General features: G+C 36.4%; 2 protein-coding genes and 2 long non-coding RNA genes across 5 annotated transcripts; all 4 read left to right on the forward strand.

Annotated features, from left to right (window-relative positions):
- Positions 1–31,291: 31,291 nt before the first annotated feature.
- Positions 31,292–32,380, forward strand: LOC148253003 (uncharacterized). The gene is made up of 4 exons (XM_088208506.1): positions 31,292–31,387; positions 31,691–31,701; positions 31,861–32,104; positions 32,180–32,380. Exons 1-4 carry the CDS (start codon positions 31,292–31,294, stop codon positions 32,378–32,380), a joined length of 552 nt encoding a protein of 183 aa, XP_088064632.1.
- A 7,027-nt stretch (positions 32,381–39,407) lies between these two features.
- LOC148253004 (uncharacterized) lies at positions 39,408–39,836 on the forward strand. Its single transcript, XM_088208507.1, has one exon. It carries the CDS (start codon positions 39,408–39,410, stop codon positions 39,834–39,836), a length of 429 nt encoding a protein of 142 aa, XP_088064633.1.
- Positions 39,837–40,244: 408 nt separating this feature from the next.
- On the forward strand, positions 40,245–41,199 carry LOC148253005 (uncharacterized). Its single transcript, XR_015813325.1, has 2 exons — positions 40,245–40,805; positions 40,928–41,199. It is a non-coding gene; the product is annotated as an uncharacterized LOC148253005 (long non-coding RNA).
- A 6,798-nt stretch (positions 41,200–47,997) lies between these two features.
- On the forward strand, positions 47,998–51,346 carry LOC110813849 (uncharacterized). 2 transcript variants are annotated; one of them, XR_015813556.1, is made up of 4 exons: positions 47,998–48,347; positions 48,460–48,600; positions 48,815–49,123; positions 51,122–51,346. It is a non-coding gene; the product is annotated as an uncharacterized LOC110813849 (long non-coding RNA). The 2 variants fall into 2 exon arrangements; XR_002539546.2 differs by lacking the exon at positions 51,122–51,346 and having other exon boundaries at positions 48,009–48,347; positions 48,815–49,399.
- Positions 51,347–72,089: the final 20,743 nt, after the last annotated feature.

The following is a 72,089-nucleotide window of genomic DNA, read 5'->3' on the forward strand; positions in this document are numbered from 1 at the left end:
TGACAAGTCATATCTTTATAATTTACAACACCTTATCTTTTTAGTTTAAATTTATTTAAATTATGATTCGATTCATAAATTTTTATTTTATTTATAATTTACGTACTCTATACATAACTAAATTAATTTTTTATATTTTTAAATTATAATATATTTTTTAAGAAAGTAGGTGACAGATAGAAATGGCAAAAAAAAAAATTACAAACTAGTGGACCTCTTTTTTTTTTTTTTTGGTTAAATGATTTATGTCGAATTTGGATGGATAAAATGATTTGAAATTAAATTTGGATTGGGTTAGGTTCGAATTTAGAGTTGGAAACTCATCCAAACTCAATCCAATTATATATAATATATTTTTTAATTTTAATTAATAATATATGATATGATTTACTTTGTTATATGGTATGTGTGTGTGTGTATATATATCATATAGCTTGAGTTTAACTAAAAAATCCAGTGGAGTCAAAAAGAAAAATGAATTTTATGAACTAACTTCAAATATTGAATAAGTTCAAGTTTTGTGATTTAAAAGTGAGTCAGGTTCCAACTTTACAAAATTTACCATGAACTTAACTCGTCACCATACGTAATGGAAATGAGAATAGGTTCATGGAAGTCCAAGTGTTAGTAAGTGGTGGACAACATTCAATAAATGAACATGACAGTTTATGTTTATGGATAAACATTTAAACAATATATATCTTGTTATTCTCAATTGTGAGTTTGTTTATCCGAAATCAATAATAAGCAAACAATTTCGTAGGTTTACTTAATGGTCATATTGGTATTAGAAAAATTTAAATATCAGAAGAGAGGAATAATGAATTGTGGTAATTTAACATTTTATAGAAGGCAGATGATTATTTATGTAATTGATATGAGTTTTTGGTGAATAGAAATTGCACTAATTGGCAGCAGTTATGATGTGAACCTGAACACCAAAGAAGATATTGCCCAAAAAAATGACATTCCTGCGAGAATGTCCGCAGGATACATAGGGGAGGAGAGTCCTTAGGGAATCTTTCCTCACCCACAACTCTTTTCCTCTCAAGATTAGTTTGGAGAGTCCTTTTAGGACTTAAAGATGTGGCTAATATGAGGGTAAGTGTTAGAGGAAACTGGAGAAGAAGTCTAATGGAAGGGGGTTGCGTAGGCAAGCCAAACCAAGAGGAAGAGTCCTACTTGCATGACAGAAGTATATTTTGAGTGAGAAACTTATTTCCCTTATTTTTCATATGTTTTTTTTGTTTTCTTTATTTTGTTTCAATGTAATTATTCAAGTAGAGTTCGACAAGAAGAATGCAGGAAGAGAACAACCTCTCCAAGATAAGGATCACATGGTGAGATTTAGCTAAGGCTTCCTAGTCGATTTCTACTTCAAGCATTTATCTCAAATCCAGAAGTTTTCAATTATCCTCAACACAACTTCTTCAAGAAATTAATTAATTAATTAAAGAATAAATCAAGAAAATAAAGAACATTTAAGCTCGAAAAGGACTGTAAGTTCGACCAAAAAAGGAGAAGAACTATCCTAGTTTATTTTGTGTTCTTTTAATTATTATTTTATACCATTTGCATCACATTTAATTTAAAAAATTTATTAGAACTTTAGAGTTTGATTTTTTTTAGAATAAATTCGGTGCAAATCTATATAAAGGCTACACCCTTAGGTTGTAATTATCCTTCAATTTAGATTAATAAAATTTTAGATTATTTTTCCTTTTAGTTTATGCTAATTGTGAGAGAGTGTTCAAACAAGTGAGATTGCTTTGGTCGTCTTGTTGAGCAAAGTAATTGAACTGACTAATCGGGTAAGTTGTGACGTCTTTTATATTCCTATTTATTTTTCTAGTTACCTTGGTTTGAATTCACAAGTTGAGTGTGGGTTGTGATATCCCAAATACTTAATGGTAGGAGGGAGCCAGATAATAGAAACACACACAAATACTAATAACTAAATTAACATTAAAGCAAAAGAATAAAAATCCCTTACATAAAATCATTGTTCACATTACATTTAAGGCCAATGGTTGGTTATCAAAATATGAATATACAAAATAGACTCATTTGAAATTTTTACAAAGAGTCATCAGAATGCAAGTTTTGCAAAGTTCTCATTTTTATCCTAAGGATATGAGAAAGAATCCAGACAATCTTCAAGGGACAACACATTGAGCGTGTCATTACTTTCATCATCTGGGGAGGCACGGGTTTGGGGTGAATTCTATGCAAACTTAGTAAGAAAGACAATATTCGAACTACGTAACTAAAGTTTAAAAAATAACTAATTTTTGAGGAAAAACATGAGCCTTTCAATAAAGTTGACTTACCTCGTAAGCTTTCCGGATGAGTATGATTTAGGTACTTAAAAAAAATCGTCTTTAAGCTTGAAAGAAACAGGTGACCAAGACATCATAACAAAGACAAAAATTATATGGAGCATTTTATGAACAGAGAAACTACAACATCTACTTAAACCAAGATAATAAAAATATCATCATTTCTTGACCACAACCACAACTATATCTTAATAAGTCTTTTATTGACTTTCACGCGAAGTCGTTCTGATACATATCTACTGAGGACATAGGGATTCCCAACTACCACTGTGAATGACCCAAATAATTTATTATTCCACACTGGGGCTAGTTTATTTCCCATTTTGGGACAGTTTCAAAACTTTTTGAGGTCAGTTTCATAACTTTATGAGGTTAGTTCTATAATTTTCTGAGGTATAATCTATGATCATGGTCGTTCTTTGCCACTCTAGTCCTACATATCATTTTGTGAGTCCACTCTCTTTAAAGGGAAACGTCGATCATTTATAGGAAGTGGTTCACCAATATTTATTTAGAGGAAGAAGAAATAAAAACCCCTCAAAGATAACAGCCTAATGGATTTTCATTCTTTTCTCTTTTACTTTATGTTCCCTTTTATAACAATCATATTTCAAACTCATTGCACATTCATAGTTATTTCACATTTGGAGTCCAGTGGGATTCATCAACATTCTCAGCCAAATGCTCGTTATTTTTGGATTTGACCATCGAGGTATTCCTTGAAATCGGAGTTTCTACCTCAAGCATATCAACAAGTCACCAAACAAGCATACATCAAGATAAATCATAAAATAAGTAAGGAGTCATTTTCAACAATTTTAATTTACTCTAAAAGTACTTAGAAACATAAGTAAAAATACTAAGAATTCCTTACCGAAATTGAGTTGATCTATCCTTTTAGAAGCGAAGAAAAACATCTAGAAATTCCTTTAACAAGCTGGCAAGTCTCTTACTATTCTCCTCTTTTCTCTCTATAAAATCCCCTCTCTTTCTCTCTCAAGTTTTAGTGAAGTTTGAAGAAAATGAAAATGGTGAAGAGTGGGGGAGGGAAGGGCCCTTCTAAAAAAATACAAAGGCTGGATTTATGCCGTGTGGTAGCAATCTGAGTGGCCAAGAGGAGGCATGGTTGTGGGCCTCACGCAGCGTGGTTGTTCGACATGACTGATAATCACATTGGTTGGCAGCAAGTTTGCTATTAGCGACTGTACAGTGCACCAAATGGGTGTGCATGGTCTATGCACAGGCATCTTGCCGCACGTAAATGCCAATGTTGCGCACTATGCGTACGTACTGCACACACTGTTGTGCATAGTGCACTGCACGCGAGCTATGGTCCTGCGGATGCGGGCTGTAAGAATTTTTCCTGCCTCCTGTCTCGCAAAATTGTTCGAATCTTCTTAAAATTCTTACTTTTAAAAATTTAAATCCTTGGGAAAACATGGAAAAAATGAAACAAAATCATTAACGAATCTCGACATATCGAAAAATTTAAGTACTAATGGATTTCAATTCACAAAATTTTGTTATCTCATTATATCACAAAAGTCTAGGGTGTTACATGGGTTAAGTAGAGGGAATTTATTTAGGAATTTAAGATTTCAAGTATACTGATGTTATATGCAAGGATTTTTATCACAATAATGGTTATGAGTTCCACATTATTTGCTATTAAGGCTTAGGCTACCAGTAAATCTACTATCTTTAATTTTGTGCCTTGCATATTTGTTTTGCATAATTAGCACTTCAATCAAATTTCCTGAGTGTTGATCTATCTATGCTTGCAACACCACTTGAATTCATCAAGTTGTTCATCCAAGTGGTTATTTTTTTATCTAGTTAGTCAAACATAAAAGAAGAAAAGAATAAAAAAATCGATTGCACATCATAAAGCAATTCGGTCATTGTGATGTTTGCATTCAAATTGAAATCGACATCAAACAAAAACAAGTGTGATTCTTCCTTCAAATTCTCTAAAGCAAACGACATATTACCTCACCCATAAAAAAGACACGTGGAGACAATTGCTTTATTTCAACTTTCAGCATTGAATCATTAATTTTGCATAAGCATCTACTGTAACAACTTGACTTCTCTGATGAGAATAGACACTATCTCATGTGTAGGAACCACTAATATGCAGCAATATAATGGAGCATTATATTACACACATGATGAGGGAGGATATGGGAAGGATCGTTTTGACTCCCGAAACTTTAACCCAATTGCATGCAATATCAAAACTCAATCGACTAATTAAACCACTCCCTCTAATTGAATCTGCAATCCCTAAAGGGAATGCAAAAGCAAAAACTAGAGAAACAAAAATGAGAAAAAAAAAAGATGCCACGGACTTACCTGACAAGTTGAGCCTAACTCCTTAGTTCAATCAAGATTTCAGAAAGCTCACTTAGTTTCGAAGAACTTGAAGAAAAAAAAGTTGAAACTAAGCTAATTTAGATAAAAAGCACAAAATTTAATTTTTATTAATTCTCAAGGTACAGTTACAATGCTTGAGCTAAGGCCTTTATATAGGCTCTTAATTCTATTTCTAGTTGGAATAGAATTTAGGATTCTAATCCAAACTTTAGGATTTATTCTAACTAGAAATTAAATACTTAAATAATAAAATAATTAATTCTGTAACACCCCGCCCATTATTTAATTAAGCTAATTTAGAAATTAAATACTTAATTTGCATTTGAAAAACCCTAATTATTCGGGCCGTAAGGCCATACTGAACTCATTTATTTTATTAAGTGGCTTATTATCGTAATTCATAAATTATGCTGATTTTTATTTTGATTTTATTTAATTTTATTTAGTTTTAGTTAATTTTATTTTAATCTAATTATTTATTTTTAAATGAATTTCAGGAAAATAGAAAACCGGAGAAAATCCCACGGAAAAATCCTGTATCGTATGAGTCGTGCTAAGCTTGCAAAGCTAGAAAATTAGCTTTCTAAACTAATTACCCAAAAGTTTATCCGCCCAGGTCATTCTCCTTGGGGCGCTCCAATATTGTTGGTGAAAAAGAATGATGGTTCCCTCAGACTCTGCGTAGATTACTGAGAACTTAACCGAGTAACAGTTAAAAGTACCCCTTACCTCGAATCGACGACCTCTTTGATCAATTGTAAAATTGTAAGGAGCCACAATCTTCTCCAAAATTGACCTCAAGACAGGATATCACCAGTTGAGAGTCAAAGAAGAATATATCTTGAAGACTACTTTTCGGTGGATATACAGTTTTTACGAGTTTAGGGTAATGCAGTTTAGGTTAACCAATGCCCCTGCAGCCTTCAAGACCTCATGAATAAAGTCTTTCGGGATGCACTAGATCAATATGTCATCGTATTTTTTGATAACATCTTAGTGTACTCCAAGAGTCTGGAGGAACATGCAGTATACTTGTCTAAAGTGTTGGAGACCCTTTGTCGGAACTAACTGTATGCTAAACTTAGCAAATCCTCCTTATGATTGGATTGAGTTTCCTTCCTCGGTCATGTAATTTTAAGTGAAGGAGTTTATGTGGATCTATCAAAGGTTAAAACTGTAATCAACTAAAATCTACCCACAAATGTGGCTAAGGTACGTAGTTTTCTTAACTTGGAAGGTTACTACCGGTGATTCATCGACGAATTTTCTAAGATTACTGCTCTATTAACTTGACTCACCCGAAAGGATGTGCCATTTATCTGGAATTACGAATGTAATAAAAGATTCATGGAATTAAAGTGTCGACTTACCTCTGCTCATGTGTTGATCCTCCCTGACAATATTAGAAGATTTTAGATCTACTGCGATGCATCTCATATTGGGTTGGGGTGTGTCTTGATGTAGCATGGTAGAGTAGTCGCTTATAGGTTCTGATAGTTGAAACCTCATGAGTGAAACTACCCTACTCACGACCTTGAGTTGGTGGCCATTATCTTTGCCCTGAAGATATGACGTCATTACTTGTTCAGTCAGACTTTCAAAATTTATATTGATCACAAGAGTTTGAAGTACATCTTTTCTCAACGGGAGTTAAACATGAGGCAAAGGTGCTGGATTGATCTTTTGAAGGATTATGATTGCCAAATCATTTATCACCCCAAGAGAGGGAATGCAATCATCGATGCCCTAAGCCGAAAGGAGCCTATTGTGCTGGCTCAAACTATTGCCTCTAGTTGGAAGATGATGGACACTGTATAATTGCTCTGCCTTAGCTACTATGAAAAGGACACTTATCTAGCTCATATTCGAGCCATACTGAATCTCTTTATGAAGATCTAGGAAGAACAGGCCACGGACCCAGAACTCACCAAGAATCTAGGTAAGTTCACTTATGATGAATCACCTGATTTAAGGATATTTGATGATGGATTGTTTAGATTGCAAAACTGAATTTGGGTCCCTATTTCTGTATGAATGAATGCACTCAAAACTGTCCATGCTTTTACGTTATCCATTCATCCTGAGAGCATCAAAATGTATTGGGACTTGAAACAACAATACTGGTGGCTAAGAATGAAGAATATAGTTGACTACGTCTCACGATGCCTTACTTGTCAATGGATAAAGGCAAAACATAAGTGACTTAGTGGCTTGCTACAGGGTCTTCCAATTTTTGAATGGAAATGGGAGCATATAACTATGGACTTTGTCACTGGATTGCCCAGGACCTATTCTGGTCAAAATGCCATCTGGGTCATCGTGGATAAGCTGACCAAGATTGCCCATTTTTTGCCTGTTCGAACCACAGACTCCACCAGTAAGTTAACTCGCCTATATGTTGATGATATTGTTCGACTTCATGGAGTTCCCTCATCCATTATGTCAGACCGCGATCCCTGGCTCACTTCTCACTTTTGGGATAACTTCCAAGAAGCTCTGGGTCTGGGTTGTACTTTAGCATCGCTTATCATGCCTAGATGGATGGTCAGTCAGAACGTATGATCTAGATATTTGAAGACATGTTGCATGCTTACGTTCTCGACTTTGGTGATAACTGGTATGAGTATCTTCCTCTTTGTGAATTTTTTTATAATAACAGTTATCATTCCAGCATAGGTATAGCCCCGTGAAGCCTTGCATAGAAGGCTATGTCGTTTCCCTACTTGCTGGAGTGAAGTCGAGAACCAACACCATTTAGGACCAAACTATATTCAAGAGACCACTGAGAATTTCGCGATCATCTGCAAGAATTTGACAACTGCCCAGAGCCACCAAAAGAGCTACTCCAATAATCGTAGGTGACCCTTGGAGTTTATCGTGGGAGATCAATTTTTTCGAAAAGTCTACCCCTATAAAGGCAAGATACGGTTTGGGAATAGAGGGAAGTTGAGCCCTCGTTATGTGGGACCTTTTCTTATCATCGAGCACATTGGACCTATGGCATACTATCTCACTCTATCCTGAGAGTTCGCAGGTCTGCATGATGTCTTTTATATCTCGATGCTCAAGAGGTACCACCATGATCCTTTTCATATTATTCCTCGGGATGAGGTACAGGTACAAGCTGATATGACTTATGAGGAGGTTCCTGTGGAGATTCTTGGGTGGACCGATAAGGTCTTGCATAACAAGACGATTTCCATGGTGAAGGTATGATGGTAGCATCATACCCTAGAAGAAGCGGCGTGGGAGTTTGAGGACGAAATGAGAAAAAAGTATCCGGACTTATTCGAGACAAATTTGGAGACCAAATATTTTTAAGGTGGGGGATGTAACGCCCCGCCTATCACTGTGCTAAAATGATTCGGGTCTTTGGCTACGTTAAACTTAATTAATTTATGCTGCTTAATATTTATCGTAATTCATAATTTTTGTTGATTTTTATTTATTTATTTATTTTACTTATTTTAATTTATTTTATTTAATTTTAAGTCTAATTCATTTAAATTAAATATGAAAATTGAGAAAAAAATCAAAGAAATTGAATCGGGAAGAAAACACCGCAGGAAAAATCCCACTGGGAGTCAGGTTGCCCGCATGGGTGCTGGGCGTTGTGCGCGCGCACATGCACGTATAGTAGCTGCGGGACGTGCGCACTGTGCGCATGTCCCATCTGTACGCGCATCACCTCGTGTGTGGACAGGCGACACACACTCTGCTTGCACCGTCTGTGTAGCAGTCCTGTGCGGATAAGCCCTATGCGCCTTAGGCTTGCGTGCAGTAGGCTTGTGCACGCGTTGCCTTGTGCACTTAGGCCTGTGCGCACAGCAGGAGGCCTGTGCGCATGGCAGGAGGCCTGTGCGCCTACAGCGTACTGGCCAGGGCATTGCAACCTCGAGCAGTGCGCCATTGCTGCCTTGGGCCCCATGCCTCTACCACTGGTGGAGGAGGCCCTCCCTCCATATTTTTCGTGCTGAGCATCTTTTTTTTCCTTTCTCTTCATTGATTTTCGCTGTTTTGTGTGAATCCGATGGTCCCAAAACTCTATAAATTGCTCTCCCATTTCCCTTCCTCTCCACACTTCCATTCTTCCATTTTTTGAAGGTATAGAGAGAGATATATAGTAGTCTAGTGAGAGAAGAAGAGAAAGAAAGGAGAACAGTGAAGGAGAAACTATCAAGGTTTTGGTAAGGAATCTACTATTTCTTTTGACGTCTTAAGGAGTATTTTTTGATAAACTAAATTAATATGATTGTTATTTTGCTTGTTTTGTATGCCTCTGTGTTCGAATAGGTCGAATTGTTCTTATTTTCAAGCATGCTATGTGAATTACAGAAAATTGATAAATTTGCATGTAATAAATATAATATTTATTCGGTAACAGTAAAAAGTATAAAAGAAAAGAAAAAGAAAAAAGTTGAATGAAGCCTGTATGGTCCGAAGTGTATCGATATTGACATGCATATTGTATCAAGTGTCTCGTTAGCCTTTTTATCTCTGAGTGGTATCTGTCCCCCTTGCCCTTCAAGGTATTTATTTTTTCCTCTCCTATCTGGTCTGGGAAGAAGTAAGAGGACCGCTCCCAGTAGATGATGACATACCCTTTGACGAGAGTGGTATTGCACTATCTGTAGGGGTCACCCGTGGTTAAGTAATGTTTTGACTGTAGATATCTGTTAGGGTAACTATGGCTGGTACGACTGTGGTCATAGATCGTACCATGGTTTGATCAACCAAAAATGGGCCTGAGTAAATTGTTGTATCTGTATCTAATCTGGTCATTCGTCTTAGGTAGTTGGAAATCTGTATATGCCCCCAAAGATGGAAGTTGTAATGAATTCGTGAAGCATGACACGAAAATATTTGTATTTCATGATTTATTTGATTTTTTCTATTATCTGGCATGATGTATGTGTAATTGTCTATATTAACGTATTGTTTTCTTAATACATAAATGGTTTTCCATAATGTGAGATAGGTAAACGAGGAAGTTAAATGGTAAGATAAAATAATTTAACTTTTGAAATGTTACGATGTTAATTTAATACTGTTTTCCTTACTGAGTATATGGAACTCACTCTTTTCATGCCCCCTCAGATTAGGAAGAAAGTGAGGAACCGTAGACTGACCTATCCTTGGAAGTTTATGAGGATCCCATGGATCCACAAGTATGAGTGTATGACTGTTCCTGCACTCTAATGTTTTGTTTTGTATTTTGCAGCAACTTCTGGTATCAGTATATGTATGTATTGGAACTCATATGTATTTGTATGGAATTTGTAATAATTTTGCTTTGCTGCATAAATTTTATCATGCACTTATTATTCTGAATCTGTATCTGACACCCATTTGCCTTAATTAGCACTTGGGATATCACACACTTCTTCAATTACAAGTTTGTTTCATCAGAGTGCGGATAAATAAAGCATTCATAATCCTCCTAAAGATCCATGAATGGATCTAAACAAGCTTTAATAGGTATCTCAGCGAGCGAATCATCACTTCCATCATCTGAGGGGAGGGGGTACAGATTAGAGTGAGTTACAAGTAACTCAGTAAGGAAAATAATATTTAAACTATACTACTAAGATTTTTAAATATTATTAAACTTTAAAATATAACATATTTACATAAAGGAATGACTTACCTATACAACTTGTTGTGGAGCGGATTCATTTAAGATATTAAGAAAACCTTTTTCTTTTACAATCCATTTTAAACATTAATATCAAAATAGAATGTAAAGACAAAGCGGAATCTAAAATAGTCAAGATACAATAAGACAGTGTAATTGAAACTAGTTGAACCAATTAATAACACGACAAAGTCATGATAAAATAGAAAAGAACATATCACACGAGACTACTAGAACATGGAATATCAAACAATGATTCTAGCCATGTTATCATATGGTTAAGTCTTATTTATGTCTTTTATAGATCTTTGTATGAAACCGTTTTAACTTATATCAACTGAGAGTAAAAGGGATCCGTAAACTACCACAGTGAATGGCAAACATATTCATTTTAATATGAGATATTTCAAATATAAACTAATGATCATGGTTGTACTTTACCACTATGGCCCCTATAGATCAGATAAGATTAATAACCACAGTCGTACTTTACCATTGTGGCCCTTACAAATCATATCGTGAATCCATTCTCGTAAGAGGGAACACCTGTAATACCCCCAAACTTTTATGATGGACTGAGATAACAAACTTTGTAATTTTTAGTCTCATTGGTCATTTGAATTATGTTAATACTACAAAATTTTTGGTATTTTGAATTTTGTTAATAATTTTATTCATTTTTTTATTCTTCAAACAAATTTTAATTTAACAACTTTTCCATAAAAAAAGGGAAAAAACGGGAAATTTAGTGTAACGGGAGGTGGGAAAAATCCCCACAGCCCATACTTGCGAGACTGCAGCCTCGCACGCAGTCAGCCCATGTGGGCGCGGACACGTGCGCATGCTACTCACTGCGTGTAACTGTGTACAGCATGGCTGCGCCTGTGCACGGCAGGATGCCTATGCGGAGGCCATGCGTGCCCATGTTGTGCGCTATGCACGTAGAGTGCACAGTGAGGTGCACACTGCGAGGCTATTGGTAATAAGCTTGCTGCCAACCGAGGTGACTAGTTGTCACGTCGGGTGACCCAGACCATGTGGGGCCTGCCATCATGCCCCCACTTGGCCTCAACGATTTTTGCCACATAACATAAATCTGGCCCTTGAATTTTCTTTAAAAGACCCCTTCTTCCCCCCTCCCTCTTCGGCATTTCCATTTCTTCAAAGTTTACTGAGATTAGAGAGAGAAAGGGAAGGAATTTTTAGAGAGACAAAGAGGGAAAAGTAAGAGATTCACAATCTTGCTTAAGGAATTTCTAAGGGCTTTTTCCTTCTCTAAGATGACTCAGTTTTGATAAGGAATTCTTGGTATTGCTACTTACATTTTTTAGTGCCATTTTTTAGTAAATTAATTTGGTGAAAATGAAGAAAATAGTTAAAATGGACTTAACACTTGCTTTGCGATTTATTTTGATTTATGCTTGTTTGGTGATTTGTTTAGATGCATGATATTTTATTTTTGATAAAATGATGAGTTGGGATATATGTGGTATTGACCCTTCATCTTGCCCTCGGTGGCGGTGAAGAGAGTTATTCTAAGGGGCACTTGGCCGAGTATGTCGATGAGCCCCATCGGGTTTTATAGATGAAACAACTTTAAACATGTGATAAATCTAAAAACAATGACAGTCATAAATGTGGTACTAAAAAATTAAAGGAAAAATAATGAAAATTTGTTTAATTTTTATCTTTGAGGGATTTTTATTTCTTCCTCTTATTAATAAATATTGGTGAACCACTCTCTGTGAATGATTGATATTTTTTTCTAATAAGAGTGGATTCAGAAAGTGATATGCAGGACCACAGTGGCGAAGAACGGCCGTGGTCCTAGACTATACCCAAGAAAGTTATGGAACTGATATCAGAAAGTTATGAAACTAACCTCATTAAGTCATGGAATTAACCTTAGAAAGTTATGAAACTGACTTGAGAAAGTTATGGGACTGACCTCTGAAAGTTATTGAACTAGCCCCAATAGGATAAAATGAAATGATTCGGTCATTCACAGTGGTAGTTGGGAATCCTCTCTACCCTCAGTAAATATATATTGAAACAGCTTCGTGTAAAGGTCCGTAAGAGACGTAATATGAACACCAGTATAGTTGAGGTTAAATGATGATGTTGTTTTTATTGAAAACCTTGGTTTAGATAACTTTTGTTAAATTTTGATTTATGATTTGCTCTATACTACCTCTGCCTTCACTATATTATTATGATCACCTGTTTTCCTAGGTAAATAACAATCTTTCCTAAGTATTTAAAATGTTCTCGTCCATGGAAGCTTATGAGGTGAGTTCATTCTATTATGAGATTTATATATTTCTTAAATGCTAATTACTTTTTAAATCTTGGTTATGTAGTTTAAATATTATTTTCCTCACTGAGTTTAAATAGAACTCATCCCCACTCTGTGCCCCTTCCAGATGATGAAAACGATGATGTACTTGATGTATTGCTCCTTAAAGCATGTTTGGATCCCTTTTTAGATCCTTAGGATAGTTACAAGTGCTTGTAACTCTTGCACTCTGATGACTCTTTTATAAACATTTAAATGACTCTATATGTATTCATATTTGGATAGCCAACCATTGGCCTTAGGTGTAAAGTAAACCTTGATATTTTGTGTTAAGGGATTCTATTTCTACTTCAATTTTAATTTAGTTTTTAGCACTCATATATGTTTATGTTATTTGACTCCCTCCTATACCATCAGGTATTTGGGATGTCACAAATGATATCAAAATATGGTTTCCAGATGAATCCCTTACACAGAGGCCTATAGTGTAGACTCAGAGAAAACCTTAGAAAATTCTTAGAATTAGAAATGACATCTTTTATCTAGTCATCATGTTTGTGATCTCCTTTTTGTAGGACTAATGACTCGAGGAAGACTATCTGTAGAGAACCCGAGGCCTATGACGCTCTAACTTGGGTTGAGTTCACCGAATTATTCTGAGCCATCCATGGTTTGACCGCTGCTATTGGTCAAAACCAGAATCAGCCACCTCCTACCAATGAATTTCGTCACGTAGAAAGAATAATTTTCCAAAATTTTTTTGAGTTTAGAAAATTAAATCCTCATTCCTTTAATGGTGGACCTGATCCCGTAGTTGTAGAAGCTTAGATTTTGCCAATCAAGAAGCTATTCTCTACGTTGGACCTAACTGAGGAACAGAAGGTCCCCTTAGTTGCTTTTATGTTTACTGGAGAAGTCAAACATTGGTGGCATTTTAAGAAAGATGTCTTGCCACCCCTACCACTCGGGATATTTTTACGGACACCTTTTTAGAGAACGTTTTCCCGGTTTATATTCAGGAAAAGAAAGAAGAGGAATTTTAGGACCTATGCCAAGGAGATATGATGGTTAGCCAATATAGTACTAGGTTTATTTAGCTATCTCTATTCATTCTCTTAAAGATTGATACTGAGAACTAAAAAGCTTGAAAATTCTTGAAAGGTCTTAAAATGGACATTGTTGACCATATTGCCTTGATGAAGCCCAGCACCTATGCCGAAGCCCTTGGGCAAGCTCTTTTAGCTAAAGGCCTCATCTCAGCCCGCATCAATGCATCACCCACATTAGCGCTCGGTAATAACCTAAGAGTAGGATAACCGACCTTGACCCTAATCGTACTGATAAGAAACCATGTATAACACCAAATCCTACCTTGCCCCCACCTCCTCAAAGCTTTTTCAATTTGGCCAACCCTATCGACATTGTGGAGGACATCATGGTGACTAACCCTGCCATTGCTTAAACAACTCCTGCATTTCTGTGGGAGCATATAACATTTCATAAAGGATTATCCCCAGAGATCCTAAGACGTCATGAAGCCAGTCATGCAAGGGAGAGTTTTCCATCTTGATGAGCTCAACACCATCACTACACCAGCCATCATTTAGGCGACGGTTTCTATTTACAACTCTATCGCATGTGCCTTGATTGATACTGGTGCTACTCATTCATTTATATCTTACAACTTTGCTAGGAACTTAGTAACAAGACTAGAACCATTAGGACAAGTCTTAGTAATAGAAACACATTCTAGAGGACTTTTGGAAGCATGCTTTATTTATAAAAATTATAGGGTAAACACCTCGGGTAAAGAGCTAACCGTAGACGTAATACTTTTGGAGTTTTTCGTATTTGACATCATTTTAGAAATGGATTGGTTGGAAAATTATCGAGCCATTATTGACTGTGGTGATAAAATTATAACCCTGCATTCGCCGAAAAGAAAACCATCCTAAGGCTCTAATGAAAAAAATCCTTGTTCTAAATTCATAATTCTTTGATATGTAAAATATGACTGTGTATAAATAAGACTATTTCGAATTCTACCTATTTTTCTCTAATCCATATGATGCATAAGTGAATGGATTCTGAGCCATTAGTAGGTATATGTTGAAATAGTTTTGCATGAAGGTTAGTAAGAGACATAATATAAACACCAGTATAGTTGAGGTTAAATGATGATGTTTTTTTATTGAAAACCTTAGTTTGGATAACTCCTATTAAATTTCAGTTTATGATTTGTTCTATGCTATCTCTACCATCACTATATTATTATGATCACTTGTTTTCCTAAGTCGAATAAGGATCTTTCCAAAGTATTTAAAATGTTCTTGTCTGTGGAAGCTTCCTAAGTATTTAAAATGTTTTTGTCCGTGGAAGCCTATGAGGTGAGTTAATTTTATTATGAGATTTATGTGTTTCTTAAATACTAATTACTTTTTAAATCTTAGTGACGTAGTTTAAATACTATTTTTCTTATTGAATTTACATAGAACTCATCCCCAATACAGCACCCCTTCAAATGATGAAAATGATGACGTGCTTGATATATTGCCCCTTCAAGCTTGTCTGGATCTCTTTTTGGATCCTTAGGATAGTTATGAGTGCTTATAACTCTTGTGCACTAGTAACTCTTTTGTAAACATTTAGATGACTCTATTTGTATATTCACATTTTGATGGCCAACCATTGGCCTCATGTGTAAAGTGAATCTTGATTTTTTGTTTTAAAGGATTCTATTTTAAGCTTCAATGTTAACTCAGTTTTAGCACTTGTATATGTTTTTGTTATTTGGCTCCCTCCTACCATCATGTATATGGGATGTCACAACGTCAGTCTCATTCATAAGGAGTGGTTCAGCAACATATTCAAATATTGATTCAGACACAGAAATAAAAACCCTTCAAAGATAACGGTCAAATGGATTTTTCATTCTTTCCTCTTTCTTTACTGATTTCCATTCATAATAATCACAAATTTAGGATATGGCGGGGGTCTAATAATATATTCTGACACTAAGATCTATTTTACCCAGACTTGGTCATTGCGTCATCTTATCAAGCCAAGGCCCAATAGAATGACCCTCACCACCAGTACCAAAGGCAAGGTAAAGAGCCAAACCCGCACATACTTCAAATCATCATGCATTGACTCAATTATGCATTTATTTCACATGTTGATATTCATATCAGATAACAAAAAAATCACATTTCAAATTCATGCATCAAGATAATTCAAAGTCTCAAATTAATTATCTATAAAATCCACTTAGAAATGTATGAGAAAATACTCAAGAAATCCCTTACCAAAACCTTGAAACTTTTCGAGATCGGTTTTCTTTTTGGGAGGAGAAAGGGAATAATCCTTGCCTCTAGAAATCATTGAGTGAACTTTGAAGTTCTTTGGGGTCTCTTCCTCCTTTTCTTTTTTTTTCTTTCTTTCTCTTTCATTCTCTCTCTAACTATCTTTCTCTCTCTAAACTCTCCTCTCTCTAAATTTTTTCGGTTAAGTGAAAGAGGGGAGAAGGGAATGGGAATGAGGAAGAAAAGTGAAATGGGAATGGGAAAGAATGCAACACCCCGCCCCTCACTGTGCTTAAATGATTTAGAAAATCATATTTATTCAAGCATTTGGCAATATTAAAATTAATTAATTTACTCTACTTAATATTTATAGTGATTCGTAAATCTGATTAATTTTTAATTATTATTTTTTATTTAAATTTATTTAATTTTGAATTTTATTATTTAATTTTGTGTTTAAATTATTTAAATTAATTACAGAAAATTAAAAAAAAATCGAAAAAAAGGGCAAAACAGGGAAAAATCTCGTGGGTAAAGGAGTCCCATTTCCCTCATTTTTTGTGCCGAGCATCTTTTTTTGTCTCTCTTCACTGGATTTTGCCACTTGGCACGAATATGACGGTTCTAAATTTCTATAAATTGCCCTTTCCCTTTCATTTATCCCTATATTTCTAATTTTCCAATTTTCAAGATTTAGAGAGAGAGAGATAGAGTCTAGTGAGAGAAGAAGAGAAAGAAAGGAGAACGGTGAAGGAGAAAACATCAAGATTTCGATAAGAAATCTAATATTTCTTTCAACATCTTAAGGAGTATTTTTTTTAGATAAACTAATTTAATATGATTGTGATTCTGCTTGTTTTGTATGCCTCTGTGTTCAGATGAGTCGAATTGTTCTTGTTTTCAAGCATGCTATGTGAATTGAAAACACTTGATGAATTGCATGTAATAAACCAGTATAATTGCTTGGTAAAAAAAATAAAAAGTAAAAAGAAAAGAAAAAGAGAAAACTGGAATGAAGCCTGTATGGTCTGAAGTGTATTTGTATTGACATTCATATTGCATCAAGTGTCTCGTTAGGCTTTTTATCTCTGAGGGGTATCTATTCCCCTTGCCCTTCGAAGTATCTGTTTTCTCCTCCCATATCTGGTCTGGAAAGACGAAAAAGGACCACTCACAGTGGATGAAAGTGTACCCTTTAAAGATAGTGGTATCGCACTATCTGTAGGGTTCACCCATGGCTAAGTAATGTCGTGACTATAGATATCTGTTAGGGACACTACGGCTGGTACGATTGTGGTCGTAAATCGTACTATGGTTTGGCCAGCCGGAAATGGGCCTGAGAAAATTTCTCTATCTATATCTAATTTGGTCATTCCACTTGAATAGTTAAAAATCTGTATCTGCTCTCAGAGATAAAAGTTGTAACGACTTCGCGAAGCATGAGACAAAAATCTGAGCATTTCATAATTTATTTGATTTTCTATATTATCTGGTATATGTATGTTTAGTTGTATGTATTAACGTACTGTTTTCTTAATAAATAAATTATTTTCATAATATGAGATAGGTAATCGAGGAGGTTAAATGGTAAGCTATTAAGTCAAAATAATTAACTTTTGAAACCTTACAATGTTAATTTAATACTGTTTTACTTACTGAGCATATAGAACTCACTCTTTTCATGCCCCCTAGATAAGGAAGAAAGTGAGGAACCGCGGGTTAACCTATCCTTAGAAGTCTATGAGGATCTCGTGGATTCACAAGTTTGAGTGCATGATTGTTCCTACAGTTTGATGAGTCCAATAGCATAGTGAAAGAAGTGGCCTTTATATTTTGATTTGTATTTTGCAGTCACTTATGGCCTCAGTATATGTATCTATTGGAACTTATATGTATTTGTAGGAAATTTGTAATAATTTTGTTTCGCTGCATAAATTTTATCATGCACTCGTTACTTTGTATTTGTATCTGACACCCATTTGTCTTAAATAGCACTTGGGATGTCACAGAAGGGTTTTAAATAGCCATGGAAAGAACATACATGCTTGCCACATGGCGGTATGCATGGTTGACACGTGACAGCTAGTGGAGAGTTGCAGCTGGCAATGGCGACTAATGGAACAGCTGTAAGGGACACGATGTGCAGCTATAGGCGATATGACGATTGACTGCTCAGGCAGCCGATGGGCCGTGTGCAGGCGTGCATATGATCAAGCATGCGATGTGACGCATTGCTACGTGATGTGATGTGCACACAGACATGCGCAATAAGACATCAAGTGTTGCGTGCAACATGGTGTGCGCTCCCAGATACGTGGGCACATGGGACGTGGGATTTTTCCCTCTCATTTTCCATTTTTCTGATTTTATTTCATTTTTTAAAGATTTATATAATTTTTTACAAAAACCAATAACAAATAAAATAATTTCCATAAATAAATAAATAAAACAAAATATTAATAAAAATACGCAAATGAAAAATAATTTTAAATTTTCTATAGATATTCAAATTAATTGTTAAAGGCCGTAACGCCTAAAAAACATAGAGTTTAAAAACACCACATTTGAATACATAGGTTTAGGGGTATTACAAATCAACTTTTTGAAGAGAATTAGGAATAAATGGATAGGAAAAAAGAAAATAAAATTACTAGATTATGATGAAAATTAAATTAAGTAAAATGATGTTTATTAATCTTGGTAAAACAATTGGTAACAAAAAACTAAATTAAATTAAATCTAATCTAAACAATTCTCACAAATAAATATTAAATTAACATGGACAGCTTAAAAGAAATAACTAAGAAACTTAACACATAACAAATAAATTAATTAAATTAACTCAACTCACATTATGTATTAAAGCGTAAATATTGAAAATTTCAACAAAGGAAAATAAGTAGAAAAGAAATGTCATGATGAGAAAGGACATAAGCACTTAAATAAGACAAATGAGTCAAATAAAAATCTAAGCATAGAATTTAGGATACAAATACAATAATAATATCAAGTACTCATCAAATAAAAGTTCAAATGCGTCAGAATGGTATGGTTGAAATTCAACGGTGGGTTAACCCTGCTAATGGGTGCATTAAAGCCTTTCTTGACGTGGTTAGGATGTATGTTTTTTTTAGGTCACCTGGCTGAGTACTACTATGACTAGTCCGTGCATGATCGTATTATCTCTGCCCATGTGGTATTGTAGATCCAGATCTCTAAATGATACTTATTCTATTAGACGTTGTGCATGCGATTAAGATTGTCAATTGAAATTAGAAAGAATAGTAGAAAACCTGAATTTACATTAAACATCAAATAAAACTCTAGAAGTACTCAAACTCTAGGTTTATAGTTTAGGATTTTAAACATTATTGTTTTAAACTCATTATTTTCTTGGAAGATAAAACTAGTTTAACATAATTGTGTTATTGCTTGCTGTGTGCATACTTAAGGCATTACTACTATGTATACTTAGTGAGCGCATTTAAATTTGTTCATTCCATTCATATTATCATCTTTTTTAGACCAGAGAGTATAGATTGTGGTGACTAAATTAGGATTTCGTTATGCTTTTCTTTAGGTAACTTTATTTTAATTTTTGATTATGCAAGTTTTAGTATTTCATGAGGTATAAATTATTATTACACTATACAAGGGATTAATAGGTTATGATTATGAGTTAATTTATGTGTTGCAATCGACTAATTTTGATGTTTGACAACTATGGCTCTCCAATGGAACTTCAGGCTATCACAAGTGGTATCAGAGCAACACGACCCTTGGACCATCCCTTATACATGAGGCATCAAAGTGTTGTAGAGTCTTACGATTAGAATTCTAAAGAAATTTCCCAAGATGGGGGAGGAAATTCTTAGTTAGAGAAATTCTCCCATGCTTGCCGGAAACCCCTCATGTTGAGAAAAATTCCCCAAGCAAGGGAAATATCCCCCAAGCAAGAGAAAATCCCTCCATTAGAAGTTGTGATCCCTCGAGTGGGAAAATTTCCAATAGGGAGAAATTCCCAGTATGAGAGAAAATTCGTAGAGTAAAAACACTTTAGGAAACCAATAACAATCCCCATTCTTCCTAAGAACTCTCTTTGTATCATTATAAGAAAACCCAATTGCTTAGGTGTTCCAAGTTCTTGTCTCTCTTTCAAGACCAGTTTCAACTTAAGAAAATCAAATGACACCTAATTAAAATCCTTCGTCTTTAAGCCCTAGTACCCTAGGTGAAATTCCGTGAGGGGTATATCCTTAGGAGTCATTTCTTGCATCCAACCATCAATAAACCTCTAATGGGTTTCTCATGAGAGTAGCACAGTAGAAGTGTGTTGGACCCTAACTATTACACCAGTACAAATTCTCTCCAAATAAAAATGGAGGTCGATGGAGTAATAAACCAATAACTGTCTCTTAAAAATAATTATAAAGAAAACTTGTGATTTGTAAACTAAATTAAATTAATAATATTTAGAAAAATTTAAAATTAATAAATTAATAAAATTAGATTAGGAAGCAAAATTGGAAACCAAATTTTTTAAATTTAATTAAGAAATATTAAATTAAAAAATTTAAATTTGCCAATTAAATATTTACTTAGATCTTAGGAAAATTTAAAATATGAAATCCCATTTTTAAATGTGAAATTTAATTAGTTAGGACTTAAAAATATAAGAAATTAGAGTTTTAGGGCTATTTTTAATTTAAAAACAAAAACATGGACAAAAATGAAAGAAGAATCTTGATTCGGGGGTCAAACTGCAGTTAAAGAAGCCAAAACATGCCATTTTGATGTGTCCGTGCTAGCGAACCACCGTGTGCCACGCAGAGGCCACGCGAGTAGGGAGCAGAGAAGTGGGAGCAATGGAATAGTTGAAAGCTTGTCGCATCAGCATGAGGGATCGATCGTGCAGTCCGGATCGATCCACACGCATGTGAGAGGTGCACCTTCAACGACATTGATCTCCTGTGTCAGCAATCCAACGGCCCAGAATCACCTAGTAGGTTTGTGAGATACACGTTCAATAGTCCAGATCGCCTGTCTCAGTGATCGGATGACTGAGAGGCACGGAGGCAAAAAACTGAGGGAGAGGGACTGAATGGCCATGATCTCTCGTACTTTTGATCCAATAGCCAAATTTCAAGCATCATAAAAAATTCCCAATTCTCATCTTGCCCCTCTCACTTAAACAAATTGTGCAGCCTTGATCTACTGCATGAAAATGAATGATCAGATGTATTTTCAAAACCCCTGCCCTTAAAAAAATCAAGCTTTCTTCTTTTTCTTTGACCGAGGAAGGAAAATTTATAGAAGCAAGGGAGAGAGCCATCAAGGAGAGAGAAAGAGAGGAAAGAGAGAGAAAAATGCCTAACCACCAAGGGTGATCGAGCAAATCGTGGCCCCTAGTGGTTGACTAACATAGCAAAACTAGAAACAACTTGATTTCTGTTGGTTTCTGACTGGGTCGCACATGAATCAACTTTGAAATCAGGTGAGAGTCTTCACTTGAAAACTAAAATTTATCCCTCATTTTAATTTCTCTAACTATCTAAGACCTCTAGGCATGTCCAAGTTTTGAAAATCATCAACGAACAAGCCAAAATTTCAAGCAACCCATTAACCCGGTTCTGCTGGTATCATGACCAGACTCCCTAATTCCCTTTCAGTTTTCTTTCAATTTCCTTTTGATTTTAAGCTAAAATATGAACTAGAATGTAGTCTAAATATCATAAAACACGATAGTTTTCAACTGAAGATTCACCGAAAATCAACCAATTTAATTTGTTAAAAACCCCCAAAAGTCTTGGGGTTGTCACTAACCAAGAGACTTTGATAAATCTGACAGGTTCTAAAGCATTTTTGGAGGCAAGTTTGAAGCCCAAAATCGATCTTTCTTGCATAGGAGTTTGTATGTATATGTAATAGTAATATTTAAGTCCCATTTATATGTTTTAAAATAAAAAAATTGACGTCGTTTGAATCGTCTTTAAACTGGTTAAACATGTTTAAAAATGGAATTTTAAACCTCTTCAGGTGGGTAAAACCACAGGGAAAGTTTTGTAAACCATCACGACAACATTTTTTTGATTTTCATTCATTTGCATGTTGCTTGATTTAAGTTCATGCGTGTGTATTTCCTATTTTATGCAATATGCGATAATTTATGATGAGTGGATGTGGATTGAGTAGATTTGATTAAGTTTACATGTTCGATTGCTTTAGAATTTAAAAAGTAATTTTATGAATGTTTGATTTTTGAACTTAAAATGATTTCTGAACAAGAAGTAAATTTTCTTTAAAAATGACCTAGAATAATTGAAGAAATCAAATGAATTAATTGAATGTTGACTTAAAAATGTTAAACAAAAATTCAAAAAAATACAAATTAGCATAAAATGATAAATTAACAAAATCAACATAAATAAATAAAAAAATAATATTAAAAATAATACCACTCAACTTATAATCTAAATACAAATTAAAAATTTTACCTAGGAAATACTAATAAAATTCAGTAATAAATTTAAGCTTATATGTAAATCAACTTTTGAATATATATAAATCAACTTTTTGAAGAGAATTAAGAATAAATGGATAGGAATAAAGGAAATAAAATTACTAGATTATGATGGAAAATTGGATTTAGTAAAATTACGTTTAGTAATCTTGGTAAAAAAAAATTGGGAAAAAGAACTAGATTAAATAAAATCTAATCTAAAAAATTCTCAAAACAAATATTAAATTAACAAAGTCAACTTATAAGAAATAACTAATAAACTAAACACATAACAAATAAATTAATTAAATTAGCTCAACTCACATTATGTATTAAATCCTAAATATTGAAAATTTCAACGAAGGAAAATAAGTAGAAAAGAAATTTTATGATGAGAAAGGATATAAGCACTTGAATAAGTCAAATGAGTCAAATAAAAATCTAAACGTAGAATTTAGGATAGAAATACAATAATAATATCAAGTACTCATCAAATAAAAGTTCAAATGCGTCAGAACGGTATGGCTGAAATTCAGTAATTTGTAAACCCTGCCAATGGGTAGATGAAAGCCCTTCTGTGATATTTTAAGTACTAATTAAGGCAAATAAGTGTCAGATACAGACTTAAAATAACGAGTGCATGATAAAATTTATGCAACGGAATAAAATCATTATAAATTCCTTGCAAATATATATGAGTTCCAATACGTATATATATTAAGGCCAGAAGTGGTTGCAAAATATAAAATAAAACATAAGGGCCACTTCTTTCACTATGCTATTGGACTCAACAGAGTGCGTGAATAGTCATGCACTCAAACTTGTGGATCCGCGGGATCCTCATAGACTTCCAAGGATGGGTCAGCCTGCGGTTCCTCACTTTCTTCCTCATCTAGGGGAGGGAGAGAGCATGGAAAGAGTGTATTCTATATGCTCAATAAGAAAAATAGTATTAAATTAACATTGTAAGATTTTAAAAGTTATTTATTTTATCCTACCATTTAGTTTCCTCGTTTACCTATCTCACATTATGAAAAATTACTTATTTGTTAAGAATATAATACGTTAATACAGAAAATAAAATAAATCATGAAATGCTCAGATTTTCGTGTCATGCTTCGCGAAGTCATTACAACTTCCATCTCTGATGGCAGATACAGATTTTTAACTACCCAAGTGGAATGACCAGATCATATACAAATACGACAATCTGCTCAGTCCCATTTTCAGTTGGCCAAACTATGGTAGGATCTATGATCACGGTTGTTCCAGCCACAGTGGCTTTAACAGATATCTACAGTCACGACATTACTTAGCCAAGGGTGACCTCTACAGATAATGTGACACCACTCTCGTCAAGGGTACGTCGTCATCTAGTAGGAGCAGTCCTCTCACGTCTTTCCAGACCAGATAGGAGAAGGAGAAACAGATACCTCGAAGGGTAAAGGGAGCAAATACCCTTTAGAGATAAAAAGCCTAACGAGACACTTGATACAATATGCATATCAATACAAATACACTTCAGACCAAACAGACTTCATTCCACTTTTATGGTTTTTTTTGTACTCTTTACTTTTACCAATTACATATTATATTTATTATATGCGATTTCATTAAGTGTCTGCAATTCATATAGCATGCTTGAAAACAAGAACAATTCGACTCATCTGAACAGAAAGACATAGAAAACAGGTAAAATAATAATCATATTAAATTAGTTTATCTAAAAATACTCCTTAAGACGTTGAAAGAAATACTAGATTCCTTACTGAAACCCTAATGTTTTCTCCTTCACCGTTTTCTTTTCTTTCTTTTCTTCTTTCACTAGACCACTATCTCTCTCTCTCTCTCATTTTAAACCTTTAAAAAATGAAAGAGTGAAAGTGTGGAGAGCAAGGGAAGGGGGAGGAGAATTTAAAGAATTTTAGAATCGTCAAATTTGCACCAAGTAGCAAAATCTACTATAGAGAGAGGAGAAAAAAATGCTCGACACGAAAAACAAGAGAGGAGGGCCTCCTCCACCAACGGTGTGGCACTGCCTGAGGTGGCAAGGCACCAACCAACACGCTGCAGGGTAGCCTAAAGGCGCACAGGCCTCCTACCATGCGCGCAGGGCCTGGATACGCGGAGCGTCGTCCGTGCAGGCCTGATCTTTTTAAGAAGATTTTGGAAGGTTAATCCACCGACCCTGAGATAACCAAAAATATGAGTCAGTTTACTTATGATGAATTTCCTAATTTTAAGCTCACAGATGATGGATTGTGCAGATTTCAAGATCGTATTTAGGTCCCCACTGTTGTTAGGATGAATGAAGCACTGGGACCTGAGGCATCAATATTGGTGGCCCAAAATGAAGAAAGACATTGTCGACTATATCTCCTGATGTCTTGCTTGCCAACGAGTTATGGTTGAACACAAGAGACCCGACGATTTATTGTAAAGCCTCCCTATTTCGAAATGGAAGTGGGAGTATGTGACCATGAACTTTGTTACCAGTTTGCCCAGAACCTACTCCAGTCGTAATGCAATATGGGTCATCACTGACAGATTGACCAAGACCATCTATTTTCTACAAATTAAAACCACAAATTCCACCAACAGATTAGCCCGATTGTACGTCGAGGAGATTATTCAACTCCATGGCGTTCCCTCATCTATTTTATCAGACAAAGATCCTTAGTTCACCTCCCATTTTTAGGACAACTTTCAAAAAGCACTTGGTTCAGGATTGTACTTCTACACTACTTATCATCCCCAGACCGATGGCATCGGCATGGCTCCATATGAAGCCCTATATGATAGGCCCTACCGTTCTCCCACTTGTTGGAACGAATTCAGGAACCAGCTTCGCTTAGGACCTAATTACATCCAAGAGACTATCAAGAAAGTCGCTATCATTTGAAGGAACTTAGCCACCACCTAGAGTCACTATAAAAGCTAAGATGACAGTCGTAGAAGACCCTTAGAATTTGTTATTGGCAATCAAGTCTTCATTTAAGATCTTGAACAAGGTTTTTCAACATGCCCCAGATCAATACGTCATTTTATTCATTTATGAAATCCTAATGCATTCTAAGAGTCATGAAGAACACGCAGCTCACTTGTCTCAGATATTGGAAACCCTCCACTGGAACCATCTGTATACTAAGTTCAGCAAATGCTCTTTTTAGTTGGATCAAGTCTCCTTCCTTGGCCATGTAATTTCTAGCAAAGGAGTTTTTGCGGATCCATCCAAAGTTAAAACAAGGATAAACTGGAACCCACCAATAAATCTCGCTGAGGTACAAGTTTCCTTAGTTTAGCAAGTTATTACTGGAGATTCATCATTGGGTTTTCCAATATTGCAACTCTGTTGACCCGTCTAACCAGAAAGGGTGTATCATATATTTGGGATTATAAATGTAATAAAACTTTTGCTGAGTTAAAGTATCATGTAACACCCTGTAACACCCTGCTTTGTCCCTAGAGTTTACATGTAACACCCTGCTCATCGCTATACTTAATTAATTTGGAAAACCCTATTTATTCGGGCCCTTAGGCCGCGTTGAACTCATTTAGTTTACCCGTAAATTATTATCATAATTCGTAAATTATGCCGATTTTTATTTATTTTGATTTTATTTTAATTGATTCTATTTAATTTTATTTTAGTTGAATTTGATTTATTTTATTTTATTTCAATCTAAGTAAATAAAATTTAAAAAAAGAAATAGGAGAAATCCCATGGAGTCAACCCTACGCGTGCCTGTCGTGCGCAAGCAGGGCGTCAGCGCAGATAGGTGCCGCACACTGTGCGTGCGCTGTGCACACAGCAGACCTCTGCAGATAGGCCCTTATGAACATCAGGCCTGCAGGCAATAGGCTTGCACATGTGGCAGGGAGGAACGTGCTCCTGCATTTTAGCCTGCAGCCCGCCGGATAGGCCATTGCCACCTCAGGCAGTGTGTCGCTGCCCACCTCAGGTGGCATGCCGTCGCTATCAGTGGAGGAGATTTTTTTCCTCTGTTTTGTATGTCGAGCATCTTTTCTCTCTCTTCACCAGATTTTTTCACTTGGCGCAAATCTAACAGCTCCTAATTTCTATAAATAGGGGCCCTTCCTTCCTATTTTCTCCACACTTCATTCTTCCACCTTTCAAGAATTAAAGAAGAGAGAGTGATCTAGAGAGAGAAGGAAAGGAAGAAAAGTTGAATGGTGTAGAAGAAATTATCAAAGTTTTGGTAAGGAATCTAGTATTTCTTTAAACATCTTAAGGGGTATTTTTAAATAAAAAATGGGATTAAATTGATAATTTGCATGCTTTTGTGTTTATAGTTTTAATAAGTTGAATTGTTCTTGATTTAAAGCATGCTATGTGATTTATAGACACTTGATAATTTGTATATAATTAAAATAATATAAAACTGATAAGGTTATCCGAAAGATAAAAGAAATGAAAGAAAAAGAGAGAGAAATGTTGAATGAAGCATGAATGATCCGACTATGTATCTGTATTGACATGCATAATGTATTAAATATCTCGTTAGGCTTTTTATCTCTGAAGAGTATCTGTTCCCCTAACCCCATTCAGGGTATCTGTTTCTCCTTTCCCCATCTGGTTTAGAAAGATGTAAGAAGACCACTCCCTGTGAATGACGATGTACCCTCTAACGAGAGTAGTGACATGAATATCTGTTAAGGGTCACCCCTGTCTAAGTACTATCGTGACTATAGAATATCTGATAGGACCACTATGGTTGCTACGGTCGTGGTCATAGATCATACCATAGTTTGACAAACTGAAAATGTGCCTGAGCAAATTGCTATTATCTGTATCTGATCTGGTCATTCCACATGGGTAGTTGGAAATCTGTATCTACCTTCAGAGATGGAAGTTGTAACAACTTTGCGAAGCATGATACGAAAATTTGAGCATTTTATGATTTATTTAATTTTCTCTATTATCTGGTCATTCCATATGGGTAGTTGGAAATCTGTATCTACCTTCAGAGATGGAAGTTGTAACAACTTTGCGAAGTAGGATATGAAAATCTGAGCATTTCATGATTTATTTGATTTTCTCTATTATCTGGTATGATGTGTGTTTGTTTTATTTATATTAACATGACGTTTTTCTCTAATAAATAAATTATTTTCATAATGTAAGATAAGTATATTAAGTAGTCAAATGGTAAGTATTTATGTTAGAATAATTTACTTTTAAAACCTTACGATGTTATTTAAATATTGTTTTCCTTAATGAGCATATGGAACTCACTTTTTCCATGCCCCCAGATGAGGAAGAAAGTGATGAATCGCTAGTTGACCTACCTATTAAAGTTTACAAAGATCCCATGGATAAACAAAACTTGAGTGCATGATCTTTCCCACACTCTGATGAGTCCAATAGCATGGTGAAAGGAGTGGCCCTCTTTGGTATTTTGTAGCCACTTCTTGCCTCAGTTATATGTATGTAATTAGAACTCATATATATATATAAGGGATTTGTACTAATTTGTTCTACTGCATATAAATTTTATCATGCACTCATTATTCTATTTCTGTATCTGACACCCACCTGCCTTAATTAGCATTTGGGATGTCACAGATGGTATCAGAGTAGAATAATGCAGAACAAATTCCTTACACTAAGGCGTTAGATAGAAAGACCCTTAGAGTACCTAGGAAGAATAAGTCATTTTTTCAAAAATTAGACCACCAACTTGTGTCTTCCTTTCTTTTGTAGGAATGACGTGAGGAAGACCATCTGAAGAGCATATCGACCAAAGTTGAATTTGTCAAACTCTTTCAAGCCATCCAAGGATTGACTGCAGCCATAAGACAAAATCATGTTAACCGTTGTCCACCTCCTGCCCCAGAATATTGAATGATCGAAAGGTCTATTTCCCACAATATAACGAAGTTTAGGAAGCTTAACTTGCCACATTTCGAAGGTGGTTATGACACCTTAGTAGCCAAAGCTTGGATCCTATAGATAGAGAAGCTTTTCTCTGTTTTAGACCTGACTAAGGAACAGAAGGTTCCCCTAGCAGCCTTTATGCTAAATGGTGAAGTCGAACACTGGTAGCGACTTAAAAAGAAAGTCCTACCTACCCCTACCACCTGGGATATTTTCATGGATGCTTTTTATGATAACTTTTTCCCTACCTATGTTTGAGAAAAGGAGGAAATATTTTAGGATTTCTGCCAAGGAAACATAACAGTTGCTCAGTATGTAGCCTGTTTTTTCCAACTATCTAGATTTGCCCCTCTAATGGTCACCCTCGAAAATCAAAAAGTTAAGAAGTTTCTAAAGGGCCTTCGTGTTGACATCTATTACCAGGTTACGATGTTGAGACCTAGCTCGTATACAGAGGTGCTAAAACATCCCAGTTGATCGAATACCTTATCTCGGCCAAACACCAATGCATTGCTCGAGTGTATAGCCAACAGCAACAACCCCAACAACTTAGAAGGAGATTGCCTGACCTAGTAAGTAGTTACCCCGATAAACAAACCAAAGTTTCCCTTCTCCTTACTTTACCTCCACCTATGGGTCAGCCTGCCCGACCTACCCAACCCTGTTAGCATTGTGGTCACTCACATGGTGACCTATCTTGTCGGCGTATCAATCATGCTTGCTATCAATGCGAAAGAACCCAACATCTAATAAAAGACTGCCCCTAGCGACCAAAGGACGTGGCCAGACCTGTAGCACAAGGTCATGTGTACCAACTAGATGAACCTAGTGCTCTCCCCCCTCCTATTCTGATCCAGAGTATGTTTTCTATTCATGATACTTCTGCCAAGGCTTTGATCAGGATAAGTGCTACTCATTCTTTTATTTTTTGTGCATTTGCTTGTAAGCTTGACATTAGGCCAAAATCTTTAGAGGACATTTAACGGTAGAAGCTCCCTCTAGGGGATTATTAAAAGCTCATTGTGTATATAAAGATTGTAAGATAAAGGTTTCAGGGATAGAAGTATACGTGAATCTAATATCGTTAGATTTTTCAGGATTTGATGTGATATTAGGAATGGACTGGCTAGAAAAGTATAGAGCGATAATCGATTATGAAAGTAAAATTACAACTTTGCAATCCTTGAAAAATGAATAAAATCTATTGTTATTGTTTTTCCTAACAATTGAATAAATAGGAATATGGGTGTTGATCCTGCTGTGGGTTCCATACAGATTGTTTGTAACTTTTCAGATGTCTTTTCCATCGAAATTCCTAGTTTTCTTCCCCCACAAAAAGTAGAGTTCCTAATTGAATTGTTGCCCGGAACCTAACCAATCTCAAAGCCCGCTTATTATATGAGTTGTGTTAAGCTTGCAGAACTAGAAAATTAGCTTTATGAACTAATTACTCAAAAGTTTATCTGCCCTAGTCATTCTTCTTTGGGTGCTCCTGCATTATTCGTGAAAAAGAAGGATGGTTCCCTTAGACTCTATATGGATTTCTGAGAACTTAACTGAGTAACATTTAAAAGCAAGTACCTTTTACCTATAATCGACGACCTCTTTGATCAACTAAAAGGAACCACGACTTTCTTTAACATTGACCTCAGGACGGGATACCACCAACTAAGAGTCAAAGAAAAAGATATTCTGAAGATTACTTTCTAGTGTAGGTACAGTTTGTAAAAGTTCAGGGTAGTGCCATTCGGGTTAACCAATGCCCTGCAACCTTCATGCACCTCATGAATAGAGTTTTTCAGCACGCACTAGATCAATACGTCATCATATTTATTGATAACATCTTAGTGTACTCCAAGAGCCTAGAGGAACATGCAATACACTTGACTGAAGTTTTGGAGACCCTTCGCCAGAACCAAATATATGATAAACTTAGAAAATGCTCCTTCTGGTTGGATCGAGTTTTCTTCCTCGATCACATAATTTTGAGTGAAGGAGTTTCTGTGGATCTGTCCAAGGTTGAAACAGTAGTCAATTATAATCTGCCCACCAATGTGGTCGAGGTACATAGTTTCCTTGGTTTGGTAGGTTACTACCGACGATTCATCAACGAATTTGCTAACATTGCTGCTCCATTAACCTGACTCACCTGAAAGGGTGTACCATTTATCTGGAAATGTGAATGCAATGAAAGCTTCATGGAATTGAAGCGTTGTCTTACCTCTGCTCCTGTGTTGATCCTCCCTAACACTATTGGAAGATTTTAGGTCTACTGCGATGCATCTCATATTAGTTTGGAGTATGTCTTGATGCAGCATGGTAGAGTGGTCACTTATGGGTCCAGATAATTAAAACTTCATGAGCAAAACTACCCTACCCATGACATGGAGTTGGTAGTCATTATCCTTGCCCTGAAGATATGGCGTCATTACTTGTTTGGTTAGACTTTTGAGATTTACACTGATAACAAGAGTTTGAAATACATCTTCTCATAGAGGGAGCTAAATATGAGACAGAGACGCTAGATGGATCTCCTAAAGGACTGTGACTACAAGATCATCTATCACCTCAGTAGAGAAAATATAGTTGTCGATACACTAAGCCAAAAGGAGTTCGTTGTGTTGGCCCAAACCATGGCCTCCAGTTGGAAATTAATGGATACTATACAGTCTCTCTACCTCAGCTGCTATGACAAAGGCACCTATTCTGCTCAAATCTGAGCCCTACTGCATCTCTTCATGAAAATCTGGGAAGCTCAGTCTACGAACCCAGAACTCACCAAGAATCTAGGTAAGTTCTTTTCTGACGAATCTCCAGATTTCAGGATTTCAGATGATGGATTGTTTCGATTTCAGAATTGAATTTGAGTCCCCGTTACTGTAAGGGCAGATATTCTAAAGACCACCCATGCTTCCAAGCTATCCATCCATCCTAGGAGTACCAAAATGTACCGAGACTTCAAGCGTCAATACTGCTGGCCAAGAATGAAGAAGGACATACTCAACTATGTCTCCCGATGCCTCACTTGCCAGAGAAATAAGGTAGAACATCAGAGACCCAGCAGTTTGTTACAAGGCCTCCTGATTCCAGAATGAAAGTGGGAGCATGTAACTATGGATTTTATGACAAGATTGCCCAGGACTTGTTCTGGTCATAACGTTATTTAGGTCATCGTTGACAAACTAACCAAGACCGCCCATTTTCTGCCCATCAGAATCACTGGCTCCACCAGTAAATTAGCCCGCCTATATATTGATGAGATTATTCAACTTCATGGTGTTCCCTCATCCATTGTATTTAATCGAGATCCTTGATTTACGTCCCACTTTTTGGACAACTTTCAGGAAGCTATGGGGTCTGAATTATATTTCAGCACCGCTTATCATCCCCAAATGGATGGTTAGTTGGAATGTACAATTCACACGTTGGAAGACATGTTGCGTGTTTGCATCCTTAACTTTGGCGATAACTTGTATGAGTATCTTTACCTTTGTGAATTTTCTTATAATAATAGTTATCATTCCAGCATCGATATGTCTCCGTATGAAGCATTGTACGATAGGCCTTGCCATTCTTCCACTTGTTGGAGTGAAGTCAGGAACCAGCACCCTTTAGGACCAAATTTCATCCAAGAGACTATTGAGAAGGTCTTAATTATCCACAAGAATTGGGCTACTACCCAGAGTTGTCAGACGAGTTATACCGATAATCATTGGCGACCCCTGGAATTTGCCGTTGGAGATCAGTTTTTCCTCAAGGTTTTCCCCTACAAAGGAAATATGCAGTTCAAAAAAAGAAAGAAGTTAAGCCCTCGTTATGTGGGACTTTTTTAGATCATTGAGCGCATTAAACCCATGGCGTACTACCTTATTCTACCCTGCGAGTTTACGGGTTTACATGATATTTTGTACGTCTCAATGCTCAAAAGGTACTACCCTGACCCTTCTCATATCATTTCTCATAATGAAGCGCAGATTAAAGCTGACATGATGTATGAGGAAATCCTTGTTGAGATCCTTGGGTGGACCGACTAGGTCTTGCACAACAAGACAATTCCCATGGTGAAGGTACTGTGACAACATCATAGTCCAAAAAAAGCAACATGGGAGTTGGAAAGAGAGATGAGGGAGAAGTATCCTGATATGTTTGAGACAAATTTAGGTACCAAATGTTTCTTAGGTGGGTGGCATGTAACACCCTGCCCATCGTTGTGCTTAATTAATTTGGAAAACCTTATTTATTCAGGCTCTTAGGCAACGTTGAACTCATTTAATTTATCCTCAAATTATTATCGTAATTTGTGAATTATATCGAATTTTATTTATTTTGATTTTATTTTAATTGATTTTATTTAATTTTATTTTAGTTGAATTTAGTTTATTTTATTTTATTTCAGTCTAATTAAAAATGAATTTTGAAAAAATAGAAAAACGGGAGAAATCCCATTAGAAAATTCCGCGGGAAAGGAGAGCTACCCGCTTGGGTGCCTACGCACTTTGCGTGTGCACACACACACAGCGGGCACAGGACGTGCACACAGAGCACACATCCGTTTCGCGTGCGTGGCACGGGGTCAACCCTACGAGCGACTGTAGCCCACAAGTGGGCCGTCCGCATGTCATACCACACGCAAGTGGGCCGTTCGCGTGTCATGTCTCGCGCGAACAAATGTCGCACACTGTACATGCGTCGTCCGAACTGCAAGCCTGCACAGATAAGCCCCTGTGCACCTAGCACCTGCGTGTAGCAGGCCCATGCGAACATGCCCCAATCTACCTAGCACCTGTGCGCAGGCTAGCCCTTGTGCACGCGGCAGGGAGGACTGTGCGCCTGCATGCCCCCCCGATGCACTGCATGCTAGCCTGCAGTGCATGGGGGGGCCATTGTCGCCTCGAGCAGTGCGTCACTGCCCACCTTGGGTACGCCACCGCCGTTAGTGGAGGAGATTTTTTTTGCTCTATTTTTTGTGTCGAGCATCTTTTCTCTCTCTTCACTAGATTTTTCCACTTGGTGCAAATCCAAAAGCTCCCAATTTCTATAAATAAGTGCCCTTCCTTCCCATTTTCCCCACACTTCCATTCTTCCACCTTTAAAGAATTTGAGGGAAAGAGAGAGTGATCTAGAGAGAGAAGGAAAGGAAGAAAAATATAACGGTGTAGAAAAAATTATCAAGGTTTCGATAAGAAATCTAGTATTTCTTTAAACATCTTAAAGGGTATGTTTAGATAAAACAAGAGATTAAATGGATAACTTGTGATTTTTGCCTATTTTGCATGCTTTTGTGTTTATAAGTTTAATAAGTTGAACTATTCTTGATTTCAAGCATGATATGTGATTTATAAACACTTGATAATTTGCATGTAATTAAAATAATATGAAACCGTTAAGGTTATCCGCCAGATAAAAAAAACAAAAAAAGATCGAGAAATATGGAATAAAGCATGAATGGTCCGAGAATGTATATGTATTGACATGCATAATGCATCAAGTATCTAATTAGACTTTTTATCTCTAAGGGATATCTGTTCGCCTAACCACATTCAGGTTATCTACTTCTCCCTCCCCCATATGGTCTAGAAAGACGTAAGAGGATCACTCCCTGTAGATGATGGCGTACCCTCTGACGAGAGCGGTGATGAGAATATCTATTAGGGATCACCCTTGACTAAGTATTGTCATGACTATAAAATATCTAATAGGACCACTATGGTTGGTATGGCCGTGGTCATAGATCGTACCATAATTTGGCAAGCCGAAAATGTGCCTGAGCAAATTACTGTTATCTGTATCTGATCTAGTCATCTCACGTGGGTAGTTAAAAATCTGTATCTGCCTTCATAGATGGAAGTTATAACGACTTCGCAAAGCATGACACGAAAATATGAGTATTTCATGATTTATTTTATTTTCTCTATTATCTGGTATGATGTTTTTTTATTTTAATTATATTAACGTGTGGCTTTCTCTAATAAATAAATTATTTTCATAATATAAGATAGATCTACAAAGTAGCCAAATGATAAGTATTTATGTTAGAATAATTCACCTTTGAAACGTTACGATATTATTTAAATATTATTTTTCTTACTGAGCATATGAAACTCACTCTTTCCATGACCCCCCCCCCCTCCCTAGATGAGGAAGAAAGTAAGGAACAGCCAACTGACCTACCTATTGAAGTTTACAAGGATCCTGTGGATCTATAAAACTTGAGTGCATGATCATTCCCGTACTCTGATAAATCCAATAGTACAGTGAAAGAAGTAGCCCTCCTTTTTATATTTTGATTTATATTTTGTAGCCACTTGTGAGCCTAAGCTATATTAATGTAATTAGAACTCATACAGATATATAAGGGATTTGTATTAATTTGTTCTACTGCATATAAATTTTATCATACACTCGTTATCTGTTTCTGTATCTGACACCCACATGCCTTAGTTAGCATTTGAGATGTCACATTGCGGGTCTGCATGATGTTTTCCATGCCTTCATGCTCAAAAGGTACTACCTTGACTCTTCTCACATCATTCCTCATCAAGAAATACAAGTTCAAGTTGATATGACATATGAGGAGCTCCCCACAGAAATCCTTGATTAGACTGACAAAGTTTTGCGCAACAAGAGGACTCTAATGGTGCAGGTGGAGTGGTAACACTATACTTTGGATGAGGCGACATGGGAGTTGGAGAGCTAATGCGAGAGAAGTTTCTTGACCTATTCATGACAAATTTGGGGGACCAAAGTTTCTAAGGTTGGTGGAATATAACACCCTAAAAACCTTCATGCTTAATTTGTGATGTGAACCCCTATTTATTTGGGCCTTAAAGACGTTTAAACTCTTTGATATTTTATATTTTGAATTTTTGAATGAATTTTATATTTTAATTACGTATTATTTAGTTAAATAATTATTAAAATTATTTTATTTTATTTTTTGTAGATAATTTATATTTAAATTAATTAACAAGATTTCAGGGGAAAAATAGAGGGAAAAAATGATGAAAAATCCAACGCAAATGCTTACGAGAAGGATCCTCGCACATGTAGCCAGCACAGAACATGCACTTGTGCGTACGTCCCATCCGCGCTTGGCATAGGGCGCAGTTTGCGCGCATGTCCCCGCGCAGATGGCCGCATACTGTCCACGCGATATGCCTACGAATAGTAGGCCTGCACATGGTAGGCCTGCCGAGCCGCCCCTTTGAGTGCCATGCGCCCCCTTCAGGTAGCGCACGCTACCAGTTGGGTGACCAACCACCGCTGACTTGGGCGGGGTGCCCTTATCGTTTGGATGACATTTCCCCCGTTTTTGCATTACTATAACATCGCGTCGTCCATTTGTTTGTCACATCCGTTGGTCGTCACATCTCATCATTTCACCTTGACTTTCTCTCTCTTCACCAAATTTTGCAACTTGACGCAAATCTTACGGTCCCCATTTTTTATAAATAGGGACCCCCACTTTACCATTTTCTCATCACTTCCACTTCATTCTTCTATCCACCAAATAATTTTAGAGAGATAAGGAGTGATCTAGAGAGGGAAGAAGAGGAAAAAAAAGAAGAAAAGACATTAGGAAACACCAAAGTTTGGGTAAAAAATTTAGTATTTAATTTTAAACATCTTAAGGAGTATTTCTAGATTAAAATTAACGAAGTTAAAATTAAATAGTTGCATTATCTAGTTTGTATGCTTAAATGAAATAATTTACGTTGTTAATTGCATGTCCAATTTGAATGATTAATTGTTTGGGATAAATGTTGATACATGAGACATTGTACCATGGTAAAGAAATAAAAGTGATATTCAAGCATGAGAAATACGTATTGATATCAGCATGCATGATTCATAAATTATTTCGTTAGGATTTTTAGCTCTGAGGGATTTCTGTTTCTCCTTCCATCTGGTCTGAAAAGACGTGAGAGGATCACTCCCTATGGATGACAGCATACCCTTTGACAAGAGTGGTGACGCGATATGATTATAGGGGTCACCTTTGGCAAAGTACGATTGTGCCCAGAGTTAACATGTAGGACCACTGTGATTGGCACGACCGTGGTCATAGATCGTGTCATGGTTTGGCAAGCCACAAATTACTGATATAATATGAAATGAATTGGTCATCCCACATGGGTAGTCAGAAATCCATATTGCCTTTAGTAGATGGAAGTCGGAACGACTTCGCGCGAAGAGAAAAATAGAATAAAGTTCATATCATGATTTGTTTGATTTTCTCTATTTTCGACATGATTGATTCGATTGATATGATATGACTTTGACTTGAAATAAATCATTTTCATAATTAATAAAGAACCCTGACTCTCGATGGTGAGCAACGAGGTTACTTTTTTTATTTATTTACTTTTAAAATCTTATGATGTTATTTAAATATTGTTTTCCTCACTGAGTATATAGAACTCTCCTTTTCCATGCGCTCTCCAAATGAAGAAGACAGTGAAGAACCGATCACTGACCTACCCCTTGAAGCCTTTGAGGATCCTGTGGATCCATGAATTTTTATGAATGCATAATTGTCTCGCACTCTAATGAGTCCATCTTTTGTAGAAGTTTGTAATTAATTATGTTTCTACCTCAGTATTGTATTGAACTCTATCATTATTTTTTAAGGACTTATAATTATTTATTCCACTGCATACACTTATCTATTATGCACTTGTAATCTGTTTTTATATCTAACACCCTTATGCTTTAATTTGCATTTGGCATGTCATAAGACACTCAGGCTATGTATTAACTATCAATAGCTTAATCAAGTTACCATCAAGAATAAGTACCCTTTGCCTCACATTGATGACCTCATTGATCAATTGCATAGAGCATCAATTTACTCTAAGATTAATCTCAGGTTAGGTTACCACCAGTTGAGGGTTAAGATCGAGGATATTCCTAAATGGGATTCCATTGTAGATATGGCCAATTTGAATTCAAGGTCATGTCCTTCAAGTTGACCAATGCCCACACTATCTTCATGGAGCTTTGAACAGAGTTTTCAAGCTTGCACTAAATTAGTACATCATCAATTTCTTTAATGACATTCTAGTGTATTCTAAAAGCCTTCATGAACATGCAGTTCCTCTCACTCAAATGTTAGAGACTCTCTTTCAACACTGACTCTATGCCAAGTTAAGTAAATGCTCCTTTTGGTTGAACTGGATTTCTGTCCTTGGTCATATGATTTCTGGAGAGAGAGTTTATGTTAACCCTTCCAAGGTCAAGGTTGTCATTAATTGGAGTCAACTATCTAATGTCACAGAAGTTCACAGCTTTCCAAGACTAGCAAGATATTATCGATGTTTCAACAAGGATTTTTCCCGCACTATTGCTCCCTTAACTCGCCTAACCAAACAGGGTGTCATGTTCAATTAGGATGAAAGACGTGAAGATAGTATATGATTTCTGGAGAGAGAATTTATGTTGACCATTCCAAGGTTGAGGTTGTCATTAATTGGAGTCAACTGTCTAATGTCATAGAAATTTACAGCTTTCCAGGACTAGCAAGATATTATCGATGTTTTATCAAGGATTTTTCCTGCACTATTGCTCTGTTAACTCACATAACCAGACAAGGTGCCATGTTCAATTGGGATGAAAGACGTGAAAATAGTTTTGTCAAACTCAAGCGTCAACTCACTACTGGCCCACTATTGATCCTCTCTAATAATACCAAATGATTTCAAGTCTATTGTGATGTGTTTCATGTTGGTATGAGATGTGTACTCATGTAGCATGGTTAGGTAGTGACATATGGCTCTAGACAACAATAGTCACATAAGCATAACTACCTCACACACAACCTTGAGCTTGCCGCCATTATCTTTACCTTAAAGATATGGTGCCACTATCTGTATGGTCAGATTTTTAAAATATATACTGATCAGAAAAGTATAAAGTATATATTTTCTCAAAAGGAGTTGAACATTAGACAGAGACATTGGATAGACCTTTTGAAGGATTATGACTATAAGATCCTGTACCACCTAGATAAGGGTAATGTAGTCACAGATGCCTTTAGTCAAAAGGACTCTACCATGATAGCAAAATTAATGGCTTCTAGATGGAGGATGCTTGAGACGATTCAAGGTCTTCATTTGAACCATTACGGCGATGACACATACCTTGCCTAGATTTAGATCCAGCCCACTCTTTTCAAGAGAATTTGGGAAGTCCAAGCTACAGATCCTAAAAATTTAAAGCATATAGATAAGTTTTCCTTTGAGGAAGTCTGCAACTTCAAAATAATCAATGATGAATTGTACCAATTTCGAGATCGAGTATGGATACCTAGCGACCCCAAGCTCAGATTGGATGTTCTGAGGGAGGCCCATGCATCCAAATTATTTATCCACCCTGGAAGTACCAAGATGTACAGTTATTTAAGGCACCATTTTTGGTGGCCTGGTATGAAGAAAGAGATTGTTGAGTTTGTCCCTCGATATCTCACTTGCCAAATAATCAAGGCAGAGTATTAGAGATCTAGTGGTGTTTTACAAGATCTACCCATCCCCGAATGGAAATGGGAGCATGTGACCATGGACTTCATCACTGGTTTTCCAAAGACGAGTTCACAATGCGATGCTATATGATTCATTGTGGACAGATTAACCAAGTCTACCCATTTCTTTGCAATCAATACTACAAATTCAATTAGTAACTTAGCCCGATTGTATGTTGAGGAGATTATCTGACTCTATGGTTTTCCTGCTTCTGTGGTTTCAGACAAGGATCTTCGTTTCACCTCTCATCTTTGGAGTAGTTTATAAGAAGCTCATGGCTCCAACTTGTACTTTAGTACTACTTATCATCCTTAAACTGATGGATAGTATGAATGAACTATTCAGACGTTGGAGGATATGTTGTGTGCCTGTGTACTGGAGTTTGGTGGCATTTGGGATCAACATCTCATCCTTACCAAGTTTGCTTAGAACAACAACTATCACTAGAATGGATTATGTCTAGGAAACTATTGACAAGGTTGCCATCATTCGAAAGAACCTCATAACTACCTAGAGTCATCATAAGGGCTATGCTTACAACTGCATGAGAGCTTTGGAATTTGCTGTTGGTGACCATGTCTTCCTAAAGATCTTTCCATACAAGGGAAAGATGCAGTTTAGAAAAAAAAGGGAAGTTGAGTCCCGCTTTGTTGGACCTTTTAAGATCTTAGAACATATAGGTCTTATGTTGTACCATCTTATATTGGCCCTAGAATTTCCTGGCCTGTATGATATTTTTCATGTCTCCATTCTCGAAAAGTATCACTTTGATCCTTCTCACATTATCCCGCATCAATTGGTTAATGTCAATTCATGCATGGCTTATGCGGAGTACCCTACCAAGATTGTCAATTGGACTAAGAAGGCTCCACGCAACAGGAGGATTACTATGGTTAAGGTGCTATGGCAACATCACACTCCAGATGAAGCCATGTGGGAAGTAAAAGAAAAAATGTGGGAAAAATTTCTCTAGTTATTTTGAAAAAAAAATTTAATTTAGAGGACCAAATTTTTGCAAGTTGGGGAGAATGTAGCACTCCAAAACCTTTGTGCTTAAATGTGGTGTTTAAAAAAGGAAGAGTCCATGATTTCTAGGCATCACAACCTTTAACCATTTAATTTCCTAGTGGTATTTTTAAATGTGGTTGCATGTTTTTCAGAATGAGATGTTTGTTTTAATTACTTTTAAATTTCTTTTCAAAATTATTAATTTAATTTAATTTAATTTAATTTATTTTTTTATTATTTTATAATTATTTTAGAAAGAAAGAAAAAAACGAAAAAAAAAAAGGGCAGAAAAACCCACGAACGCGTGGGGCGCCCGTGCATCCGTGCACTTGCGCACTCGCACTCATGGGGGACTCTGTGCGTATGCCCACGCACATGTTGTGTTTGCCTTGCACGCCGACATCACCTTGCAAGTGACTACGCGTAGTCGCATCAGTCATTCGCGTGTGGTAGTGTGCCTACACACAGAGCGCAGCTATACGCACTTGTGCCTACACGGGCACGCCAGCTGCAGCCTGCGCATTGGCAGCTTGCAATTTCATCACCTCGGCTACCGCATCCAGTCTTTGTCTCCTTAGCTGCTGCGTGTAGCCTTGTCGCCTCGGCCACCATGCTACTTGTCTCGTTAGCCATCCCATCGCCAACCATCTCTCTCTCTCTCTCTCTCCATCACATGTCCTCACAGATGGTGCCATGTGGCGAGCATCCAAGACCCCTCCCATAATTATTTAAAGGGGCCTTTCTCCTTATTTTCTCCATTTTCCATTTCCCTCTTCTAATATCCACTTTCTAAAAAAAATTAGAGAGAGAAGGAAAGTTTAGAGAGAGAAAAAAAACAAAAAAGAAAGAAAAAGTAGGAGTTCCCAATTTTGTTCAAGGATCTTTAAGAGCCATTTTATTCTCCTCCCAATAGACAAATCAAGTTAAGGTGTAGGTAAGGGATCTTTTGGTATTTTCTCTTATATTCCTAAGTAAGTTTTCTAGATAAGTTACATTGAAGATTAAATAATTTTAATACATGAACTTTTATTTTTGTTGATTTTTAATTTGTTTCAGCATGAAAACATGGGATAATATGCATGATTGGTACAAAACATGATGATTCAAGGGATGTCTGGGTTTGGCACTTTGCCTTGCCTTTGGTAAGGGTAAAGAGAATCATTCTTTGGGGCCATGGCTTAAGAGGATGACTCGATGGTCAAGTCTGGGTAAAATAGACCATGGGTTGGATATATTATTAGATTCTCCACTAATTTCTAAGTATGTGACCATTATGAATAAGAACACAATCAAAAAGAGAAAAGAATGAAAAATCTATTTTCTTATTATCTTTGAGGGAGTTTTGTCTCTTTCTACTCTATATCTGAAAATATTGGTGAAACACTCTCTGTGAATGAGATGAGAATTCCCTCTAACAAGAGTGGATTCGCGATGTGATATGTAGGACCACAGTGACAAGTATGGTCATGGTCAATACATTATACCCAATATGGAAATGGAAATAAAACCAACTAATTGAAACATGACTAGGATAGTTATTGATACTTTAAAGTAATTTTGTATGACTGTTCTTTTATTATTTCATGATCTACTTATGCTCTTAGTTGGTTCAACTAGTTTTTTATTTTAATGCATGGCTATGATTTGATTATCTTTCCTCTATGCCTTTCTATTCAATATGATAACAATGTTCACATGGTTTTTTTAAGAAAGATAAAAGGTTTTTGTTGAATATTTAAAAATAAATTCATCTTGTGACGAACTACTGAGCTAAGTTATTTATTTGAATATGGAAATTTTTATTTAAAAATTATCACTTTTGTAAACCTTAATAGTGTAGTTTAAATACTATTTCCCTTATTGAGTTATACGGAACTCACTCCAATCCATGCCCCCCTCAGATGATAGAAGTGATGGTTCACTCACTAAGTTATCCCTTGAAGCTTGTTTGAATCCCTTCATTGATCCTTAAGATGATTATGAGTGATATGTTTTGTCCGCAGTCTGATGGAACCAGTTGTAATGATAGAAGTGGTTCTTATAACCTTTGTGTATTTAAATTTTAGTAGCCAATTTTTTGGCCTCAGTTGTAAACATTAAACCTTTGTTTGTTGTAAGGGATTCTATTTTTTTTCTACTGCATATATTTTATTTCTTGTATTGTATATGTTTCTATTGGAGGGTATGTTGTTGGCTGCTTTAACCCCACTTCTACTCAACATTGATCCTCCCCCCTATTTGAATAAGGCCAAAAAGAATGCCTGCCAAGTTTAGATAAGGGATGCTTCCCCTAACCATTAATATCATACTCCTTTTTACCCCACCAGGTATCTAGGATGTCGTAGCACTCGTACATATAGCGACCATGTTTCACACATGTGAAGGCCCACACAGGTATAGGCCACCAGTATCCATACCCACACCACATTTTGGGCTTCTTCTTGGACTAGGACTCGTGGGTCGAGTCTTTCTTTGACTGTGAGGCCTAATAACTTCCTAGTTTCTTGTCTTTTCTAATTTTGTCTCTCTTTAGACCAAGATTCAGATGTAATAAACTCATATTTGCTTTCTTGGGCTTGTACCTGGTGGATTCAGTTTGGTCACTGTCTGTCTAGGAACACTTATGAATATATGCAGGAAGCTAATTATCGTTTAACATTTTCTGTCCTTCAGTGGTCACAGCAACCTTCTGTTTATCACTAGTCTTTTCTTCAGTTATTATCGCATCATATATGGCATGCCAAAACAAGAAATAGAAATGTAAAAAGAGAAGGAAAGACACCACGACTTACCCGATAAGTCAATCCTAACTCCTCGACTCAATAAAATATCAGGTGGCTCCCTACCTTTAAAGAACTTGATGAACACTCAAAGAAATTAACCTTAACTAATTTTGAAGAAAGCAAAAGCTTAAAAATTTATTAATCTAAAAGTTGTGATTACATCTTAGAGACTTAAGCCTTTATATAGGTTTTTATTTACTAGTTCTAATTAGGATAGGATTTAAAACTCCTATCCAAACTCTTGAACAAAATTTAATTAGAAAACAATTATAAAAAAAATCAAAATAATTAAGTCTTATCCTAAACTTAATTAAAATAATCAAAATAATAAAATAATATTTTTTCCTTATCTAACTCTTCAAGTATCTTGATCTTCCTTGGACTTCAAATTTGAGTAGAAATGCTCCAATTTTGCCATTTATATCACACAGATAATTGTTGAATTTTTAGAAACCTTGTGGGACTTAGAAAAGGGAGAAAAAGAGTCCAAAAGGGACTTAAAGATGGCTTGACACATGGGAAGTAGGGCACACATGGGTCGCATATATGGGCCGCGTGATCGCACGGGCAGGTTGTGCAACCTCACAGGTCTCCTTTGCGCGAACGCTAGAGCTGGACGTGCACCTGGCTTACAGTGTACATGCTCATGGCACGCACATGCGACAAGCTATCTATGTGTATGCTCGTGCGTGTTGTGGCATACAGAGCTGGCTGTTCGCACACACATGGATGCTCTGTATGCGGGTGGGCTATCGCATGCTTAAATAAGCATTGCAGGGCGTGTGAGTGCTACTACATGCACAACCTACGTGCTTGGCCATCCGAGTGAAGGGGAAAATAGTCGTATCCAATGGGTATCCACACTCAAATCACTTATTAGGCTTCCTTTTAGTCTAGGATTCGTGGGGCGAATCTTTCTTGGCCGTGAGATTCAATAATTTTCTCGTTTCTTGTCTTTTTTTTATTTTGAATCCTTTTAGGCAAAGGTTCAGATTTCTTTAATCTTAATTCACTACCTTGGCCTTGTACCTGGGTGGATTCAACTTGAGCACTTTCTGTTCGAGAACACTTTCAAATATATCCATAAAGCTCATTGTTGTTTAACCTTTTCTACCCTTCGTTGGTCACATGAACCTCCTGTTTATCTCTAGGAATTTTCTCAATTATTATCACATAATCCCCTTTTTCTTTGAGAGGATTCGTCCTCGAATCTGTACTTTTTAAAACTTTCTCATCCAAGGACAAAGAGGTTAAGGAAAACACCAAGTAATCTATAAATTAACTAGGAACATCTGTTTGCTACTAGACGAGGAAATAATTCCTGGTCCCTATGGGGACATTATTTCCCTCTGCTTGCCGTCCTATGAACTCATCATAGGACTCCATAATTTTGAGCTGGTCTTCATATGCTTCCCTCCATCCTAAGGGAGTCAAGACATGGGTGAGACCCCCTATTTGTATGGAATAATGACTTTTCCACCAAGATGTCTAACATCTCTGTCGTACTGCCATGATTGTCTTAACAACAAGTGTGATATCCTAGGTGCCAATTAAGGCAAATGGGTGTCAAATACAGATTCAGAATAATGAGTACATGATAATATTTATGCAGCAGAATCAAACCTTAATAAATCCCTTATAAATATATATATATTGTTTTAAATACATGCATCACTGAGGCCAAAATAAGGCTATAAAATACAATACATAAGGGCCACTTCTTTCGCCATGCTATTGGAATTCATTAGAGTGCGGGAACAGTCAAGCACTCAGACTTGCAGATCCACGAGATCTTTATAGACTTTTAAGGGTAGGTTTGCCTGCAGTTGCTCGTTTTCTTCCTCATCTGGAGGGGATAGAAAAAGTGAGTTCCATATGCTCAGTAAGAAAAATAATATTAAATTAACATCGTAAGAGTTCAAAAGTTTAGTTTTTCATCTCACCATTTAGATTCCTTGTTTACCTAACTCATAATTAAAAAGAAATCATTTATTTAAATATCAAAATAATACATTAGCACAGAAAATCAAATATACATATATCATGTCAAATAATAGAGAAAATCAAATAACCCATGAAATGCACAGATTTTTTATGTCATGTTTCGCGAAGTCGTTATAAACTTCCATCTCTGAGGGCAGATACAGATTTTCAATTGCTCAAGTGGAATGACCAGATCGGATACAGATATAGTAATTTGCTCAGGCCCACTTCCGGCTAGCCAAACCATGATACAATCTATAACCACGGTTGTACCAACCATAGTGGTCCTAACAGATATCTATAGTCACTATATTATTTAGCTGCGACTGACCCCTACAGATAGTGCGATACCACTTTCGTTAGAGGGCATGCTGTAATCCACTATGAGCGGTCCTCTTACGTCTTTCTAGACCAGATAAGGGAGGAAAAAATAGATACCCCGAAGGAGATAAAAAGCCTAATGAGACATTTGATGCAATATGCATATCAATACAGATACACTTTGAATCATACAGGATTCACTTCACCATTCTCTTTTTTTTTTCTTTTTAATTTTACTATTATGTACTACATATTACATATATTACATCCAAATTCATCAAGTGTTAGTAATTCACATAGCAGGCTTTAAAATCAGAACAATTTGTCTCACTTGAGCACAGAGGCATGAAAAACAGACAAAATAACAATCATATTAAATTACTTATCTAACAATACTCCTTAAGACGTAGAAAATGAAACTAGATTTCTTACCGAAACCTTAATGTTTCCTTCTTCACCGTTTTCCCTTTCTTTCTCTTTTCTCTCACTAAGTTACTATTTCTCTTTCTCTCACTCTAAACCATTGGAAAATGGAAGAAATGAAAGTGTGGAAAGGAAGGGAAATGGAACAGAAATTGATAGAATTTCAGAACCAATAGATTTGCGCCAAGTGAAAAAATTCAATGAAGAGAGGAGAAAAGATTTTTGGCACAAAAAATAAGGGAGAAAAATTTCCTCCACCGGCAGTGGCAGCGGTGGTGCACTACTTGAGGTGGCAATGCTTGGCCAGTGCATTATAGGCTAGCCTGCAGGCACACAGTCCTACTGCCGCGTGCGTGCAAGACCTAAGTGTATTGGGCACCATGCACGTAGGCCTTAAGTGTATAGGGCCTGTCTGCGTAGGCCTACTGTACGAACATCACACGCACAGTGCGCGACATTAGTCCGTGCGCGAAATGACGGGCGAACGGCTCGCCAGTGTGCGACAAGACACGCGCGCAGGTCTTAACCCCGTGCCGTGCGCACAGAGGGGACATGCGCACTGTGCGCACACCCCGCGGCTAATGTGAGCGCATGCATGTGCACACAGTGCCTAGCACTCGCATGGGCAAACTATTTTCTCCCAGGATTTTTTCCGCGAGTAAATTTTCTCCCGTTTCACCATTTTTCGATTGTTTTTTAAATTTTTTCTTTGAAGTAAAATAGAATAAAATAAAATATTTTAAAATAAAATCAAGTAAAATAAATAAAAATAAAAATAGATCAAAATCACGAATCTCGAAAAATATTAAACAACATAAACTAATTTAAGTTTAAGGTGGCCAAAGGCCCTAATAATAGAGTTTTCCGATCATTTTAGCACAGTGATAGGTGGGGTGTTACATCCCTCCCACCTAAACAAATTTGATTCCCAAATTCGTCTCGAATAAGTCGAGATATTTTTTCCTTATTTCATCCTCCAACTCCGATGTCGCTTCTTCTAGGGCGTGATGCTGCCAACGTACCTTTACCATGGGAATCATCTTATTACGTAAGACCTTATCAGTCCACCCGAGAATTTACACAGGAACCTCCTCATAGGTCATATTGGCCTGTACCTGTAACTCATCATGAGGAATAACATGAGAAGGATTAAGGTTGTACCTCTTAAGCATCGAAACATGAAAGACATCATGTAAACTCGCGAACTCCCGTGACAGAGTTAGGTGGTAAGCCACGGGTCCAATGCGCTCGATGATCAGAAAAGGTCCCACATAACGAGGGCTCAACTTCCCTCTCTTTCAAAATCGCATCTTGCCTTTGTAGAGGTAGACTTTAAGGAAAACTTAATGTCCCACAGCAAACTCCAAGGGTCACCTATGATTATCAGCGTAACTCTTTTGGCGACTTTAGGAAATTTTCATATTCTTACGGATGATTGCGACCTTCTCTATGGTCTCATGAATGAAGTCTGGTCCTAAGTGATGCTCATTCCCGACTTCACTCCAGTAAGTGGAGGAACGACAAGACCTTCCATACAAAGCTTTATACAGGGCCATATTGATGCTGGAATGGTAACTGTTATTATAAGTGAATTCACAAACAGGAAGATACTTACATTAGTTATCACTAAAGTCGAGAACGTAAGCACGCAACATGTCCTTCAATGTCTGAATCGTATGCTCAGACTAACCATCTGTCTGGGAATGATAAATGGCGCCAAAGTACAACCCGGACCCCAAGGCTTCTTGGAAGCTGTCCTAAAAGTGGGAGGTGAACCAGGGGTCATGGTCGGATGCAATGGATGAGGGAACTCCATGAAGTCAAACAATCTCATCCACATATAGGTGGGCTAGCTTACTAGTAGAATATGTGGTTTGAATATGCAGGAAATGGGCAATTTTGGTCAGCCTATCTACAATGACCCAAATGGCATTTCGACCAGAACAGGTCCTGGGTAAACCAATGATAAAATTCATAGTCACATACTCCTATTTCCATTCGGGAATCGAAAGACCCTGTAGCAAGACACTGGATCTCTGATGTTCTGCCTTTATCTGTTGACAAGTAAGGCATCGAGAGACGTAGTCAACAATATACTTCTTCATTCTTATCCACCAATATTGTCATTTTAAGTCCCGGTACATCTTCGTACTTCTAGGATGAATGGACAACTTAGAAGCATGGGCGATCTTAAGTACATTTGTGCGTAATGCATCTTGGACCCAAATTCTGTTCCAAAATCTAAACAATCCGTTTTCCAGAATCTAAACAACTTAGAAGCGTGCTCGTGTGCACAGTGCTGAGCACTCACGCAAGCAACTTAACTCCCCACAAGATTTTTTTCACAGGATTTTCTTCCCAATTTGCTGTTTTTCGATTTTTTTCTCAATTTTTATATTTTATTTAAATAAGTTAGACTTTAAATTAAATTAAATTAATTAAAATAAAATTGAATAAAAATTAAATAATTAAAAAATCAACTAAAATTATGAAATACAATAAATATTAAACATCATAAATTAATTATATTTACCGTAATAAATAGAATTTTTAAATCATTTAAGTACATTAATGGAGGGGGTGTTAGGCAGGACGTGCACATTAGTCTTAAAAGACACAACAAGGATCCCATGCGTTTATCTGCCTTTCACTTTGTCGTCTTCTCTTCATTCTTATCTGGAAGAGAGAGAGAAAAAAAGAAATGGAAAGTGGAGAGAGAGAGACAGAAAAGAAAGAGAGAAAACAGGAGAGAGAGAACGAAAACGAAGCATCCGTGCGCGGAGTGCTCTCCTGAGAATAAATCAGTTTCCTTCTCCTGGGTGATGGGGATCTGGACTTCTGGAGCTTCATTCTTCCTTCCTCTTGCTGTCCATGATCTTCTTTAGCAAAGAAACCCACCCAGAATGCGCAACAAGCTTCGAATAGAAGCTACTCCCGTTCCCATTGTCAATGCACACCTGCTGCAGGTAGGTGTTGTTCTTATGGTCTTTTCGCTATCCTTCTATTGTTTTCTTGTAATCAGAGAGTCCTTAGACACTCCCTTATGTGTTAAGATCATTATCCATTAATTTACTGCAGCTGATTCTTTCCCGAATGCTACTGAAGTCGCTGCAAACACACCCAGCTCTACAGATTCTGTCATGGCGTATTGCAGACATGTCTTGGGCGATTGGGGGCAAATGGCTCATGTGTTTGGTCCCAAATTTGGTCTCCATTGAGGTGCGAATTGTAGTACTTTCTTGAACGCTTTTAATGGATTTTCGATATGCATTTAGAAGGTAAATTTTGGTGAAAACGGTGGCAAAACATGATTTTAACGGAAAACAGAGTGTGTGTGTGTATGTGTGTGTTCGTGTGATTTTTTGTAATTAATTGGTGTTTTTATTGATTTTTTGTTGTATTTTAATGTTGGCTAATGTGTTTGGTGTTTTAGGATTAGAAATCACAAAAGAAGAAAAATGGAAGAAAATGGCATAGGATAGCAGGGGAGGCAATCTGCCTCTCTCCGCGTCGGGTCCTGGGTGTCAAAGTGTCGGGACAGCACACAGACACAGTCTGCTGAGCAAGCGGGCGCGCGCGGGAGACGCGTCTAGGCACCAGCATGTGCAGAGGCAAATGCCCTGGCGCGCGCATGCTCTGGTAACCTGCCTAGACGCCGAGAGGGATGCGTGGGCACGGGCCTGGAGACATGAATTCGGATTCGCAGGATTTATTCCCCGTCTAGGCACCAGCATGCGCAGAGGTTAATGGCCTTCGGGTTTTTGAGAGAAGAAAATGGAAATTTAGAAAAAGGGAAAAAAAATTAGGAAACTAACAGAAAATGAAGAAAAAGGGATTAGGAAATAATTGGAAAGAAAATAGATAGAAAATATATATGTATTAATTTATAATAATTTGGAAATAAGATTAATTAAATAGAGGAATTCGAAAAATGGAATTTGAATAAAATATCTTAGAGAAATAAAGGAAACAATTGGGTTAAATAAATGAGAATAAATTGGGTAATAAATTAATTAATTTTAGGATACTAGAATAAAAGAAATAAGTGGAAATAGAAACTAATAAATAATAAAATAGGGAAATTATAAATAATAAATTATTCTTAAATTATTCTTAATTTCTTATTTTTCAATAAGAAATTTTAAATAATTAATTTAATAAAAAATTTGGTAAATTAGCCTAAAATGTAACTTAAAAAAAGATGAAACCAATAAATTGAGAAATTATAAAAAAAAAAAAATTAAGAATAGAAATGGGACAAATAATTTAATAGAAATTAGGAAACCAAAATGGGGAATTTGGTAGCAAAATAAGAAGAAAGAAAATTATAACTAATAAATTATTGATAATTTATTAATTATAAATAATTAAATATGGAAAAGTAATTAATTAAAAGAAGATTCAGTAAAATAGCCTAAGATAGATATTCAGTAAATTAAGAATAAATTGAATTTAAATAATCTAATTTAAAATAATAGAAATTAAAAGAAAATAAGGTAACATAAAATAAAACGAATAAACTAGGAAATTAACATAATTAATATTAATATTATTACATAGAAAAATTGGAATAGAATATAAATAATTAAAAATATAATAAGATGAAAATTAACAAATAGATTAAATCACCTAGATAAAATTAGGGCTTAATTTAAAAGGGTATGCTTGTATTTAAGTTTCTTTATTTTGTTGTATATACATTGTTTCCTTATTGAATTGTAAAGGTTATTATTGCTAAAGCAATTAAAAATTAATTGTAATGGAATGCATGAACTGTAAAGGGAAAATGGTAAAGGGATTGTTAATGATACGGTAAGGTACAGGTACACTATGGTAAGAACATGAGAAGGCAAAAATGGGGGAAACAATAGAGTTAGGTTGATTAGGTCTAGGATAATTTAGGGATTATGTCTAAAAAGAAAGATGTGTCCAAGTGTATAATAAAACTTAATTCACCAAGTAGTCTTGTAAATCTGGTCCATCTGATTTCTTTGGAGGGGCATTGGTGTTGGTTTAGAGCCATTAGGCTATGGGTGCTAGTTATTAAGTTCCATATTGGAACTGTGGTTCAGTTGTCCTTAGGACTTTGAATTGATTGCTATCCATACTTTAGGGCCCATGGGCATGGATGATGGCAACGGAAGAGAAAGTGTGAATGCATGATTTTATGGGTAATATATTGTTATTATTATTGTGATTGATTGTGCACCTGTCTATAGCTAGTTGATGTCCATATTGCCCTTCTTAGAAATAGATGGTAGCGGTTGCACGTGTAGGTATGGTAATGTAAACCTAATTAAACATATAAGTGAACGTAAAAAATTTAATAAAGAAGAAGAGTCTGTGAGTCAATCTAGTATCAGAGTCAGCCATCATAGTCAATCCCAGATGTGTGTAGAGGTTTGCATGTTCTTGATTTGTATGGAATTGTATGGGGTATCGAGGTTTGGAAGATGGGAACAACTATGGTATTGAGGATTGCATGTATCGATTGTAATGTAGGGAATTACAGGGTAAGAATTGTGAGATTAGGATCGATGGATTGATTGTATGGTATCGATTGATTGACTATTTTTATTTTATTGATAAAAAAGTTTTCTAAAATAACACATTGCATTTTGTAAAAAGATTTTCACTGAAAGTATTTAAAAAGGGTTTTCAAATATTATTGATGGTCTATTAGTACTGTGTTTCTTATTAAGTTGCGTAAAACTCACCCCAATCCTCATTGTCTTTTCAGGTTAGGGAATCCTAATAGGGTTAGCAGCTAGTGAGATGTGAAGATTGTCCCCTAGCTTGAGGATGAATCTACTTGTTAAGAATTATTATAAATTAGTTTTAAATCATGTGGATCAACTGTTTCATATAGTGGTATTTATTTTTGAAATTTTAATCTAAAGGATGTTTATTTTTATGCAGTCCATTTTATTTAAATAAAATTTTATGGTTGCATGTTTTGGATCAACTGGTTGGCAACTATTCTCAGGAAGCTAGGAATGAGATATCATAGATAAAAACTTGAGCACAAAGAAACGATTCGTACTTACAGTATAAAGGATCCGATCAATCCCGATGGATATAACCAGAAGGTTTTCCTATTTATACTACCCGATGCTGGCTATGCTCTACGAATAATTAAGTTTCTCTATGCTAAATATATACAGACTCAATGGTGCAATGCTTTCAAATCAAAGCATGGAGCAATGATTTTCACGCATCTTGAAAAGACGGTTAATCTTCCTTGCTCTTGTAAATGCAAAACAAAAGCTTTCGCTTACACCTGTAAGGTGAGGTACTCTTCTTTCGACAAATTGAAAGTTTTCGTCATACAGGTAGGCAACTGTTCTTCTTTTGTTTATGATGAAATAGAATGACTCAAGTTGCCTTATGGGGTGCAACTAGTTTTCTTTGATTTTGTAATTTTTTATTTTTTTTTTGACTCAATAACACCAACAATCTATCACTTGAATAAACGAACAGGATAGAATCAAGTGGGATGAAATTTCACAAGTAAAACAAATTAGCAATGAGTTGTTTTGTTGTTAATTATGCAAAGATAATGTAAAGCAAAATAACATAGTAGGTCAAAGTAGGTGCCCAAGCTCTTATACCAAATAACGTGAGGTGGTGTGCGTTTACTCTATGAATTGAAAACACCTTGATCTTGAACGCACTATATTTAGCAAATAAAAAACTTAATTACCTATAACCCTCCCTATTAGAATCACAATCAGTGTATCAAAAGCTTATCCAAATAATTAGAAAAATAAAAAAGTAGAAAAAGACACCACATACTTACCCGATAAGTAAATATTGATTCCTTGCTCAATGAAACAATATAAAGCTCCTAACTTAAAGACACTTGAATAACTTGAAAAATTATCAAAGCTAATTTAAGCAAAAGCTTCATTATTGATATTTTGAATAATGTGTTTACAACCAGCGGACAAAGGCTTTTATATAGGCTTTTCTTAGGATAATTCTAAATGATTACAAAGACTTAGAAATTAATAAAATAATTCAAAGATAAAAGTCTATCCCAATCTAGAACTTAAAACATTAATTAAATAATCCTAAGAGATAAAATTATATTTAAATAATAATAAATTAATTAATAAAATAATGTAGATTTTACCCCATGTGATTTTGATGAATAAACACATGGAAAAAATGAAAAAAGGCTAAAACTTCATATAGGTTGTTGTAATTCAGGCCACTTAAATGGCATGTGCGGCTGGCACACCCACATGTGCGCTTGATTATATGTAGGCGTGTGCAGCCCACCCGTGAACATAGCCTACTGGCGTGTGCTGTTCATCCTCGTGCGTAGTATCCTCGCGCATGCATTGTGTGCGGGTTGCTTTCTTCATGTGTACGAAGCGAGCCAACGAGTGTTCTTTTTCTTTACTTGCGTAGGGGCCCTTCACATAGGTGTATGTTGCCTAAGTGTGTGGGCTCTTCCTGTACGTGCGCGATGGGATGTCCATGTGTGTTGGGCTCCTGCGTAGGTACCCAAATCATATGAGGGGTGGAAATTCCCCTTAGATTTGAATTCTCAGACCCAACCTCTCTTGGCCTATGAGACCCAATAACTTTCTAGTCTCGGGCACCTTCTGGTTAGTTTGTTATTATGGCTTAGCCATTGATCTTTTCCTTAGGTCAAAATCATCAGGAGTTCTCCTCACTCTCTTTCGTGATTGCTTCAGCCCCTTAGTGATATGGGGTTGTTATCTCTATTTTATCACATCATTAGAGATTTACAGGGTTTACCATAAGAGTTTTATATGGAGCCATACTAATGTTAGACTAAAAACTGTTGTTGTTAGCAAAATTAGTGGATTATGATCATCTCAATTTTCTTCTATTTCTAAAACACAATCTCAAAGCATATCCTTCAAAGTCTAGATGGTTCTTTTAGATTACCCAGCCACGTGAGGGTGCAAAGTTGTACTGAAGGATAGTGTAATGTCTAGAGCCTATTAGAGACTTGTCTAAAATCTAAAAGTAAACCAGGAATCTCTATTAGAAATCACTGATGTTGGAATATCATGGAGTCTGATTATATCCTTGATGTATAACTTGGCAAGCTTGTCTAGAGGATTTGTGGTCTTCGTAGGCAGAAAATGGGTTGATTTCATTGGCGTCCTCAATGATCCATATTACATCATATTTCAATATGGTTCTTGGTATTCCCATCACAAAGTCCATAGTGATGTGCTCCCATTTCCATTCTAGGATGGGCAAGGATTGTAGTAAACCACCAGGTTTCTGGTGCTCAACCTTTACTCTCTAACAAGTGAGACACTTACTGACGAAATCATAGATGTCCTTCTTGTTAAAGAGAGAAGAAAAATAGACAAAAATATTTTTTCTTATTTTTTCCTTATGTTAGATTAGGACTATATATAATCTTTACATGAACCTAATTTAGAAGAAACTAATCACATTAATTTAGGCAAAATACTGGAATGATTTACGACTAACTTGGTAATGAAAATATTTATGATTCCTATAATTATTTCATCAATTATTTTGTAATTCATATAATTTCTCGATCAGTAATTATTCTGGGATTCCGATAATTGCTCATCCATACTCTCCCTCAATTTTATGTGTAGATATCTTCAATGCCCAATTTGTTAAGTGAGTTGTGAAATATTTTGTTAGAGATAGCCTTTGTAAGTATATCTACTAGCTGGTCTTCTGACTTCATAAAATTGAATTACCTTGTCTTCGAGTTTCTGCTTGTTGAAATGTCAGTCCACTTCAACATGTTTAGTGCAGTCATGTTGAACTAGATTTTGTGTTATTGCTATGCCTGCCTTATTATCACAAATCAGGTTTATCGCGTCCTAAGATGAATATCCAATTTCGTGTAATAATCTTTTTAACTAAACTAGCTCTCACAATCCTTTAGCCATGGTTTTAAACTCGGCTTCTACACTGGATAAAGTAACCACCTTCTATTTTTTACTCCTTAAAGTAACCAGATTGCACCCCACAAAAGTGAGGTACCCAAATGTAGATTTTTTATTAGTAATATTACCTGCCCAATCTGCATCTGTATAACCATCAATGTGCAGATGTTGGTTTTTTTTTAACATTAGTCCTCTTCCTGGAGAAAACTTCAAGTGCTGTAAAATACACAGCACTCATATGATCTTCACTAGGACAATGCATGAATTGATTCAACAAGCTCATTGTATAAGTAATATTCAGCCATGTGTGAGATAAGTAGATTAGCATTCCCATAAGGCGTTGATACCTTTCTTTATTGGTAGGGGTCTTATTAGGAAATTCTCCCAAGCCATTGTTTTGAGCAACTAGTGTATTAGTAGGTCTACAATCGAGCATTCCTATTTCAAACAACAAGTCAAACACGTACTTCATTTGGGATAAAAAGATGCCTCGTTTTGATCAAGCTATTTCAATCCCCAAAAAATACTTCAAGCCCCCAAGATTTTTCATCTCAAATTCAGTCGCTAAACGCTTTTGTAATTGAGAGATTTCTTCCTCATCATTCGCTACAATTATTATATCATCAACATAGATTATTAGAGCTGTTATCTCCCCTTGTAGGTGTTTCAAGAATAGAGTATCATCTAAATTACTTTGCTTGAAACCCTGCTTTCTGATTACAAGGCTAAATCGTCCAAACCATGCTTTAGGGGACTCTTTTAATCCGTATAACATGTGACATCCCAAGTGCCAAATAAGGCAAATAGGTGTTAGATACAGATTCAAAATAACGAGTGCATGATAATATTTATGTAGCGGAATTAAAGCTTAACAAATATCTTACAAATATATATACAATGTTCCAAATACATACATCACTGAAGCCAAAAGTGCCTATAAAATACAAAACATAAGGGCTACTTCTTTCACCATGCTATTGGAATTCATCAGAGTGTGAGAACAGTCATGCACTCAGACTTGTGGATCCACCGGATCCTCATAGATTTCCAAGGGTATGTCTACTTGCGATTTCTCATTTTTTTTCTCATATGGGGGAAGGGATGGAAATAGTGAGTTCCATATGCTCAGTAAGGAAAACAGTATTATATTAACATTGTAAGATTTTAAAAGTTAAATATAAATATACCATGCCAAATAATAGAAAAAATCAAATAACTCATGAAATGCACAGATTTTTCATGTCATGCTTCTCGAAATAGTTACAAACTTTCATCTCTAAGGGCATATACAGATTTTCAACTGCCCAAGTGGAATGACCAGATCAAACACAGATACGACAATTTGCTCAAGTCCATTTCTGGCTAGCCAAACCATGGTACGATCTATGACCATGGTCGTACCAACCATAGTTGTCCTAATAGATATCTATAATCACGACATTACTTAGCCACGGGTGACCCCTACAGATAGTGCAATACTACTCTTGTTAGAGGGTACACCGTCATCCAGTGGGAATAGACACCCCAAAAGACAAGTGGAACAAATATCCCTCAGATAAAAATCCTAACAAGACACTTTGGACCATACAGGCTTCATTCCATCTTTCTCTTTTTCTTTTCTTTTTATTTTTACTATTACGGACTACATATTACATATATTACATACAAATTCATCAAGTATTAGTAATTTACATAGCATGCTAGAAAATTAGAACAATTCGACTCATGAACAACAAACAAAATAACAATCATATTAAATTTATTTATCTAAAAATACTTCTTAAGACATAAAAAATAATACTAGATTCCTTACCGAAACCTTGATGTTTTTTTCTTCACTGTTTTTCCTTTCTTTCTCTTCTTCTCTCACTAAGTTACTATCTCTTTCTCTCTCTTTAAACCTTTGAAAAATAGAAGAAATGGAAGTGTGGAGAGGAAGGGAAGGGGAAGGGCAATTTATAGAATTTTAGAACCGCCGAATTCGTGCCATGTGACGAAATCCAGTAAAGAGAGAGGAGAAAAGATTATTGGCATGAAAAACAAGGGAGAAAAAATTTCTCCATCGGCAACGACGGTGCACTGTTCGAGGTGGCAGTGTTAGGCCTGTATATGTGCAGGGCCTAGTCATACTTGGCGTTGTGAGCGCATGACTACTGTTCACAGGCCCCAGGCACACAGGCTTACTGTGCGAACGGTGCACGCACAAAGTGCGGCGCCAATCCGTGTGCGAAGTTATCCGTGGATGGCCCGCCTGCACGTGGCAGTACGCACGTGTAAGTCCTGACCCCGCGCTATGCGTGCAGATTTATTGTATGCGATGTGTGCACGTCCCATATGTGCGTGCGTGTTGATGGGTCGTGTGCGCTGTGCACATGCCCCTGACCACTGTGCACGCAAGTGCCCAACACTCGCGTGGGTAAACTTCTTTCTCGCAGAATTTTTTCCGCGAGTAAATTTTTCCTCATTTTCCCGCTTTCCAATTTTTTTCTAAATTTTTCCTTAAAAATAAAATAAAATGAAATAAAATATTTTAAAATAAACTAAAAATAAAACTAATAAAATAAATATAAATAAAAATAGATCAAAATTATAAATCTCGATAAATGTTAAACAACATAAATCAATTTAAGTTTAAGGTGGCCAAAAGCCCAAATAAATAGAGTTTCCAAATTATTTTAGCACAGTGATAGGTGGGGTGTTACATCTGTCCCACCTAAAAAAAAATTTGTCCCCAAATTTGCCTCGAATAAGTCTGGATACTTTTTCCTCATTTTGTCCTCCAACTCCCATGTTACTTCTTCTAGGGTTTGATGCTGCTAACGTACCTTCACCATGGGAATTGTTTTATTACGTAAGACCTTATTAGTCCACCAGAGAGTTCCCACAGGAACCTCCTCATAAGTCATATCGGCCTATACCTATACCTCATCATGAGGAATAACATGAGAAGGATCAGGGTGGTATTTCTTGAGCATTAAGATATGAAAGACATCATGTAAACTCGCAAACTCCCAGGATAGAGTGAGACGGTAAGCCACGGGTCCAATGTGCTCGACGATCAAAAAAGGTCCCATATAACGAGGGCTCAACTTCCCTCTCTTTCTAAACTGCATCTTGCTTTTGTAGGGGTAAACTTTAAGAAAAACTTGATCTCCCATAGCAAATTCCAAGGGTCGTACGATTATTGGTGTAGCTCTTTTGGCAGGTTTGGGTAGTTGTCAAATTCTTGCGGGTAATTATGACCTTCTCTATGGTTTCTAGAATGAAGTCCAGTCCTAAGTGACGTTAGTTCCGAACTTCACTCCACGAAGTAGGGGAACGATAAGACCTTCCATATAAAGCTACATATGGAGCCATACCGATGCTAGAATGGTAACTGTTATTATAAGTGAATTCATAAAGAGGAAGATACTCATGTCAGTTATCACTAAAGTCAACAACGCAAGCACGTAGCATGTCTTCCAATGTTTGAATCGTACGCTCAGACTGATTATCCATCTGGGGATGATAAGCAGTGCTGAAGTACAACCCAGACCCCAAAGCTTCTTAGAGGCTGTCCCAAAAATGGGAGGTGAACTGGGGGTCGCAGTCAGATATAATGGATAAGGGAATTCCATGAAATTGAATAATCTCATCCATATATAGGCAGGCTAACTTACTGGTGGATTCTGTGGTTCAAATAGGCAGGAAATAGGCAGTCTTGATCAACCTATCCACAATGACCCAAATGGCATTTAGAATATAACAGGTCTTGGGTAAATTGGTGACAAAATCCATAGTCATGTGCTACCATTTCTATTCGGGAATTAGAAGACCCTATAGCAAGCCACCGGGTCTTTGATGTTCTGCCTTTATCCGTTTACAAGTAAGGTATTAGGAGATGTAGTAAACTATATCCTTCTTCATTCCTGACCATCAATATTGTCGTTTCAAGTCCCGGTACATCTTGGTACTTTCGAGATGAATGGACAACTTTAAAGCATGGGCGGTCTTAAGTATATTTGTGCATACTGCATCGGGGACCCAAATTTGGTTCCAAAATTTGAACAATCTGTCATCAGAGATCCTAAAATTAGGAGAGTCATCCGTAGTGAGCTTACTCAAGTTCTTGATGAGTTCCAGGTTTGTGGCCTATGCTTCACAGATCTTCTTAAAGATATCCAGCAGGGCTTGGATTTGGGCGAGGTAGGTGCCTTTACCATAATAGCTAAGGCAGAGTGATTGCACAGTGTCCATTATCTTCCAACTAGAGGCCATGGTTTAGGCCAGCACAGCAGGCTCTCGCCGACATAGAGCATCGACGACTACATTCTCTCTCCGGGGGTGATAAATGATTTGACAATTATAATCCTTCAGAAGATCCATCAAGCGTCTTTGTCACATGTTTAACTCCCATTATGAAAAGATGTATTTGAGACTCTTATGGTCAGTGTAGATTTTAAAAGTTTAACCATATTGGTAATGCCACCATATCTTCAGGGTAAAGATAATGGCTGCCAGCTCCAGGTCGTGGGTGCGGTAGTTCTGCTCATGAACTTTGAGCTGTTGGGATCTAAAAGCGACTACTCTGCCATGCTGCATCAAGATACAACATAAACCAATATGAGATGCATCACAGTAAATTTGGAATCTTCCCTCATTATCTGAGAGGATCAACACAGGGGCAGAGGTGAGACGACACTTTAGTTCAATGAAGCTTTCATTGCATGCATAATTCCAAATGAAGAGTACACCCTTTCTGGTGAGTCGAGTCATGGGGGCAACAATCTTGGCAAATTTGTCAATGAATCGTTGGTAGTAGTAGCCTGTCAAGCCAAGGAAATTATATACCTCGGCCATATTGGGAGGCAGACTCTAGTTGGTCACTGATTCCATCTTAGATGGGTCTATAGAAAGTCCTTCACTTGAGATTACATGACCAAGAAAAGAAACTCGATCTAACCAAAAAGAGCACTTGCTTAGTTTTACATATAGTTTGTTTTGGCGGAGAGTCTCCAACGTTTTAGCCAAATGCACAATGTGTTCCCCATGCCTTTTGGAATACACAAGAATATCATCAATAAAGACGATCACGTACCGATCCAGTGCATGCCAAAAAACTTGATTTATTTTGCTGGGGTATTGGTTAATCTGAATGACATCACCCTGAACTCGTACAATCCATATCTACACCAAAAGGCAGTTTTCATAATATATTCTTCCTTCACTCTCAACTGGTGGTACTCAGTTTTAAGATCGATTTTAAAGAAGACTGTGGCTCCTTGCAGTTGATCGAAGAGGTCTTTGATCCAGGGTAAGGAGTACTTGCTTTTGACAGTCACTCAATTGAGGTCCCTATAATCTATGCAGAGTCGAGGGTACCATCCTTTTTCTTTACGAACAACACCAGAGCGCCGTAAGGAGAATGGCTAGCGTGAATGAATTTCTAGGTGATAAGATCATAAAGCTAGTTCCAGCTCTGTTAGCTCAGTGTGACTCATGCTATATGCGGCTTCGAGGTTAGCTGGGTTTCTAGCAATAATTCAATCAGGAACTCTACCTCACGTGGGGGAGGTAGACCTAGGAGTTCGATGGGAAAGACATTAGGAAAATTGCAAACAATGGGTATGGAACACACAGAAGGATCATTGTCTATATTTTTGTTCATTCAATTGTTAAAAAAATGATAACAATAACTTTTATTTCTTTTTCGAGAATCGTAAAGTTATAATTTTACTTTCACAATCTATCATAGCTTTATATGTTTCTAACCAATCCATTCTTAATATTACATCAAGTCCTACAAAATCTAATAGTATTAGATTTATATATACTTCTATTCCTGAAGTTTTTATCTTATAGTTCTTATATACACAATGTGCCTCTAGTAGTTCTTTAGAGGGAGTTTTCACTAATAGTATTTTTTCTAAAGCTTCTGGTCTAAATTCTAGGCTACAAGCAATTGCACAGGAAATAAAAAAGTGAGTTGCATCAGTATCGATCAAAACCTTGGAAGGAGTATTATGAATAGAAAGCACACTCTGTATGAGAACAGGAGCAGGAAGGACTTCAGATTTGTCTAAGTGGCACACTCGACCTTGTGCTAGGGGTCGGGCTACATCCTTTGGTCACAGAGGGCAGTCTTTTATAAGATGTTAGGTGCTTCTGCACCGGTGATAGGCGTTATTGACACGCAGGGCAGGTCACCATGCAAGCGACCACAATGTTGACAAGGTTGGTTAGCTCGGGCAGGTGGAGCTGTAGGTGGAGGCAAGGCAGGATGAATGTCAATTCTTGTTCATTTATCTAGGGGGTTACTTATTCGGTCATACAATTTTTTTTAAGCTGTTGGTGCTTAGTCGAGATAAAATCTTTGGCCAACTGGACATGTTCAAGCACCTTTGCATACAAGCTGGATCTCTGCATCGCGACTTGGTCATAAATGTCGGCATGAAGACCTTTAAGAAACTTTGTAACTTTTTGACTTTTGGGGTGACCATTAAAGGGGCAAACCTAGACAGTTGAACAAATCAAGCTGCATAGTGAACTACAGACAAGCTTTCTTGATTGAGGTCCTAGAATTCCTCATCTTCTTTTTTCGAACATAAGCAGGGAAGAAGTTATCAAAGAAAGCATCCATGAAAACTTCTCAGGTAGTAGGGGTAGGCAGGACTTCTTTCTTAAGTCGCCACCAGTGTTCGGCCTCACCGTTTAACATGAAGGCTGCAAGAGGGACTTTTTGTTCTTCGGTCAGGTCTAGTAGAGAGAAGAGATTTTATATTTTTAGGATCCAGGCTACTAAAGGATCTAGGCCACTTCAAAGTGTGGCGGATTAAGTTTCCTAAACTCCACTATATTGCAAGATGTAAACCGATATGTGTTTCAGAATTCAGGGGCAGGGGGTTGACAAGGGTTGGCCTGGTTTTTCCTACGGTTGCAATTAATCCTTGAATGGCTCGAAAAAGTTCTACAAATTTAGCCCTGGTTAGATGATCTGGGGCTTCAGGTCATTTAGTACGCTCTACAGATGGTCCTCTCTGCGTCATTCCTACAAAAGAAAGGAAGACACGAGTTGGAGGCTTAATCTTTGAAAAGAGGACATTTATCTTCCCTAGGTACTCTAAAATTTTATCTATCCTAGGCCTCAGTGCAAGGGATTTGTTCTGTGATATTCTGCTCTGATACCACCTGTTACATCCCAGGTGCCAATTAAGGCAAATGGATGTCAGATACAGATTCAAAATGATGAGTACATGATAATATTTATGCAACAGAATTAAATCTTAACAAATCCCTTACAAATATATATAATGTTCCAAATACATACATTAGTGAGGCCAGAAGTGCCTACAAAATACAAAACATAAGAGCTACTTCTTTCACTATGCTACCGGAATTCATTAGAGTGCAGGAACAGTCATGCACTCAGACTTGTGGATCTATAGGATTCTCATAGATTTCCAAGGGTAGGTCTGCCTGCGGTTCCTCATTTTCTTTCTCATCTAGGGGGGGGGGGGGAGGGATGGAAAGTGTGAGTTCCATATGCTCAATAAGAAAAACAGTATTAAATTAACATCGTAAGATTTTAAAAATTTATTATTTTATCTCACTGTTTAACTTGTTTACCTAATTCATCATTAGAAAAGGAAACTATTTATTTGAATATCAAACTAGTATGTTAGCACAGAAAATCAAATATATATATACCATGCCAAATAATAAAGAAAATCAAATAACTCATGAAATGCACAGATTTTTCATGTCATGCTTCACAAAGTCATTACAAACTTGGCAGATATAGATTTTCAACTGCCTAAGTAGAATGATTAGATCATATATAGATACAGAAATTTGCTCAGATCCACTTCCGGGTGGCCAAACTATAGTATGATCTATGACCACGGCCGTATCAACCATAGTGGTCCTAACATATATATATATAGTCACGACACTACCTAGCCACAGGTGACCCTTACAGATTGTGCGATACCACTCTTATTAGAGGGTACGTCGTCATGCACTGGGAGTTGTTCTCTTACGTCTTTTCAGACCAGATAGGGGAGGAAAAAATAGATACCCCGAAGGATAAGGGGAACAGATAACCCTCAGAGATAAAAAAGCTAACAAGATACTTGATGCAATATGCATGTCAATACAAATACACTTTAGACCGTATAGGCTTGATTCCACCCTTCTCTTTTTTTTTTAACTTTTACTATTACAGACTACATATTACATATATTACTTACAAATTCATCAACTGCCAGTAATTCAAATAACATTCTTGAAAATCAGAACAATTCATAGCATAAAGGCATGCAAAACAGACAAAATGGCAATTATATTAAATTGCTTATCTAACAATACTCCTTAAGATATCGAAAGTAATACTAGATTCCTTACCAAAATCTTGATGTTTTCTTCCTCACAAATTTTCCTTTCTTTCTCTTCTTCTCTCACTAAGTTGCTATCTCTCTCTTTCTCTCTGAACATTTGAAAAATGGAATAAATGGAAGTGTGGAGAGGAAGGGAAGCGGAAGGGTAATTTATAGAATTTTATAATTGTTGGATTCATGCCAAGTGGTGAAATCCGGTGAAGAGAGAGGAGAAAAAATTCTTGGCATAAAAAATGGGAGAGGAAAATTTCCTCCATCGGTGGAGGCAGTGTATCACCCAAGGCAGCAACGGTGCACTGCTCGAGGTGGTAATGCCCTGCTGGTGCACTATAGGCACAAAGGCCTGTAGCTGCATGCGCAGGGCTTAGATGTATTGGCTGCTACGCGTGCAGGCCTACTGCGGATAGGCCCTAAGAACACAAGGCTTATCTGCACAAGCCTGCTACGTGGACTGCACGCGCACCATTTGTGACGCTGTTCCGTGCACTAAGTGACACGAGGACAGCCCACTAGCGTGCGACAGGACACGCGCACAGGTCCTGACACCGTACTGTGCTCGCGAAAGGGTCGTGCACGCTGTGCGCACATCCCGTGCGTGCAGACGTGTTATGCGCGCTGTGTGAATGCGCCACAGCCATTGTGCGTGCATGCGCGCAGGCACAGTGCCCAGCACCCATGTGTGAAAGCTGCTTTCTCGCGGGATTTTTCCCACGAGCAAGTTTTCTCCCATTTCACCATTTTTTTGATTTTTTTCTAAATTTTTCCTTCGAAATAAAATAAAATAAAATAAACTAAAAGTAAAAATAAATCAAAATTATGAATCTTGAGAAATGTTAAATAGCGTAAATTAATTTAAGTTTAAGGCAGCCATAGGCCCAAATAAATAGAGTTTTCAAATCATTTTAGTACAGTGATAGGCAGGGTGTTACATAACGCCTTTTGTAATTTACGAAGCACATTTTTTGAGTCAAAGAAACAAGACCTTGTGGAATATCCATGTACACTTTTTTCTCAAGAACCCCATGGAGAAACGCATTTTTTGCATCAAATTAGTGCAATAGCCAGTCCAAGTTTATAGAAAGTGAGATTAATATCCTTATAGTATTCAATTTTGCTATAAGTGAGAAAGTTTCTTGATAATCTATACCATATGTTTGGGTATATTTGTTCACGATGAGCATTACTTTATATCTTTCAACGAACCATCTGCCTTGTGTTTGACAGAGAACACCTATCTACATCCCACAGTTTTCTTTCCTTCAAGTAGTGGCACAAGTGCCCAAGTATCATTCTTCTGCAACACTTTCATCTCTTCCTCTATCACTTGGATCCACTTGGGATTATTCATGGCCTCACTTATTGTTTGAGGTACAACATCTACAGGTAAGTTATAAACTAAGACCTTGAGAGGTTCAGATAGTTGTTGAGCTGAGACATGATTGGTAATTGGATGTTTTGACTTGTTGGTTCTATGATCAGGTGAATAGTGATTTTGTGGTTGTTTGCGGTTATACCTTAAAGTTAATTTATAACCAACTGAAAAGTTTTGAGAAGAATTTAGAACTTTTATCTTAGGAATATTCTCAGGAGATTGGTCTGATTGTATTACTAACAGGTCGTGGGAGGGTTATTCACTTTTAATTTTTACAGGTTCTTCACTTATTTATGTTTCTGCCTCTATATGCTTAACATTTTCAACATTTTAAATTTCTCCTCTTTCATCTATCAACATTGTCATTGGTTCTATTGGTTGAACCTCCACCCTTACATTATTTGAAATTTTTTTAAAACTTGGCCAATTTTCCCAATTCTACTATTCATTCATCATCTCCTCTTGAAGAGAGGAGTCAGAAGAGTGAGAGGTGAAAAAATTATCTGATTTAATAAAGGTGACATCTTTGGTGGTGTAGAGCTGTTTTTTAGCTTGATCATAACATTTGCATCTTTTTTTATGAGCTCCATATAAAAAAAAACAGAACAGATGGTACATGGGTCAAGCTTCGTTCTTTGACTTTTGTGTAGATGAACATATGTAACACAACCAAAATTCCTTGGAGGAAGCATTAAAATTGATGGTAATGTCACATGTTTTGCTAGAACTTGAAGAGAAGTTTTATAGTTCAAGACTCGTGATGGCAATCGGTTCATCAAGTATACAGCAGTCATCACTACATCTGTCCAAAAACGTTTAGGTATATATGTTGCTGTCAAAAGAGTTTCGAGTGTAACACCTTGAAAATCTTCGCACTTAATTTGTAATGTGAACCCCTAATTATTCAAGCCCTAAGGCTATTTAAACTTCTTAATATTTCGTAATTTTAATTTTTCAGATGAATATCATATTTCACATTTTAAAGTTCTTACTTTTATTGAATAATTCTTAAAATTTATCATTTTATTTCGTCATAGGAAAAATTATATTATATTTATTAATTAAATAAATTTCAAGAAAAACAAAGAAAAATGCAGAAAATCCCACGGGAATGCCCGTAGGAAAGGTTCGACCCACTAGGGCTCCGCATATTGCACATACACGGCCAACACTGGACGTGCACAGTTGCACACGTCTTGTCCATGCAGGGCATGAGGAAATTTGCGCGCGCATCCCATCACGCGTAGACGAGCGTGGCTCCATGAGCCCTATGTGTGTGTCGTCCGTGTGGTAGGCTTATATGGTAGGCCTACACGCATGGGCATGCGCGCGGTAGGCCTGTGCACACTACCCGACGTACTATAGGGCTTGCACACGTGATAGACTAGGCCTACATATGGCAGGCTAGGCCAGTGCGTGGCTGGCTGGTGTAGTGTGCCTATGTTTTTTGCGTCGTCCGTTCGTTGGTCACATCTTTCAGTCGTCACATAACATCTTTCCCATTGACTTTCTCTCTCTTCACTTGATTTTTTCACTTGGCACAAATGTGACAGTCCCTATTTTCTATAAATAGAGACCCTCCCTTCACCATTTCCTCATCACTTCCATTCCATTCTTCCATCTTCCAAGAGCTTAGAGAGAGAGGGAGTGGTCTAGAGAGAGAGAGAGGAAAAAAAGAAGAAAAGGTGTAGGAAACATTGAGATTTCAGTAAGGAATTTAGTATTTACTTTTAAACATTATAAGGAGAATTTCTAGAATTAAAATTAATGAGGTTTAAATTTATTATTTGCATGATTGAATTTTATGCCTAATCGAAGAAATTTTAAGTGATAATGCATGCTTTATGATTAAATATGAACTTACTAATTTGCACGTGTAATTTATATGATTGATGCTCGAAATAAATGTTGGTATGTGATTAACGGTGGAAAAATTATTAAACATGAAATGATGCATAGACATGAGAAATATGTATTAATATTTGACATGCATAATTCATAAAGTGTTTCGTTAGACTTTTTATCTCTAAGAGGTTTATGTTTTTCCCCCATCTTGTCTGAAAAAATGTCAAAAGACCGCTCCCTATGGATGATAGTGTACCATCTGACGAGAGTGGTGACGTGATATGATACCTTTAGTGAAGTATGACCATAGCCATAGTTAAGATATAGGACCACTGTTGTTGTCACAGTCGTGGTCATAGACCGTGTCATGTTTTGGCAAGCTGTAAATGTGTTGTTGGTTTAACAAGCTGTAAATGTACTGTTGGTTTGGCAAGTCACAAATTGCTGTTATAAATTAAATGAATTGGTCATTCCACAAAATTAGTTGGGAATCCGTATTACCCTCAGTAGATGGAAGTTGGAATGACTTCGTGAAGAATGACATGAAAAATAGTTCATATCATGATTTGTTTGATTTTTTCAATTTCAGCATGATATATATTTGATTGATATGATATGAGGAACTGATTATTTCCTTAATAAAATAAACTGTTTTCATAATAAAGGATCCTAACATGGCTCTTAATGGTAAGTAATGATGATACCTTTAGTTATTTTTTAAAATCTTATGATGTTATTTAAATATTATTTTCCTTACTGAGTATATAGAACTCACTCATTTTCATGCCCACCTCCAGATGCGAAAGATAGTGAGGAATCGATCGTTTACCTACCCCTTGAAGTCTTTGAGGATCTTGTGGATCCATAAACCTTTATGAGTGCATGATTTGTCCTGCACTCTGATGAGTCCTTTTACATAATGATAGAAGTGGCCCTTTTGTATTTTGATATTTTGTATTGTGTTGCCACTTCTGACCTCAGTTATATATATGTAATTGGGAACTCATATATTTTGTAAGGGATTTGTAATAAATTTCTCTACTGCATACATTTAACTATTGTGCACTCGTAATATATGTTTATATCTGGCACCCTTATGCTTTAATTAGCATTTGGGATGTCACATCGAGTTATTTCCAAAATGTACCTATTCTTGTAATCTGCAACACCATTTTTCTGTGGTGTTTGAGAACAAGATATCTTATGATACAAACCATGTTCCTGAAAATATCTATGAAATTGTGTTTTATCATATTCACCATTGTTATCAGATCGAAGAATCAATAATTTAGTGGAAAATTATGTTTGAATCATATTATGAAATGATTGAAATACTTCATTTTTATTCTTCAACAAATATAGCCAAGTCATTAAAGTGCAATCATCAACAAAGGTTACAAACCATCTAACATTAAAGGCAATAGTAATAGATGCAGGACCCCAAACAATAGAGTGAACAATAAAAAATGGGGTGTCACACTTACTCAAATTGATTGGATAAGGTACATGATGACTCTTAGCTAGAATGCAAGATTCACACTTAAAATTTGACTCATTAAATTTTGTAAATAAATATGGAAATACACATTTCAAATATCAAAATGATGGATGCCCCATCCGGTTATGCCATAACCAAATTTGCCTTTCTTTGACTCCTGCAAACTGCATATTATTCAATTTACTAAAGCTAAAATCATCTATGTAATACAACTATTCCTTTTTAGTACCATGACTAATAATCTCCTTGGTGAGAATATCCTAAAACAAATAGAAGCTAGGATATATTATAGCACAACAAATTCAATTCTTCAGTCACTTGTCCTATGGATAATAATTTATTAGAAAGTGATAGAACTAATAAAGTGTTTGGTAATGAAAAAGTAGGAGAAAAAATAATTGTTCCGGCTGCTGTTACTAGATATGATACTCTGTTGGCATTGGAAATACATGTTTGTTTCAGTTGGCTGATTTCAGAGAAGTCACAGGGATTGAATGTCATATGGTTGGTTACCCCAGAGTTAATGATCCAACCATCATGGTTCCCTATTTTAGAGCATAAAAAAACACAACTTTGGTTATTTGAGTCCTTCTAAGCAATTGTTCACTAGAAGATTCTTGTTGTGGTATAAGAGATGAGTGAGGTTCTATGCTCATAAGAGCTGGATGACCAGGATTGTCTCCTCCACTTATTTCACATTTTTTCTTTGCATTGAGTTCGTGCCACTAATATGATAACCATGTAGTTTAAAACATGTTTCTTTGGTGTGTTTCGTATTCCCATAATGTGTGCATCCTTCTCCTTTCCCTTGTAATTGTGGTTTTATAACTAGTTTTCCATTTGAAGGTGGTCAAAAAGATAATTGATGTTGGGATTTTTGTTCCCCTTTGAAAGCATAACAACACTAGATATGGTATCCTCCTTTGCCTTAATTGCAAATTTCCTCAAATCCTCTCTTCGAACTAGTGCATAAGCTTATTCCATTATTGGGAATGGTTGTATCTGGAGCACATCTACTCGAATCTTATCAAGACGATCATCAAGCTCGTCTAAGAAAGTATAAACTCTATCTTCCTGCAAGGTTGAATTATATTTTTGTATATCAATATCACATTTCATAGGATTTGGTCGGTGAAAATCAATTTCTCTCCACAACCCTTGTAGATTGTTGTAGTATGTCTCGATAAATCCTCCTCCTTATTTGAGCCTGCTTACTCTTCTTTTGAGATCATATACATACCAGTTCCATCAAAGTACATTATAGCAATATTATCCCAAACAACCTTAGTTGTTGGAAATCCAGTAAGTTACCTCATTAACCTTGGATCCATAGAATTGATTAGCCATCCCTTCACCATTGCATTTTTAGTTCTCCAATTTTCAAATACAAGATTTATTTGTGGAGGTTCTGGATGTTCTCCATTTATGTATCCCAACTTGTCTTTGCCTGAGATATATATCTCGATAATTTGGGACCATAGTGCATAATTAGTGCCATCTAGCTTGATTCCAATATGTGTTGCAGATTTATAACTTGAGACTTGGTTACGTGTTTGATTGAGGTTTAGTACTTATGTCATCCTTGTTGTAAGTTTATGAGAATTGAATTCTCCCTTTTGTGTTTCTACATCTTGGTGATAAGTGTTTCCATTTTCCCTCTCTCCCTTTTTCCTTAGAATTCTATGCCAGAATCTCCACTCTGATACCATGGTGAAGAGAGAAGAAAAATAGACAAATATTTTTTCTTATTTTTTTCCTTATGTCAGAGATACAACAGAGTAGGACTATATATAATCTTTACATGAACTTAATTTAGAAGAAACTAATCATAATAATTTAGGTAAAATAGTAGAATAATTTATGACTAAGTTGGCAACGAAAATACTTATGATTCCTATAATTATTTTGTCAATTAATTTGTAATTCATATAATTGCTCGATCACTAATTATTATTATTACTCCCATAAATACTTCTTCATTCTTATCCGTGAGTACCAAAATCTTAAATTCTGATACATCTTTATGTTACCCAGTGGACTGTCATTCTAGAACCATGTACTTCCTATAGAATAAGCTTCTTCAAATCTTGATCATTAAGAATACACAATCTACCCTTAAATTTGAGTAACCCATCATCATGAACCCTGAAGTCAGTTTTTAAACCTTATTTTATTTCTTTTTTCAAGGCTTGCATAGTTGTGTTGGCCATTTGAGCATCCTTGATTTTCTAAATCAGTATCGATTGAATTCTTAGGCTGGCCACATAATATCCCTGATAGTGAGTTCCCCACTATAGTTCCTGAATTGTTTCTAACGCCTTCTAATTAGAAATCATAACTCTTGCGATAATATAGAAGCTTTTTTGGCTTAAGGCATCAGTTACTACATTCTTTTACTTGGATGATAGGAGATGTTACAATCATAGTCTTTTAAAAGATCCATCCATTAGCATGATGTATATTCAGTTCTTTCTACTTGAAAAGGTACTTGAGACTCTTATAATATGTGAAAATCTCAAATGTCTCTTCGTATAGGTAATGGTGCTAAATCGTAAGGGAAAACACTATAGCAGTCAATTCTAAGTTGTGGGTCGAGTAGTTCTACTCATATAATATGTGAAAATCTCAAATGTCTCTTCGTATAGGTAATGGTGCTAAATCACAAGGGAAAACACTATAGCAGCCAATTCTAAGTTGTGGGTCGAGTAGTTCTACTCATGGTTCTTTAGTTTCTTGATCCATAAATAATAGCCTTGCAATGCTGCATTAAAACACATCCCAAGCCCAATTTCGAAGTTTCTGTATGTACTACATAACCCATAGAATCACTAGGTAGAGTCAGTACTGGAGCAGTAACAAGTCGGTTCTTGAGTTCTTGGAAGTTGTTCTCACAATTATTAGTCCATTCAAAGTTTACATCCTTTTTTATATGCTAACTAAGAGGAGAAGCAATCTTGAAAAATCCCTTGATGAATACGCAACAATAGCCCGTAAATCCCAGGAGACTCTTAATATCTTAAATAGTGGTGGGACATTTAATTTACTATAGTGTCAATTTTGGCAGAATCGATTGTTATTCCCTCCTTCGAGATCACATGTCCAAGGAAAATGATTCGATCGAGCTAGAATTCATATTTTCCTAGCTTAACATACAATTTTTCTCTTTTGAGGATCCTTAAAACACATCTCAAGTGTTAAACATGTTCATCCTTGCTCTTGGAGTAAATCAGAATGTCATAAATACTGCTAGTACATTAGTTAATCCAAAAGGTAAGACTTAGAATTCATAATGGTCATACTTTGTTCTAAATGCAATTTTTGGAATGTCTTCTGCCTTAATCTTTATCTGATGATATCTGGACCTCAAATAAATTTTAAGAAACACACAGGTAACCTGTAATTGGTCGAAGAGATAATCAATTATTGGCAAGGGATACCTATTCTTAATGGTGACATGGTTGAGCTCTTTGTAATCAATATATAGCTATTGAGTCCCATCTTTCTTTTTCAAAAAATAGGACTGGTGCACCCAATGGAGAAATGCTCGAGTGGATGAATCCTTTACTCAAGAGTTTGTAAAGTTGCTTTATAATTCTACTAATTCAACTCTCCTTATTCGATTAGGGGTAATAGAGATGGGTTAAGTAAAAGGGCAGGAGATCAATGAAGAACTTAATCTCACGATCCTATAGTGACCTTGGTAACTCTTCAGGAAACACACTAGAAAATTCTTGAACTACTGATATTTCTTGGGGTGTAAGCTCTTTTTGATTTTTGCTTAATGCATCGGTTTGCAATGGTTAATTTGGAAAATTAAATCATTTAATTTTTGTAGTTTAAATGCAGCACAATGTAATTGATTAGTATTCACAGGAAATAGATTTCAGGAAGAAAAATGCTTTTCATTAGGAAAGTGTTATACAATTTTTTTGTTGTAGCAGCCTACAGTTGCATGGTAGACTGCTAGCCAATTTATTTTTATGATTACATCAAAATTTTTCATTCCTAGAAGTATTAAATCTACTTCTAATTCACTTCTTACTATTTATATTGCATATGACTTATATATGAGATTGGACATCAAAATATCATTTGCAATTGTAGAAACCGTTAAAATTTTTATCTAAAGAAGCATATGTAACACTCAAATGTGGTGTAAACACGGGTGATACGAATGAGTGTGTTGATCTAGGATCAATTACTACATATGCATGAGTCTTAGAGGTAAGTTACGTACCTTGGAGGACGTCCAAGTTAACCTATGTATCAAGTGTTATGAGAGCATACACTCAGCCCTAGTCTGCTAGAGCAGACCGCCCTTGGCAGAATGGATGGTCATGGATCTTATGATTGGTATTCCCACAACTAAAACATGTATTTTCAATATGATAACAAGGCAGATTTCCATAATTCGTACCACAATGAGGGCACCCTCTAGTAGGTTTAGCAATAGGAGTAGATTTGATGGGTTATGCTATAATAACTCTAAGCCTCTTGTTTAGAGGAGTAAAGGCAAGACCTACCCTATTTTAGGGAATAAAATACCTAGAACTACCTATAGAAGGTGTGGAATTTCTTTTCAGACACTCAATCACCTGTGTCTTCTATATTAAGGCCTAAAAATCATTGATCTCAAGCATGGCCACTATGTTAAAGATCTCTTATCTCAAACCCTCCTAAAACCTACGGCCTTTTATGCC

The sequence above is a fragment of the Carica papaya genome, chromosome 7 (assembly GCF_054855325.1).
Source record: "Carica papaya isolate Zhongbai chromosome 7, ASM5485532v1, whole genome shotgun sequence".
NCBI classification, from domain to species: domain Eukaryota; kingdom Viridiplantae; phylum Streptophyta; class Magnoliopsida; order Brassicales; family Caricaceae; genus Carica; species Carica papaya.

What these genes read in the sequence shown, in the direction of transcription:
- LOC148253003 (XM_088208506.1), top strand. Translation starts at nt 31,292, where the DNA reads ATGTACCGAGACTTCAAGCGTCAATACTGCTGGCCAAGAATGAAGAAG. An exon ending in GAGATCAGTTTTTCCTCAAG is followed by an intron (nt 32,105 to 32,179) that starts GTTTTCCCCTAC and finishes GGACTTTTTTAG; the next exon opens with ATCATTGAGCGCATTAAACC.
- LOC148253004 (XM_088208507.1), top strand. Translation starts at nt 39,408, where the DNA reads ATGAGAGCTTTGGAATTTGCTGTTGGTGACCATGTCTTCCTAAAGATC.